The 71,455-nt window shown below is 45.3% G+C and overlaps 3 protein-coding genes, 1 long non-coding RNA gene and 1 other non-coding gene across 12 annotated transcripts; 3 read left to right on the top strand and 2 right to left on the bottom strand.

Annotated features, from left to right (window-relative positions):
- Positions 1–8,269: 8,269 nt before the first annotated feature.
- On the top strand, positions 8,270–10,138 carry LOC127771929 (uncharacterized). Its single transcript, XM_052297876.1, has 5 exons — positions 8,270–8,396; positions 8,494–8,654; positions 8,774–8,850; positions 9,056–9,129; positions 9,578–10,138. Exons 2-5 carry the CDS (start codon positions 8,567–8,569, stop codon positions 9,753–9,755), a joined length of 417 nt encoding a protein of 138 aa, XP_052153836.1. The 5' UTR covers positions 8,270–8,396; positions 8,494–8,566; the 3' UTR covers positions 9,756–10,138.
- Positions 10,139–12,856: 2,718 nt separating this feature from the next.
- LOC127769739 (uncharacterized) lies at positions 12,857–17,422 on the top strand. Of its 3 annotated transcripts, XR_008016839.1 has the most exons (5): positions 12,857–13,642; positions 13,755–13,826; positions 13,916–14,038; positions 14,497–14,597; positions 15,679–17,422. It is a non-coding gene; the product is annotated as an uncharacterized LOC127769739 (long non-coding RNA). The 3 variants fall into 3 exon arrangements; XR_008016838.1 differs by having other exon boundaries at positions 13,916–14,597; XR_008016840.1 differs by having other exon boundaries at positions 13,916–15,845; positions 17,070–17,422.
- Positions 17,423–49,951: 32,529 nt separating this feature from the next.
- On the bottom strand, positions 49,952–53,087 carry LOC127771415 (uncharacterized). The gene is made up of 6 exons (XM_052297327.1): positions 52,633–53,087; positions 51,440–51,636; positions 51,225–51,349; positions 50,961–51,032; positions 50,834–50,889; positions 49,952–50,760 (listed from the first exon to the last, which is right to left on the bottom strand). Exons 1-6 carry the CDS (start codon positions 53,085–53,087, stop codon positions 50,025–50,027), a joined length of 1,641 nt encoding a protein of 546 aa, XP_052153287.1. The 3' UTR covers positions 49,952–50,024.
- Positions 53,088–58,203: 5,116 nt separating this feature from the next.
- On the bottom strand, positions 58,204–58,309 carry LOC127772410 (small nucleolar RNA R71). The gene has a single exon (XR_008017398.1). It is a non-coding gene; the product is annotated as a small nucleolar RNA R71 (small nucleolar RNA).
- Positions 58,310–65,928: 7,619 nt separating this feature from the next.
- On the top strand, positions 65,929–70,682 carry LOC127769648 (uncharacterized). 6 transcript variants are annotated; one of them, XR_008016831.1, is made up of 7 exons: positions 65,936–66,383; positions 66,587–66,740; positions 67,728–68,217; positions 68,433–68,554; positions 69,027–69,128; positions 69,437–69,652; positions 70,341–70,682. XR_008016831.1 is itself a non-coding variant. In XM_052295257.1 (6 exons), exons 3-6 carry the CDS (start codon positions 68,444–68,446, stop codon positions 70,387–70,389), a joined length of 468 nt encoding a protein of 155 aa, XP_052151217.1. In that variant the 5' UTR covers positions 65,941–66,383; positions 66,587–66,740; positions 68,433–68,443; the 3' UTR covers positions 70,390–70,682. The 6 variants fall into 6 exon arrangements, 2 of the variants coding, with proteins under 2 accessions (XP_052151217.1, XP_052151216.1); XR_008016830.1 differs by having other exon boundaries at positions 67,701–68,217; XR_008016829.1 differs by having other exon boundaries at positions 65,939–66,383; positions 67,852–68,217.
- The last annotated feature ends 773 nt before the right edge of the window (positions 70,683–71,455 follow it).

Below are 71,455 nucleotides of genomic sequence, written 5' to 3'. Positions count from 1 at the left end.
TTCTTCATCTTCATGATTGGTGGATTTCGCAATCGCCGTTGATGCGTGTCTACGTATTCATCGTCGTCTTGATTTTGTCGCCACCGACTAGCATTCTCACCTTCACGGCTGGCTTATTATGTAGTCACTAATGGGCGTCTTCATCTTCTTCACCAGCTGCCCCGTCTGTCACCGACTGATTATTTCGCCGCCATGGCGACAACTCTATCGCTGTTTCTGGGTGCCTTCATCTTCACTGTTGGCAGACCTGATTGCTGCCGACTGGTTTTTTTGCCTCCACGGCTGTGCGACTTCATCACCTTTGATTGGTGTAACTGTCTTTACCACCACCAATATCTTCGTCACCTCTGACGGGTGATATCATTCCCATGTTAGTCATCTTGCCTTCATGTCGACTGCATCAGTTATTGCAATGGATAATTTTGACTATGACAGAAGAACCAACTATATGCTCAGGGGCTTATCAACTCAAACACAAGGATCATACCTTCAATTTGGACTTGTTCTGGATACATGTAACATGAATTCATGGTTAGGGATTTACTTTCTACACTCAACGATTGGATTATATATTATTTTCTGTCAAGGCAATCAGCCGAGTACTTGCGCCAGCTGGGATTCAATTTTTACATCTATCTTGGTACACTCCATGAGAGATAACCACTCGGATCAGAAGCTACTCAAATAAGATACGCTCGATCTACATCACCTGGGAAATTTATCACTCGGGAGCATATTAATTGGCGTACTCTACACGTCATATTTTAAGGGTATCGGTAGGCATATTTTGGGACTAGACCTAATATGTCTACAGCCCATATTTTCATGTGTGGCCTGTCACGTTCTTTTAGGGACTTAGGCATTTTTTTGCTTAGACAAAAGTGCGTGTGATCAAGTGCCCAATACCTTAAAATCCTTTTATACTGCTGTTATTCAACTTTTTAGGAGTTGGTACAATGCATTTTAAAAGGTGTCAAACAATAAAGCTTTATATAGTTGCCCGCTGACTTTTTTATATAGTCAAGGCACTGTTTGGTTTTATAAAGCAATTGATTGGATACAATATCATTGCTTTTTGCCATGTAAGTGTGCATTTTTATTGACCAATATTATACTTAGGCTGATTATATATTGTGGTCATTTTCTAGGCGGTTGGTAAATCCTTTCTAAGTTTATTTACTCGAATTTTACACCACATATGCCATATATTTCCAGGTGTGGTGAAACCGTGTCTTTTAGGGACTCAAGCACATTTGTTAAAGCAGTGTGCGCATGGTGTATGCCCAATACTTTGAAAATTTCTTTATTCATAGCATACATGCTTCTTTATAGTTGTTTTGCTATGTGAATTTTCCATTATGTAGACAACTTTAGGTTGCTCGCATCATATTTTGCAAAGCAGTCGGTATATCACTTAGACTTAGATCATGTTATTTGGGGATTCACACCGCATATGCTATATATTAATATCAAGTCACTTGGTTGACTATAATTATCAAAAATCACTCAGTTGATTGTATTATTTACTCCTTGACTATATGTTCAGTTTGTTTCAACTAACCACATAGTCGGGGGCTACACCTATTAGGTGCATCTAGTCGATGCACTTAAGTTTACATTTAGCTATTTTTCAGCCCTCCACAGTCTTCAGATTTGGTAAAAGTACTCGGGAGACCATGGCAAAGATGATTGAAGCACTCAGCTTTGGAGTAATCTAGTTCGAGAGAAGATTATCTTTTCGACTATGAAGGTTTCAGGGGCTACTGTGGAGATTATGGGTACCTCATACCCACACGGCATGGTTATCCGACTGATTATAGGGGATAACTTATATCTATGAAGTATGTAACAGATCATGACTTGGGTATTATGTTTCCTTGTATATTATGGAATGGCCTAATGTCCTGATTTGATAATATTGTAAGGTAGATTTTAGGAAACCGATACCGTATTGATTAGGGCTTCTATCTTGTAATCCTGCCCTCTATCTTATATAAGGTGGGCAGGAGGCCCTCTAGGGGCATAACACACAATCAGATCGTCAGATCAATACTACACCCGGCGGATTCAAATCCTCAAACAGGAGTAGGGTATTACCTCTCATCGAGAAGGCCTGAACCTGTGTAAATCTTTTGTCTCCGCATCCATCACTTTTCGGTCTCGTGCGCTACCCCTTTATATTGCTGAAATATTGTTTCAACACATACGGTCCCACCAGTCATTCATTTGATCACATACGGTAAAATTATAATAGGTGACACGCAGAAGATGGCCAAACCAGTATCCGAAAACGTTGCGGTGGACGTCCTTGGGCCGTCGATGGAAAACGATGGACTGAGATGCTTGGGCCGTCGGAACGCTTGGGCTGTCCTCCTGCTAAACTCGCGATGCTTAGGACAGTTACTTAATTACCCTTCCACCTCACTTAATCAAATGACTAAAATGTCCATAAAAATCAACGGTGGGATTATTCCTACTACACTACTACCACCTCCTAGTAGGAGGTACAGTAAAAGGCCCCTATATTTTACACTAGACGCTATTGACATCCGAGGAAAAAACAAAGCAAAAGGTTTTGCATTCAGTTAAAGGCAAAGGTAAACACAAGCCATCGATTCATCATAGTTAATCATCCTTGACACAACCAAACATTGTGTGCTAATTTGCTAATGACCTGGAGAGCAATGCCCTGAGCGTGTGGCATACCGTCAGCGTGTGCCTCGCTGTTGTGAAGACGACCACTACACAAGAGTCCTATAGCTGGCAAAACCAGGCCGCGAGCCGAGAACAGCCACGCAGCTGCGAGAGATAGCGCCTGGAAAGGGCGCCGGATGGCCACTGCTTCCTGCCCACCTCTACCGTAGGGGTAGTGCGTTCGTCGGCGTGGGTGATTCAAGATGTCGCCGGCATCCATTCCTACAGCATAGCGGGGATTAGGGATCGATTTTGGAAGAAGGCTGAATAAGAGAAGAGGAAAGCCAAGTGAGGGGTTACCTGTAAATTTAGGTGGAGGGATGCGGACGGTTTTCTCCAAAATGCACCGTCTCGGTTTGTATCCATCGGATTGGAATCGCCGGTGGCTGAGTGCATGAGTGGATTAGAGGCAGTGTGCACAGTATACATTGCCTGCTTGCAATATACATGTTTGAACCCGCATATCATAATTAATACAATAGTTTTTTTGTCAGGCGCCACTAAATTATGATTCTTGCAATATACATGTTTGAACCCACATATCATAATTACCATAGTTTTTTTTAAAAAAAAGACTTGGACAACAATTGACAGTGTGCTTCGAGATTATTTGCACTAACCAGTACTTTGGTTGGCACATGTATAATTATTTGCAACAAGCAACACCCAGGCACACTTGCCCACTTGGGCCATCCCGTTAAATTTAGGGGCTCTGTACATAGTCGTAACGAAAGATAAAAACTTAACTAATCATATAATATCATATAATATCAGAATAATTTATACTCCGTATATATTTTATAGCAATATAAAATGGTCTCAAATGATATACATGTGCATCATAATATTCCTTAGAAAAAGCGACATATTTTTAGTGTTTCTTGAAATAAAATATTCGATGACAGCTTCATATTGATTCTTCCCCAGCATACCACCCTCAAGTGCCATTATAGCCAATCCATTAAATCTTTCTCGCGACATTGTAGATCGCAAGTATGACTTCAATAGCTTCAATTTAGAAAAAGCACCATTCTGCCGATGCAATAGTCATGGGAATGGTTCAACAAAGTGTGCTATATGCAATAGTTGCATTGGAAAAACAATCGTGCCACTTCAGAAACTTCAAAATTTTAACAGGGCCCACTTCTCTTTGGGAATGAAACTTTAGAGAAAAATCAACTCACGTACAATTCGTTTACTCTCGTTTGTTGCGATTGACGATTGGAGAGGCCGCAGCCCGGAGGCTGAAGCGGCGCGAACGTGTGATTGAAGCCAAAACAACGTGGAAAAAATAACAAAGTTTTAGGATTAGTTGTGCTACCAATTTTCCTATTAGGCTGTCTATCTAGTGTTGAATTTTAGGCTTAGGAGGCCTTGAAAATTTTGAGCCTTGTGCGGGGGACGGCTGATACGCGATCAGCCGCGCGCGCCGGGGGGGGGAGGCACGTGCAGTCAGTCGCCCCCTCCTCTAGTCTCTTTGTATCTAATCTACTACTTCTATACATATGTATATACTATATATACACACGTGTGTATATATAGTATATACGTATACATATAAATATATTTTAATGTAAAAAAATATATACACATATACAAACTTTGTATACGATAAATACAAACTTTATATACATACGTATTTAAAAATAAAAAAACTAGAAAATACACAACATATACAAAATTTGCATACGCGTATACAAACTTTGTATACGTACAAATACAAATTTGGTATACATACGAATACAAATTTTGTATTCATAAACCTTAAAAAACCGGGAAAAAATAGAAGAGAAACCGGAAAAAAAACCAACCAAACAGAAACGGAAAAAACAAAAAAAACGGAAAACTCGCTCTCCCTCCTCACCCGCACGGCGCGTCCGCCGCCCCCTCTCCACGCGCGACACGTGTCCAGGCACACAGGACGACTGATTGCCAACTAGCCTTCTCGCCTTGTGCGGGCGCTCTGGCCGCGCGTCCTCAGGGACGGCCCAAGTTGGTTGGGGGTGGATTCCATGTACTTAAGGTTAAGAGTTCAACTCCCTCCCAATTCTAAATATCTGTTTATTGTTTCAGCCTTAGCATATACTGTATTATGACATTGTGTTAATATAGGTTCTAGTAACAAATTTCTAGGATGTTGCTACATGCAGTTCAACTGTAACATACTCTCTCTGTCCTCTAATATAAGAGATTTTGGAATTTTGCTTGCACTGTTTGACCATTCGTCTTATTTAAAAAATTTTAGAATTATTATTTATTTTCTTTGTGACTTACTTTATTATCTAAAGTATTTTAAGCACAACTTTTCTTTTTTATATTTGCACAAATTTTTTAAATAAGAAGAGTGGTCAAACAGTACAAACAAATTACCAAAATCTCTTGCATTATGAAACGGAGGGAGTAACTAGCATGTGTAACACATGTGTTACAAATCTTTGCGTTATGTAGGTTCTGACGTAGTGAATACTGGTATTGTCCACATCCAAGGCAAAGCAATGATGTGTACTCCTACATCGGAGTAGTCATGTCCTATATCACGTTGTTACATGGCTATCCTATGTTATCGAATCTGAATCTCCCCACCAGCCCACCAGTCGTCGTTTGTCCATCTCTCCCTCCACTACCCCGTTTCTTTCTCTCCCTCTCCGAGAGCCTGAGCACTAGCACAGTAGAGTACGGAGTACTAGTACTACCACCACCACACAGGGCAGCGCAGAGCAAAGGTATCCTCAAAAGAATCCTACCGCCATTAAAATAAAAGCTCTCATCTCATCTCATGTGATGTGCCAACAGCTTTTGCAGTCTTGACAGGCAACATGGCAGACAACAATACCACAACCACAGATCTGGCTGGAACCCGACAACAAACAGATCCGTTTCCAGTCCAGTACTAGTCATCAGGGTTTACCTTATCACCGAGAGTACCGCCGCCCCGTAGTAACGCGATAACCGTGATAATCGCATGATAATCGTCTAGAATCGTAACACATCCAAAAATTCGACTTCAAAACTCGGCGGTTTCGCGGTTTCACTGCGATAATCGCACGGTTTACCGCGATAACCGTAATATTCGCACGGTTATCGCGGGCTGTGTAGCTAAAATAATGTAAATGCAAAATAAATAGAGAAAACAAAATCAAAAATACGGTTGAATATATGTAGTAAACTAGAAATTGAAAATAATTGGAAGAATATGTAGGATACTTAAGGCCCAATATTCTCTTCCATTTTTCAATTTGTAAACTATTTTCGCTTTTGCCCTCAAATTTGAATTTAGCTTACTCTATTTCAAAAAATTCTTCACCATTGGCAATTACAAATTAATAACTACATCCATGATTTTTTTTTGTTTTTTTCCGGAATCTTGAATTTGGTCAAAATTCATCCAAACCATATCGCCGATTTCCCCTACCGTACCCCCGCGATAAGTGCGATAACCACGATAATCACGCGATTATCGTGCGATAAGTGAAACCCTGCCAGTCACTGCTATTCAGGGTCTGTTCGTGAAAAGAAATTTTTTGGTGTTACATCAGATATTGGAAGAGGTTTTCGGACACGAATGAAAAAACTAATTTCATAACTCGTTTGGAAACCGCGAGACGAATCTTTTGAGCTTAATTAATCCGTCATTAGTACATGTGGGTTACTATAGCACTTATGGCTAATCATAGACTAATTAGGCTCGAAAGATTCGTCTCGCGATTTCCATGCAAATTATACATTTAGTTTTTTTAAATCCATATTTAGTGCTCCATGCATGTGTCCAAAAATTTAATATGATATTTTTGAGAAAAAAATTTAAGAACTAAACTAGGCCTCATTCATTCATTTCATTGCCTCTTGGTTGGATACATTGAAGCCCACATGTTACATACTGCCAGCTGCCCCCACACAAACAGTTGCCAAATTCATCTATAATATGCCCATACAATTGAGAGATTGATTATGAAAACATGCTTCTCAGTAACCGAGCAAAAAACACACTGGCATTGCCGTTGGTGCTTCACCTCAAATACTTGTATATATTCAGGTGACCAAAAATTATACTACCTCCGTCCCCTAATATAAACGATATTCACTATTTTCTTATAACGTTTAACCATTCATCTTATTCAAAAATTTTGTATAAATATAAAAAACAAAAAGTTGTGCTTAAAGTACTTTGGATAATAAAGTAAGTCACAAATAAAATAATAATAATTCTAAATTTTTTTTAAATAAAACGAGTGGTCAAACAGTACAAGCAAAATATTAAAATCCCTTATATTAGAGGATGGAGGGAGTATAACACTACCATGTAGTAGAAAGTTGGAGCAGGAGGGACAAAGTTTACAGCAATTCGGTTGAAGTACACGTAGGTGATTGCAGCATTGCAGTCAAGTCAAAGCGAAACAGGAAAATCTGGAAGAAAAAATAATCCTCTTTTTTCTTTCTTTATGGACAGGCTGGATTACACGGTGTAAGACTGCTGGATGGTCTCAATGTCGAGGCCCTTGAGCTTCACAACCGATTCTACATGCCCCTTGAGCGTATGGAGCTCTCTGTAACAAATCATCCCAAAGTTAGCTTCAAATCGTTATCAATCAACTTATATGTTGAATGTAACTGTTGCCTGCCTATTGGTGCCAAAAAAAATGTACTACTTTTCATATTAAAAAATTGATTCATGAGTAACAAACCACTCCCACTGTCCCAAAATATAAAGGATTTTGGATGGATGAAACATTTTCTAGTGCTCTGTTCAGATTCATAGTACTATGAAGTATCATATCCATCCAAAATCTCTTATATTTTAGAACGAAGGGAGTAACAATGCAAGCACGCAAAACGAAGTAAGTACTCCCTCCGTCCCTAAATATAAGGGATTTTGGTTGGATGCGATGTATCCTAGTAACAATATGTCGCATCCAACCAAAATCTCTTATATTTAAAGACGAAGGGAGTATTCGTTAATGTTTTTTAAAAAAAGGGATCAATATAATTTTTCTAAGCAACTTTCGTATAGAAAACTTTTTTAAAAAAGTATCGTTTAGCAGTTAAAAAAACGTTTTCACGTAAAAAGAGCAGAGTGAGTTGAGAACCATGGTACCGAACTCAGCCTTATGTTATGATCATACACGCAAGAAAGCATGATGTTCTGCAAGTGTAGTGTGGTCCTCCTACCTGGAAATCACCTTTTTGCTTTGATCCAGCAAGCAAGAAGATGGACGACGTTATTGCTTTCCTCCGAACTCAGCCTTATGTTATTGCGGCCTGATTTAGTTCCTAATTTTTTCTTTAAACTTTAACTTTTTTATCGCATTAAAACTTTCCTACACACAAACTTTCAACTATTCTGTCACATCATTTCAATTTCAATCAAACATTCAACTAAACAAGCTCCTCCAGCGTCTAGTCACCTCAACCACGAAGAGTCACTTCAGCCACGAACTTTAATCCGCTGTTTTGCTAGTGCTACCCCGTCTAGTCTCCCTCCACTACCCCGTCTCTCTCCCTCTCCGAGAGCCTGAGCACTAGTGGACGATGGATGATGATACGTCTATATATACGTACTCATTTATACGTAGATCAGCCAACAGTACACTACGAACGCTCTCTCATTTGTGCGTATATTTAGCGGCTATATAATAGTGAGTTATGCAAGATGGCGGCGCCGATCTTGGTTGGTCGTAGAGTTCACGGAATACCAAATGTGAACGGTATACTTATATATCTTTTAGGAGTATGTCTTTAAGTGACAAGAAAAAAAATCCATCTTCTTAGAAATCTAACCCTTCATACTGTTTTTGTTTGAAGCGTTCACACCTCAGCAGGCCCTCGATGCAGCGGCTGCCGGTTGGTTAACGGACAACCAGTGTACTACGCCATCATGGCCAATCCTCACCGCTACCCGCTTTTGCATGCTCCCCATGGAGACTTAGATGTAGACCCTCAGCAGATATTGGCTGGGAATGCTCGTACGTACCGTCCGACACACTACTATATATTGTACTATTGCTATATACTATTGATTTCATTAATATGCATGCACTGACGTATAATAAAAACATATATATTGTTTTTGTTTGTACTTCAGAACGGATTTTCTTGGCAGACTTTAACGCCAATGATAACATCGATTATACAATAATCGAAAATCCTACCGAAGTCGAGGTAAACACAATATCAATCTGCATATGTAAAAGCAAAAAGCGAGCAGTCTGTTGAACAATTAAATTAGATAAATTAACATATGTCAACTTAAACTCAAAGAGAAACATGAGCTAGCTGATGGGTTGCCAATGCTCACCCCTTACTGTTAGTAAATGGAGTACTTATTAGGGATGACTTATTATACTTTTGTATATCTTTGCCGTAGATTCGGGGCACGCCGTACATGACGCTGCGCAGGTCCTACACCTCATCCTTCGAGAGGAGGGAGTACTTCCCACGGTAAGTGCGCTCTGACCATCTCGACTTAGGGGTGTGGTTAGTTCTTTTGGTGTAAAGTTTTTTAAATATACGAATACACATTTGAAGTATTAAAGATACACTAATAACAAAATAAACTATAGATTCCGTCTGTAAATTGTGAGATGAATTTATTAAATCTAATTAATCTGTTATTAGTAAATGTTTACTTTAGCATAACATTATCAAATCATGGCGTAATTAGGCTAAAGATTCATCTCGCAATTTACATGCAAACTGTGCAACTGATTTTTTTTGTCTACATTTAATGCTCAACACATGTGTCCAAACATTTGACGTGATATTTTTGGTCAAAATTTTCTGGAATCTAAACAAAGCCTTGATTTTATTTATGCGAGCACACGAGCGAGGCCATAACTTATTTTCACAAAACATCAATACTAATGTCCCGTTGAGCGTTTTGTAACAGTGCTGCTGGACAGAAGATTGTCCACTATGGTCCCAACGACCATCCATATCGCAAGGATATGGCGCTTGCTCAGGAGGCCGGAGACCTTTTGGCGGACGACATTGATGGTGACAGCGAAGCTGCTGCGAACGGCCGAGATCAGCTGGCAGGTGACGTCTGGGCTTATGAGCCCCCATAATCGGGAGCAACGTCGCTTCATGCTCTGTGTCGCTGCAGAGAACCAGGAGAAGAAATGCCGTGTGTATCTTCGTCATCTAGTTGTTTTTAGAGCCCTGCGCAGCTACTGGGGTGTGCTTTCATGCGCTTGTTGTGTCTCGAACCTTTAAATATCATGCGGATGCCTGCTGGCCTACGAGCCTTCGGCGAATAATAATTTGTAGTAAGCTCTGAAACTTTGGGGAGAACTTTGGCCTGCTGGCTATGTTGCCTTCGGTCACCCCCGGTCGCGATTATGGATTGTTTGCTTAATGCGCCTGCTGGCCTACGAGCCTTCGGCGGATAATTTGTAAGCCTGGAACTTTGGAGAGAACTTTGGCCTGCTGGCTATGTTGCCTTCGGTCACCCCCGTCTGTGATTATGGATTATTTGCTTAAAAGCAAGTATAATACTCCCTTCGTCTCATAATATAAGGGATTTTGATTTTTTTTGCTTACACTATTTGACCATTCATCTTATTCAAAAAATTTTGGAATTATTATTTATTTTATTTGTGACTTACTTTATTATCCAAAGTATTTTAAGCACAACTTTTCGTTTTTTATATTTGCATAAATTTTTTGAATAAGACGAGTGGTCAAACAGTGTAAACAAAACGTTAAAATTCCTTATATTATGGGACGGAGGGAGTAGCAGGATATAAGCCGGCTAAATGCTGAGGTGGAGGATAGAAGAGAGGAGAGAGAAGAAGCAGGCTATAAACTTACAGCCGGCTTGGACACACGAAAAAAAAACTTTATATGAGTAAACTGAAAGAAGGCTAAAAAAAATCTTATAACCAACAGATCGATCCTATTATAAGCCTTACTCTAATGTATTTGGTTTGCCTTAATCAAGTAGCCGGTATCTGTCATTATGTCTGCGAGCATAGGCTTAAGTAAATCTGTCATTTCGTTTTTTTCTATTTTTCTCGTCTAATAAAAACCAGTTGCCGCCTTTGGAAAAAGAGAAGCGGCGTGCACTCAGTAAGGGCAAGCTACCTCTCTCAGTTACTCAGGGCATGTGCTATGATAGATGTGACTACCACCTTCAAATTTATCTATTTTATTCACTCATGAACTAAAAGGCGACCCATACAATGTATTACATCTAGTATACAAATACCAATATCTCTAATACTCTTAGATAAGATGAACTCCACCTATATCTCTAATACTCTTAGATGAGATGAGCTCCACCAATATCTCTAATACCAATATCGAGAGGTAACCTCCACTTCCAAAGTTTTGATGTGACAGAAAGTTAGAAGTTTGAAGAAAAAGTTTGGAAGTAAACTCGGCCTCGGCCTAGGGTGTGTTCAGTTTACGCTAAAATTGTAAGTTTAATTGAAATTGGAACGATGTGATGGAAAAGTTGGAAGTTTTTTAAAAAGTTTGGAACTAAACTAGGCCCTAGGCGAGGGCGACGATAAAATAGTGTCAGCTGTCTAGTTGGGCAGACAGCTCAGATCCTGTTTAGATGGGATTAAAACTTTTAAGTCTATCACATCGGATGTTTGGACACTAATTATAAATATTAAACGTAGACTATTAATAAAACCAATCCATAATCTTGGACTAATTCACGTGACGAATCTATTGAGTCTAATTAATCCATGATTAGCCTATGTGATGCTACAGTAAACATTATCTAATTATAGATTAATTAGGCTTAAAAAATTTGTCTCGCAAATTAGCTTTTATTTATGTAATTAGTTTTATAAGTAGTCTATATTTAATACTCTAAATTAGTGTCTAAATACAAGGACTAAAGTTAAGTCACTGGATCCAAACACCAATAGGCTTGTCTTTAATAATACTGTCCTATCCGCGCTATTAGGAGAGCTACAGTACATGTTAGTATTAGGAAACAATCTGCCTTCACCTTTAGAGAAAATTAGTTAGTGCTGACCTTGCTGTAGAGCTAATTATATTTGCCATTAATTAAATTAGATGAAGCAATTTGGCCGAAGCTAACCAATATTGAAGATATATTCTATCCTATCACGTGCGAGTGTGCATGTATGCAGATCATATATATATGGGATTATCTGTGAGCAGTGAAGGTTAAAAGGACGAGGTACGATAGTAGGCACAGAAGATCACGGTGCACACTATATTCAGAATGCACTAATGCAGCATATGCATGCATGAAAAGCTTCCAACAGGAAATCCACTGGATTGTCTACCGTCATTAGATAATTATGTTTCCTGCCTTGATTCGGTTGAAATAGTGACGCTTAATTTACAACAAGCTTTCAGTTTGTACTAAAACAAGAAGCTGATGAAAAGATGGTATATTAAGAAACACATATAACCTGTTCTAATGACTTAGCTCACCTTCTAACTTCTAGAACTTCACTACCTTCTCTTATCTCAACCTTCTCTTCTCTCAAGAACTCCCAAACATTATCGAGAACATATAAACAGGGATTTGGAATCTCCAATGTACCTAGAGGAAATATTGACATAAATATTTAAAAAATAAGAATCACCTTTAGTTTTTACATACTCATGTTCAGTTAAGCCACGGTCTGTGCTCCCACGATTAGTCTGCATAACAATATACCATTAGTTTGCAGGAATCCAAATGATAAGGTAAAATTTGCTACAGGACTTCTAAAAATCGTGTAATTGGTTGGAAGACACCGCAAAAACGTGATACTGCTAATAGACACCCCAAAATTTATGTGGTTGGTTGTAGGACACTCCGAGCAATATTTTATTATTTTTAGTCAAAAAGAGAAGAGATAGTTTTCAAAAGGACAGAAATACCCCAGCCTGAGCACCATGACACCGATTAGGTGTGTAATATTTGTTTACTTAAAAGCCGTGGGAATGGCCGAGGATTAGGGCGCCACGTCATCGTTTTTTTAAGAAAAACCCTTGCTCTTTCGGCTAATAGCGTGTACATCCCCGTTAACGTGGCCCGTCGGATCACATGCTAAGGTCGATCTGGCCGTCCACGTGTCCCAGCCTGACTACCCCTCCACCATCGTCAGATCGTTGGATTGGAAACGGACGGTCTGGATTCGCCAGCCCATACAAACCCTAGCCGCCCGTCCTCTCCTCCCCACGCGCGCCGCCTTGCCCACCTCCTCCAATCGCGCCACAGGCTCGCCATCCTCCTTCCCTCGCGTGCGTCGTCGCCGCCGCAACTCCCTCCTCCTCCACTCCCTCAACCTACTCGCGGTGCCGCCATTGCCGCCTCACTCCTCCTCCACTCCCTCAACCTACTCGCTGTGCCACCATTGCCGCTCCCTACCAATGAGCCGCCGGATCTCCCAGTGAGGAGGCCGGGGCCGCCGGATCCGGTGACCCCGTTCTCCTCGCCGGCGGATCCGGCGCTCCAGAGAAAGGAACGAGAACCGCCGGTACCGGCAGATCCGGCGTCCTAAAGAGGAACAAGAGCCGCCGTTGCCGCCCGGACGGGGTCAGCAGGCCGCCGCCACCACCCTGTGTAGGCTCGAGCACTACCGTGACGAAGACAACCGTGGCTCGGCGACGATGGTTGTCTGGTCATTCGTGCTTTCCTTTTTCCTTTGTCTCACGTTTTCCCCTCCCAGAAATCCTCCGCCGTCTGCTCATGGTCTCATGGAGCCTATGGCCAGCCGCCGCCTTCCCCTCGAGCTCGCGAAGCCGGAGCCGCTGCCTTCCTCTCAAGCTCGCTGAGCCAGCCGTTGCTGCCGCCGTGCGGAGCCAGTGGTTACTGTCGTCGTCTTCCCAGCGAGCTAGCGGCGGCTGCTGCCCCCTTCTTGCGAGTTCGATGTCCACTGTCGCCGCCATTTCGTCTCTTTCTTCATCCCACGAGAACTTGGTTCTGCAAGATCTGTGCCGCATCGAGCGCCTACAAGCACGCGGTAACCAACAGGTGAAACTCGACATGGGTGGCAGCAGCCAAATCTCCTCCTGCTGATACTACTCCTCAAATTGATTTCTCAGTTCTCTTTACAGTCCTGCATCTCATGCTTTCTTCATATCAGGCTTATATGACTGGTGGAAATCTCTACTTGATTTTTCTGTGGTGCATGGTCAATCAAGTCTGAAGATATGAGGTTACAAATGCTTTACCTGCATTATGCTTCTGAAATTTCACTGTTAGAAGGCCATATTTCGTTGATTCAAAACTCATTTTTATGTGCAGGCCTGCATCTATTTTTGGAACCACAGATTTCGCTGTTAGAAGGCCATATTCCGTTGATTTAAAACTTTTTTTTATGTGCAGCCTGCATTTATTTTTGGAAGCATAAACGAAAGGATCACATATGTATGTCTGTTTGCTAATTAATACCTTTTCCTGCAATTACACATACACCACTTGGATGTAGATACCCATTTTGCCTTGCTTTACATGTTAATTAACTTGATTGGGTAAATGTTTACTGCATTGATCGACCGGTATCTCAAAGTACAATCAGTAAGTGACTGAAGCTAATTCATTAGCCTTTTATGTCTATATATGATCATAAAAATATCTGTAGAGTGCAAAAAGTATATGGCAAGTGATAGCACATTTCTTAGGGAAGGGATTTATGAGTTCAATGTCAAAATCCTCTCTATCAGTCGCCTCGCATTTTTAACTTACCTAGGTTGCTTCCCTATTTTTTGCTACATAAGAACTATATGTATGTCACCACATCAGAGTTATTTATATTCACATGTTATATTCTAAATCCATATGTTGTTGAGATGTGTTCTTTAATTGATCTCTTCATCTCTATGCAGAGTATCCTATCATAACATTAACAATGTTAGATCATACTTTTAGTGGGTGTTGCATGAAGTTATTATTATCAAAGCTGTTATTATTATCAAAGCTATCGAAGGTATTGTACATTGTTACATCTCCTTCACCCTTTATAGGTTTCTATATTACAGATACTCCTGCTATTGTTTTAATTCTTTTTCGACCAGTACAACCTGATTAGCTATTCTTACTAATTCTTTTTATACAAAAAAAATATTTAGACATGGATATTTACACCATCAAGTGTAAAATGTTACTTACACTGCTTGCATATGTAAGGGAAAAATACTGCCAGCTCCATTCAAGTTCCCCAGAGCCATATAGACTATATTGCTATTTTGCTTGATCTTTAATCTTATGATAATGATTCTATGATTAAGGTTAATTATGTATATCGTCGTCATGTATCTTGCATTTCATTTGCTGAATAATACACAAATTGTTGTATAACAACATAACTACATAATTGAGCTTAATTTTTGTAAAGACCATCCAGTACAACTTCTGAGTTACATTGATAACATAACAACCGGCGTTATTATACTGCTCTCATATGCTCTGATGAAATTTCTTCCATATATACATTGTACTTTGATAGCCTTTGTGTCTCTACTATTTGTTCTCACCAATTCGTTTTTAAAGCTTTCTCCTGCTTGCATGAAGAGATTTTTTCTGTTGGTGTTGCCGAGTACGAAGAATTTGTTCATCCATGTGTTGCCAGTGCCTCTTCCAGTGTGATATGATGTGAATTGAGTATTCATGCTCTGTTAGCCTCTTTTAAGTAGCTAATGGAGGAAATGATTCTCACCATTTCAGTAGCTCCATTATGTCATTGATGATTGAGTTACACCCATTTAAAATATTTAGTTTCTACTTTAGTTACCTCATCGAGGTATATTGTTTCCACTGAGATTCACTTGAGATGGAATTTTAAACTAGCATTGATGTGTATCTTTCATGCCATCTCTACAAAACATGAAGGGCGCCAAAAGAATGTTATCAGTTGATTATGACTATATACACTGTTAGGATATGTCCTCAATCATTTTCTTTAAAAGAAGGATGGCTCCATTTTTGAGTCATGAAAACATTAGCAGTCTTGAGAATGACCTTCATTTATTCATGCTTCATCACATATCTCTATATTCTTTTTTTATTAGGTCGAAAAAGACATGGATGGATTGGATCCATTACGGAAAGCTAATTTCCTGTTCATATCTGAGACGAACGTAAATTTCTTTTGAAGGTACATTTCAATTTAGTTTGTGCATCAACTGGTTCAATGGGAATGCTTTGCTAGACATATCCTAACCGTTACGATGCAAAGGTAAAGCAATATCATGAGTCCATTTTTTTTTATATTTTGTCTTTCAGTTAGTTTGCTTTTACATGTCTGTGCTCAGATAGATTATTTCACTGTTTAGTTCACCAGTCTATTTTACACATGTTTTTTTTCATTATTTGTGAAAGCACACTTTTAAATCCTAAAAGTTGTGCGGTCGATCTGTTTCGTCAAACTGTAGTGTAGCCTGCTGCCACTGTGCTTTTACAAGCTCTTTGTTTCCACGTTGTATATTTTGCCGGCTACTTAAAAGGAACAGGGAAGAAAAAAATGGAACCTAACCTGAAGAAGTATATATGCATTGTAGAACTATAAGGCTTATGTTATTGCATCCATACTCTGGTTAAGTGATTATGCATGCTTTCGCTCATAAACTTTGCCACGTGGCCACATGGTAGCAGCACTTTGTACTACTCCACTCCAAAAAAGATAGAACTTTGGTAGAAAAATTGGTTTCATGTGTTTAGAATTGTGATGCCAAGCGAAAATATTATCTCTCTATATAAGTGGTTGATACTATACTGTTTTAGCTGTACTAACATTACTATTAAAACTTTCTACTACCTTTGTCCCAAAATGTAAAAACTTCTGGCCCTATATCTTGAAAGGTATGTTTAGGTACACAGCTCAAAATTGCGATATATTTTGGGACGGAGGTAGTATATTTTTTTTTAGGTGTACCGATGTCACTAAACGCACATAACGGAGGATTATTGTTGACTACGGCACTTGCATGTTGCACTTAAAAAAATATCATTTTCTATATGTTCATTTTAGCTTTGCATATGTTTAATATGGACCACCAGTAGGCATTTAGGTCTTCTGTTTTTAGCATCCAATAGTCCAATGTGATTCTAGCGTATAGAGAAAAAAGGGGTAGCATTGAAACCTCTGTAAACTCATTGTAATTGACATGTAATTTGCCCCTTTTTTCTATTTATTCAAACTTCCGATACCTTTTGGTTTTCTCCTTTAGCCTATACACTATATTTTTGTATGTGCAATTTTTTTTATAAGGGTAGTTTATGGGATATAGACGAAAAATAAACCAATGCTATGGGTGAATAGTAGATGCATATTATTCCTCGAACATATTGGATTTCAATTGATTCGGGCGGCGCAGCGTAGCGCGCTTCTGTTGCTAGTTAAGCTTAAAGATAAACTAAATCTAGAACTTCCTGCCCTCGGATGGTCTGGCCAAACTGCCAGCCAACGGGCGCGACATTGGCGCAGGTGAGGGAGCAGCCGTCGTCGGCGGAGAGGCGGAAGGAGAGTGCCTGGCCGTTGCCCGTTGAGGTAGGAGTTGCTCTGCAAGTTCTGTCCCTACGGTTCATGGGTTGCCACCAGACCCACCACCCCGCCGCGCCCGCGCGGGACCCCGACCTGGACCCCTTCACGGCGAGGGAGCACAAGCCGCCGGCGGCGCCGACGTTCAATTCACTTCCTTTTCTCGACTACCATCCAAACAAGCGACGAGCTTACATACAGTGGTGTTTCAATCTTCTGAAGATGAACATAAAGATGAAAATTAAGTATTTCACGTAAAACGAGGTGGTAATAGCGTGCGATTAATTGAGTTTTAATTATTATAAACTTGAAAAATAGATTAATATGATATTTTAGAACAACTTTTATATGAAAATTTTTCGCACGAAAGACACCGTTTAGCAGTTTGAAAAGTGTGCCATGAAAATCCAAAATTTAATCCACTCAACTTATCTGGACGTTACTCCCGCTCGGACGTCCGATGGGAGGAGATTAAATTCGGGCGCTGACGTCAGCATGATATCAGCGCTTGATTAACGTACAAAACTACTTTAAACTGATTTTTCTCTTAAATTATTTATCTAAATCATGATCTAATTGCATCATTAAATTTGTTGCAATTAAATCTTCAAAAAAAGACCATACATGGATATATTCCGACGAAAATTTTTTTAGCTTATTATTGAATTATTTTTAAATGTTGCACGATATTCCACCAGGTATATCGGAATTGTTTCACTAAGTAGATCGAAAATGTTTCACTCGTTTAAATCGGGTGTTGTTTCACCTTATATAAAAATAATGTTTCAGCAAATAACGAAAAAATGTTTTAGTTCACTGTAACATTAGATCTATACATAGTGAAACATTGTGAGTACACTAGGTGAAACATTTTTCGGTAGAACAAAAAATAAACCAAATTCCCTTAATAGGGGGTTTCTAAAATATGTGGTTTTTTTGGTGCAATGGAATGTTTCGTTCATTGCAACATTAGATCTATACATAGTGAAACATTGTGAGTACACTAGTACATAGTGAAATATTGTGAGTACACTAGGTAAAACATTTTTCGATGGAACAAAAAATAAACCAAATTCTGTTAATAGAGATTTTCCAAAATATATAGGTGATTTGTTGCAACGAAGTCGTGTATGTGAAAGTGGCAGGTGGGGTTAGGGGAGACACGTGGGTGGACCCCATGGGGGAGACACGGGCGAGCGACCAATCTTGGCGCACCCGCGCCGGTCGACCGAGAACTAGCATTCTCGAGCTTATCCTCGTGCAAATTCAATGAAACACTACAGAAAAATACGAGGAGTCTGACCCATTTTTTTTTCCCTCTATTTGTCCCTCTACGTGTGGGCTCCGGTAGCAGAGAGGTGGCCTCCAGCGGCCCAAGGCAAATCGAGAGCCAGGCCGGGTACGTCTAATACACGAACATTCGCTAGCGGCGAACAGAAAACGGCAAAAAAAGAGGAAAACGTTTCCAGTTTCTATTTCACGCGATGGGAAAAAAAAATCAACGTTTCGTTTTATCCTTTTTTCTGTTAGGAGGTTTGTTCGGATTGGTTTATTTTAGAAATATGTGATGATGATCATTTTTTTTATTTCTAATAAAATTTATGCACTAAACTTTATAATTATAGATATAATTTCTAGATAAAATTTACATATACAAAGTCTATATCTATATAACTAATATAAATATTTGGATTTTTCCTGTCGTCACATGTCGGACGAAGGGCGCCTTCCTCTCTCACGGGGCGCCTTCGCCCGCAGCCCCACGAATCCCAATCCCTCTCAGAATCGGATACAAGGGAAACAATTCCCAAAATCGGCACAACCAAATCACTCAATCACAATCATCACAAAATCACAAAATAAACGTCCAAGAAGAACTACAATATGCATCATGATCACAAAACTACATCACAAAATTTCACTCGCCTGCCGCCGGATCCGACCTCGGCCGTCGCCACCGCCGCCCTCAGCCGTCGCCACGCTATCCATCCGCGGCCGCCGCCGGAGGGAGCCTCCGCCGCTGGATCCACCCGCGGCTGCCGCCGACGCCGCCACCGCCGCCGAACCCGCCGCGGGAGGAAGGTGAGATGGGGCGGAGGGAGCCGCCGCTGCTGGATCCGTCACGGGAGGAAGGCGAGAGGGGGCGGAGGGAGCCATCGCCGCTGGACCCGCCCGTCGCCGCCTGATCTGCCAGCGGCTACTGACGACACTGCCACCGTCGCCAGATCCGCCGCGGGAGGAAGGCGAGAGGGGGCGGAGGGAGCCGCCGCCGCTGGATCCGCCCGCCGCCGCTGCCTGGAACTCATCCGCACCGAGGCAACCTGTAACATCCTGAAAATTCAAGACAATGAAAATCACGAAAATTTCGAACTTTTTAAAACTTCTGCATCATGCTGGTTGTTATGATTGCTATTGCTTGCCAAACCGTAAATGATCACCAAGAAAGTAAAGAAAAGAACTACATTTAAGCAATAGATATGGTTTACGGGAATATATTTAATCCTACAAATAATTATGCACAAGATATTAAAATCAAATAAAAGAAAAGTTATTATTAACCTATTTTATCAAATATTAAAATATTTGAATAATGTAGGTGGGTGCCATAATATGAGTACACATGAAATGATGATCATTCAAATAAACTGAGCTCTCTGTATATATAATAGAATTACGGGAGTATTTAATTCGATATGTAGATCGATATTGCACCAAGTTCCTAATTGCATTTAGGGATTGAAATTTGATATATTAAACCCCTCCATATAAAATAAACTAACATATAAATAAATTGAGCTAATGTGCTATTGTGTTAATAACGGTCTCATTAGAAAATTATAGAATCTTTAATGAACCTTAAATATTGGACAATATTAAATTTTGGGCAAATTCACATTTGAACACTTAATACGGTCACCCAAATGCTTAGGAGTAAATACAAATTTAATTTGCAACTTTTCTCAATTTATAAATCAACAAAAACCCTAAAAGAAGAAAAATAGGAAAACTTTGAAATATATATAATAATAATAATAATTAACCCTAATTAAAAATTCAAATAAATTATATAAATAAAATATGAGTAATATTAATCTAGAATAAATCCATTGGTTGGAATAACACAAATATTGGGTAAACTTCATTTATGCAAAAATTAGGAATTATGGAATCAAATTTATATGGGAAATACACTAAAATCGGGATAAATAGGAAAAGTCACTGTTCATTGCCTCCTAGGTGTTCGATCACGTCCCCCTAGCACTAGACGCCCGTCTGTCGCGTCGCCGCTGTCGCGCCGTCGCCGTCTGCCGTCCCGTCGCCGCTCGCCTGTCGCCATCGCCCCGCTCCGCCGCTGCCGCCGCGCGCCGTCGCGCCGCCTCGCGCCCCGCGCCCGCGCGCGCCGCTCGCCCGTCCCCTCGCCGAGCCGCGCCGCTCGCCGTCCCATTGCCACTGCCGCGCCGCGCGCCGTCCCGTCGCCTCGCGCCGCGTGCCCGCCGCCTCGCGCCCCGTGCCGCCCCTGCCGCGCCGCGCCCCCGAGCCCCGTGCCGCCCCTGCCACGCCGCGCCAATGTCGCCGCGCCATCGCCATCGCCGTCGCTCGTCGCGTCGCCGCGCCACGCGCCCGTCTCGTCGCCGCACGCCGTCGCCGCTCGGCCGTCGCGTCGCCGCTGCCGCGCCGTCGCCATCGCGCGTCGCATCACCGCCTCGTGCCGCCGCCGTCGCGTCGCCGCTGCCGCCCGTCGCGTCATCCCGAGAACCGTGCCGCCGCCTCGCGCCCCGCGCCCGTGCCGTCACGCGTCGCTCGCCGCCATCCCGTCGCGCCGTCCCATCGCCGCTGCTGCCGCCCGCCGTCGCGTCGTCGCTGCTGAGCCGTCGTCGTCGCTGCTCCGCGCCCCGCGCCGCGCCGCGCGCCGTCTCGTCACCGCGCGCCGCCGCCACCGCTGTCACATCGCGCGTCGCCGCAGCCGTCGCGTCGCCTCGCGCCGCGCGCCCCCACCTCGCGCCCCACGCCGCCGTCGCGTCTCCCCTCTCTCCCCCTTATCTCTTCCCCTCTCCTATATAAACCCCACTATTTCCCCTCTTTCCCTCCATCCTCACCTCCTCTCCTCTACCCACTCCACCACGCCGTCGCCTCCACGCCGCCGCGCCGCCGTCTCCACGCCGCCGCGCCGTCGCATAGAGTCGCCACACCGCCGCCACGAAGCCGCCGCGCCGCGCCGCGCCTTGGCCGTGCCGCGTTCCCCGCCGCCGTCGCAGCCGCCGTGCGCCGCCGCCGTCGCAGCCGCCGTGCGCCGCCGCCGTTGCCGTTGCCGCCGGTAAGCCGTGCCGCCGCCGCCTCTTTCCTTTTTCCTCAGCCGGTCTCGGTAGGCAGGATGAGAGAGAGGGAGACGAAGCCGAAGAGAGGAAGAGAAGGAAAAGAAAGAAAGGAGCCGGGAGGAGGAAGAAGAAAAGAAAAGAGAGAAGAGAGAGAGAAAAGAAAAGAGAGAAGAGAGAGGGAGAAAAGAAAAGAAGGAAGAGAAAAAGAAAAGAAAAGAAAAGGAAAAGAAAAAGGGGGAAAAGAGAAGGAAATAAGTAGGAAAAATTAGGAGAAATTTAGGACACTTAAAAATATTAGAATTTAAGTATAGGATTAACGAAAATATAGTATTTGCAAAATAATGCTATAATCATAGATGTATTTAAAAACTAAACAATTAGGTGAATTATATAGATTATTGTAGATTGTTTTTAATGATCTCTACAAATGATCAATTCGCGGTAGTAATTTAGATATAATTAATTAGATAAATTCTTATAGGCTATTATAAATTATATTTGGGTAATCTCTATAAGAAATCGATTCACGATAGAAATTCGGATTTAATCACTAGGAATTTTAGACGTATATTATATTTAATCATTTAGTCATAGAATAAATTAAATCGTATAATATTATAAGATAATTTTAAGATTCCGTCCGATATTTAGTTCGCGATAGAAATTTCTAACCTATTATATGGATATAATGCTCGGGTAGATTAAATTAAAAACTTATGATAATAAAATATATTTATAAATATTAAATAATTAATATCAAGAGGATGCATAATAGTTAACTTAAAAATGTGCCAATAAATAAAAATGGATATTGTACAGTAGAATAATTACCCTTAATATGTTTTGTCAGTGTAGCAACCACATAAATTAATTATAATCACTGTTTGAAATTAATGGATATATAGGAAAATATTAGCGCCATTTATTAAACTATGTCCAAATATAATTAAAACCCATGACTTATTAGTTATTTAAATAAAGTTAGCCTTATAATTATTAGGTAAGTAAAATATGGATACACATAGATCGGTCCTAAGCTTGTTTATGGCAAATAATAACAGAGCTAGTGTGATTAAATCACCTATATGAAATTAATCAACGACATATCCCATATAATAGCATATAGTAGGAGAGGTGAGCTACCCTTAGTTAACCAAGCAGTACATAGCAACTATTCAAATAAATGATTCAATATATATTAAGATATTGTGCACACACATATATTGTACATCCCATTATAGATATATGGTATCGTATTAATTTACTTGTTGCATATATTAATTTAGAGGGAGTATATGACAAACATGAATATTAGATAAATACTAGTTATACATCTTGTCCTCGTATAATTACAGATCAAGTGTAAATTTGGAATAGTCATTGTAAAATTATGTGATGGGATAATCCGTAACCATAATATGATTAACCTAAACAATTCTAACATACACGCATGAGTAATTGTTAACCTTTTATAATTTATTTTGACAAGTAAAATATGTACATAATTAAAATAAAGCCTCCATTAATAAAATAATAATACAAATGATTCACAGTAATTATTTGACCGATCCAAAATCCATCCGGCAACAGAACCTCTAGTGTATAACCGTTCTATTTAGATAGATGCATGTGTAACCATAATCCTTCCTTAGCCATTAGCTAGACTGAACCACCATGACAACAGAAAGACTAAGAAACCTTAGCTCTTAGCTTGATTAGAGTCCATTAGCAAGCGCGAATAATATGAGCAACCTTAGGTTCGACCTCAACAAATATATTTTGTTTGTGCATATTTGACTGTTGCTTGAATATTGGTTTTTCTCGCGTATTCTAGACTGTGTATCGATTAGTCGTGAGGCAACGTATGCAGCTTCCAGGAGGTGAAGGTTGATCAAGATTATATTAAGAATAAGGACTACTCTGAGCAAGGCAAGTCATCACTATTCCTTGAACATGTTGATCCCAATTGCGAAATTATTTTGTTTACAAATAAAATTGCATGCAATGATGAACATCCTACTTGTGATTATGCCATGCCTTGATTATTGTTTACCCCTTATTCCTTCGTAACCATGTTTACGTATGAGTCCCTAGTCAATTATGACAATTGCTTAGAAATGCTATTCTAGAATCATGCATACTCATATTTATCAAATGCTATATGCTTGGGCAATTACCTTTGGGAAGGTAATTGAGATGCGGCATGTGGAGACATGAGCGCCACATTGCCATGATATTAATGACATGATTTGTGAAAGGAAAAATAAACTAAATAACTGTTTTCGACTGGGGCGGACGGAGGATTTGGGTGGTATCTGGAAAAGGCTAGTACCGTCCCCGGTCAATTAAGGACCGAGCCATGAAGTTAAGCATGAAACGACCCCCGTACAACCGTACTTCTCGAATGGGTATAGACCTAGCGGATTAGATAGCCGAGCGGAGGCAGTATCCCTGCATAGATGGTTCACCCCTGAGTGAGGCAGGTGCGCTACGATGGGACAGCCGTTGAGGTAGGGCCGAGAGGCGTGCCCTACATCGGTGTCGCCATTGGTAGGACTGCCATGAGTGTGTGAGAGAGATAACTTAACTTGAACCCTAATTTAATATGTGTGTGAGACTTCTCTTTCCCGGGAGCGCCAGAACTCCTCTCACTGCTAGAAACATGGATGCCTAGAGTGCATGAGGATTTAAGTTCATGGAGCGGGTACTGCCAATGCGAGGTTATCGAAAAGCTTTGCCGTGACGCGTCTCATGTGTTGGGACGAGGCTCATGTGTTGGGCAGTTGCGGAGTGCGGGTAAAGTGTACATCCACTGCAGTGTGAGTAAACCAAATCTATTCGAATAGCCGTGCTCGCGGTTAATGAGCACCGGGACATGTATTACACTTGGCTAGACTCTAAATTCTTAACTTGTGTGGGATGGGATATTGCATGATGATTTTTATGCTGATGGGGCCACTTCCTGAGAGGAGGGAAGGTGGACGTTCTCAGGAAACCATGACGACTCAATGGCGGGAAGCTATCCTTGGGATCACAATGGATGGTGGACAGAACCGTCGTTGTTTAATGTGAACACTGGAACTAAAATTTGATCAGTCTATGATAGGTCTTAGGCTTGTGAAAATATTTGCAAAACGTAGCTTTATGCAAAAGAACCTGAAGCCATTCCTTGAATACTCTCTATCATATGCATTGTTGTTGTGGTGGCTTGCTGAGTACGGTTGGTACTCACCCTTGCTATTTATATATCTTTTAGGGGAGTGTTGAAAAGAAGCCCTTGTCGGTACGCTTGCGTATCCAACAAGATGATCGGAGTTCGGTCTTGTTCTAGGTCTCGCTCCCCAGTCGACTGCCTGTGGCATGTTAACCGGGCCCTTATATTATTTTGTCTTCCGCTGTTGTTCTCTGATAGTTGTTGGCCTACCTGGCCCTAATGTAAGTATTTAACTCTTTTAGCCTGAATTCATTCGTGATATGTTGTGATCCAACTATGTATGTGTGTACCAACTACTGATCCAGGGATTGGTACGGATAAACACAGAAGATTTCCGATTTCCAAAAATCGGGGGTCTACACAACCGCGCCCTGAGCCACCGTCTCGCGGCAGCTCCCCTGCAACCTCCCGATCCCTCTCCCCCACCACCTCTTGCTGCAGTTGGTTCTGCGCCCCACCGCGGAGCCGGCAGGTGAAGCTAAGGAGGAAGCCCTCCCAGCCGTCACTGGCCCTGGCGGAGGCGGCGAAATGACCGTAGAGGAGTGGCCACGGTTGAGCACATCCTTGCCTCTCCCGACTATGGTGGCCTCTGTCGTTGGCGAGTTTCTCGAGAGGAGGAGGTGAGCACGGACGGAGAGAGGAGGATGGACGTAGCGGGGAGGGGGGATGGATCGACCGCCGATGGGAGGGAAGAGCCGGATCGAGAAGGGGGAGGAAGATGCAAGAAAGAGAGAGAATGACGGAGAAAACGAGAACATGAGAGAGAACTACAAAGGGGATCGATCTGAGGGATCCCTCGATCTGATCCGATCTGGTTGACGTTATCTGCACTCGGTTTAGAAAAAACCGATCGGTCTTTTTGTTTCCGTCGTCTGTGCGAACAAGACCGGGAGAAAAAAAACCGGGCGAAAAAAATCGGCCGAAAAAACCGGGCGAAAGAAAAGGGAAAAAAACTAATCCGATTCCGGCGACATGGTAAAAAAAAGGGCGAAAAAAAATAAAACAAGAATCTATCCAATTAAAAAAAAGAAATTATATGTGACGTGGTAAAAAAATCGAATCCTACTATATGTGAAACGGCAAAAAAAAATGCGACGCGGCAAAAAAAAAACAAATCGAATCCCTATCCCCATCTACATCTTAGTATATTTAACATGAAGCACACCATTCTTTATAAATTTTCACGCCATTTTATAGCAGCCGTACATTAAATGAATTTACATTAGTACATGAGACATGTGAAAATACCAGAAATACAATAATAAAAAAGTTTTGGTCTGTATTCTGACTTTTTTTTACATGTTATAGCATCTCTACTTCTAGATATACAGGTTATTGATCGGCCGAAAAAAAACCGGGCGAAAGAAAGGGAAAAAAAAACTAATCCGATTCCGTCGACATGGTAAAAAAAGGCAAAAAAATAAAAAAAAATATGTCCGATTTCCGATTAAAAAAAAATTATATGTGACGTGATAAAAAAATCAAATTTTATTATATTATATGTGACACGGCAAAAAAATGCGACGCGGTAAAAAAAACACATCGAATCCATGTCGACACGGCAAAAAAATGCGACGCGGTAAAAAAAACACATCGAATCCATGTCGCTATCTACATCTTATCTTAACTAATTAAAATATCAGTACTTTTCCGTTCGTCACGAGACGGACGAAGGTCGCCTTCGCGCGGAAGAAAGGCGAGAGGGGGCGGAAGGAGCCGCCGCTAGATCCGCCCGCTGCTGCCGCCGGCGGATCTGCCACGGGAGGGTGGCTAGAGGGGCCGCCGGATCCGCCCTCGGCCATCGCCACCGCAGCCCTCAGCCGTTGCCACCGCCGCCGGAGGGAGAAGAGACGGGAGGGAGAGAGGGAGGTGGAACGTCACCGCCGGTGGGGGGAGGGGGAGGGGGATAGGCGCAGCTGGTGGGGAGGGAGAGGTGGAACGGCGGAGGGGGAAAGGCGCCGCCGACGCAGTAGTTTGAGAGAGAGATGAGGGGAAATGATTTAGGGTTAGGTTAGGGCTGTCGACTTTTTATATATATGTCCGGATCAATCGTGACCGTCGATCATATCAGACGGCTGCGTATTCTCCCGCATCGGGCTGCCGTTCCCGGGCCGCCACACAATTGGGCCACGTGTATGCCCCGCACGGATAAGTTCAGTTTTGGTCCCTCAAGTTGTCCCCGAAACTTACTAAGGCCCTAATCAGTTTATTTTTCAAAGCAACTGATTTAATTTTTTTGAAATTTACAGAAAATTGTTTGACACTATTTTAAGCCATTTAAAATTGCTATGAAATTATGATCAATTATTTAATCACTTAGTACATTGTTTCAGGTCAAAATAATTATTATTTCCTTAAATAGTAAATTATTTCTAAAATTTGAACATATTCCACTAGAAAGTGCGTGTTTCTTTTCCATTGCTGATGCCTTTTACCTTTTACCTTTTGTAAAACTAGAAAAACTGAAAACATATAATAATAGAGTGCAATGAAACGTTTAACCTCTCTTACTAGATCCCGTTGCAAAGCACGGGCATATTTGCTAGTATATATAAAAATCTACATATACAAAATCTATATATAAAAAGTTTACATATATAAAATCTCTCTATATAGAAAGTCTATACATAGAAATTTTTCATGAATATTATTGTTAGGGTTACAGATAAGGCATACCCTCTATCGTACGACTTATGAAATATACCGATAAGGTATACCTTCACGTATACGGATCGTTTCCGTATACGCCGTTAGGAACTCATCTGAAATTATGGAAAATATCTTTATGAGTTAAGAAATTGCCGAAGTCCTACTCGGAAAGGATAAAATCTCTGGTATATCGTGTCAGTTTACATATCCCTAAGTCTTACTTGGGGTCAAGGTATTCCACGGTATAAAAGTGTCACATCCTGATTTTCGTCTTTGGATTTATAAATTATTTAATAAATTATTATTAGAATTTATATTAAATGTTCATTAATTTACAAGTGAAGTTAAATGTGGGAAATAAAATTTCCTAAATATAAAACATGGCTGGATTTAATTTTTATTAAATTCTCCATGGTTAATTATACTCTCTGGAATTTTCTCAGATTTTTCAGAGCTCAATTCCTAATTTTAATAATACAAAGAGCATTTCAGAAATTATTTAAATATTAAATTAGTCATTAAATGGTCTGATCATAATCTTGTTAAGTACTTTGAGTGTCCAATTAGTTTCAGGATTTTTCTTGAAATTATTTGAGCATTGGAAGTATTTTTAACAATTCAAAGATCATTTTAGTGATTAATTTAATTGGAAAAGTAATTAAAATCCCCTTTTCCTTTTCGGGCCGAAACTGGAAAAGTTCACCTTTAGTTCTCGGCCCATTCTCCCTTCCTTGTAGCTGGCTTTATTCCTCCTCTAAAGTCCATTTCTTGTCCCTCTTTCAATCGGGCTGGAGTAAAAGAAGCCCAGAAAAAGTCTAATTCGCATCCCTGCTACAGTGTCGTCTTCAAGCTTGGACAGAGCCCGTGCAGCCGTCGAGCCGTGTGTGCCGCTGCCGATTCCTCCGCCCGATTCGCTCGATTCTCTGAGCTGTTTCTTGTATTAGTTGAGGGAAAATATTCATCTTATCCTCCTCTATCTCTTCCCCCAAAAATCCGGTTTTATCCCTTTGAATTCGACGCGAATTTGGATTCGTTTTCGAGTTTATCTCTCCACCAAACCCTAGGTTTTCCCGGCGCGATTCCTTGCGTTCCAAGCCCGATCTCTCTCTCCCGTGGCTATAAATAGAGTCCCCTTCCTCTTCTCTTTCGTTTGCCTCAAGTTCCGAGCTCTACCGTTGCCCATAGCGCCGCCGCCGCGTAGCCCTAGCCGCCGTCGTCGTTGTCGTCGTTCCAGCCGCGCCGCGCCGTGGTTGTGGTCGCCGTCGCCGCTTAGCGTCGTCGCCGTCGGGTTCCCGCGAGGAGGAGCACCTCGGCTGCCCCTTTGCAGCCGCCGAAGACCGTCGGAGAGCCGTCGTCGCCGTCAAGTCAAGCCGAGCCGCCGTTGGAGTTCGTCGCCGGCCTTCGTTCGTCGTCGTCCGTCGTTGTTTTTCGTACCGGTGAGTTCGCGTCGTCGTCCTCTTCGCATAGGTGTCCTCGGAAGACCCGGCCGAGTCCTCTAGCTCCAGCGACCTCATGGTTCAGAGCCATGGCCGGTGATGATGTCATTTATGACGTCATAAATCCATTTATTAGTTTTTCTGTATTAGATGAAATCTGATTAAACTTCGGAAATTCATAACTAAATCATCGTAACTCGGATTCGAGTGGTTCAAGTTGCTAAATTCATCTAAAATCATGATCTACATGTTTGTTTACTTTTTATGTACTGTTTATTTGGTTTTTATTAGTCCTTTTCTCTGTTTTGCGTGTTAGCTTGTCGTTTCCGTCGTTGCGAAGGTTCGTGAGTGCGTCGGAAGAGAATCAGAAGACTAGTTGAAGACCGATTATTGGAAGGCAAGTCACACAGATCCTAAACACAACTCCTTTGAGCATGTTGATCCTATATTTAAATTCTCTATTTATTTCAACTGTGCATTTATTTTTGAATGTCACCGGGTGGTGTGAACCTATTCGTTTGTTATGGCCAATTTGCATTGAATACCCTATTCCTTGATACCTTGAGTAATAAATTGATTAGCTTGAACGCTATATATTGGTTTGGTTCAGCTAAAAGCTATATATATATAATTGCTTAGCTATGCTTAGAAACATTAGCTCATTAATGGGATTAATCATACTACATTATTACTTATGGTTATATTCAATGGTAGCTCACGATGGTTAATTGTGTTTTGATAATTAATTGATAATTAAAACTTGTCAATGGTGGGTTGTGAGCACATGGTTTTGAAGGTCGCGCTCATGACAATTAAGGACCGGTTCGCGAGCTACTGTTGTGAGACATTAACCGTACCAACCACAAGCCAGCGTGGGCAACGGCTTTATCTTCTGTATAGCATGGTTCATTGCGGGGCGCCAGACTGTGAAGCGGCGACAAGTCCGTGGGGTCGCTGGGGAGTCCATGCCTTTGGTTATTGAGGGGGTGATTATGATCCAGGAACGGTGCACTGTGGTGAGTTGTGTGCAGAGGGTATTGTCACAGCCTCTATTCGGGTACATTCCAGTATCACGACGCGTGGTAGACATGATGTTGAGGCTGTGTCTTGTGGGTACAGTGGTATACCTCTGGCCAGAGTAAAACTATTCGAATAGCCGTGCCCGCGGTCATGGGCGGGTTGAACAATGTTTTTCGTGATTAGTCTCGTACCTCTCACGATAATTATTGATGCTATAACTGGTAATAATTGGTTTAGCTCCTGGTTTGGAGTTAGATCTGTGCAGCCGAGTATGGTTGTTCAGGATGGTTGGGCCTGTGCAGCATTGGGGTGTTGTGCAGTGTTGGTTAAAATTGATAATTAATTACTCTTACTGTTTTACTTCTCTTAAATGTTTGCTAAATGCTGCTTTTGCAAATGAGCCTATATTATGCCATTCTTTGGTATCCATGTGCACTTGCATATTTGCTGTGTGGCTTGTTGAGTATGTCATATGCTCATTCTTGCAATAATCAATCAACCTCAGTTGAAGAAAAAGGATCCAGAAGGAGAAGACGTTTGGCTTATACCCCAGTTGAGCTGCCTGTGGGAGTGGAGCTGAAGCCATCGCTGGACCCTTAATTCCGCTGCTGTTTTTCTTTTGTTTTATAAGTATGTAACGTTATTATTATGATGGATTTGTATATTAAATTGTCAATTTGTGTACCTCGGCGGATTCCTGGACGAGGATTTTATGCACAAATAAGTTCGGAAATTGCTAGTGAATTTCCGGGCGTGACAAAAAGGGACCCCTAGGGGGAGGCGAATGGCATCGCATCTCATTGACTACACACCCACCAAAGTTTACGAAGCCGGTGTGCACGGAGCCAAGTCGCCAGGAGATCTCGTCGAATCCCTCGACTACGATCTCGTCGGTACCATCTGTTTCGATTACTCTCTTTGTAATCTGTTCTCATCGTCATCAATTTTATATAAACTGGACTAGGGCTATTACCTAATAAGGGGCCTGAACCAGTATAATCCTTGTCTTTTATTTGCTTGATGTCGTACTACGTAGACCCTCGTTCCAACGTACCCCAATACTTAACTCATCCGGTCCGTGAGTATCCCTCGTTGACAGTGGCGCGCCAGGTAGGGGGACTTGGTGCTTAAGGATCTACCAGTATGACTTCAGGACTTCCCGACAACAGTGCCATCGCCAGCGTCGATCAAGCAGTTTCTACCTCGACACCGCAGGTGTGGACTCAGGTCGGATCCATTGTCTTTCCGGTCTATACCGTTACACCAATCTCGGCTCGCCCAATCATTATCGGGAATGAGAGAGGTACGGCAACGACTGAGATAAACGATGGCCCGCCGACAATTCCTCCCACTCAGGTGGAGAACGGAACATCGACGGCCCCAACATCTGGGAGGAATGCTCAGGCGGCTAAGTTTCACCCTCCATGTGAAAGATCAAAGCCGACAAGGATGACCACCCTAAGACCGAGATCTTGGTGTCCTGTGCATAAGACAACCAAGCACACTCTTTGAGGACTATCCGGTGATACTCCATGTGCAAGCTAAACTCTACGCCTGTTGGGAGCGAGGAATTTAGCGCACTTCACCAACGGGAACAACCTACTGTCCGATCCATAGATCTAGATCTCATGATCTCACAAACTGCAAAATCTTCCTCAGGATCCTCAAACCAGCGCATCATTGCGTCCAACAACCACGAGTTCAAACCCCATGCGTTGCCAAGGAACCAGATGCGGTGCCGATTCCAGATCGGTTTGTGGGATTCATCGGTACAAACGAGCCATCCGTGTTGCACCTCCTTGAAGGCTACGAATCCTCTTCGCAGTCACCTAGGGATGTAAACGTGGTCGACAACACTGAGACAAGTGCGTCCGTAGCAGCGAGAACGCCCGCTCACTAGTTGCGGAACCTAGACACGATATTGAGGGAAAGTTCTTTCGATCCAGTAACAAACCTAGACACCAGCCAATGGGCAGAGCGACTATGGGAGACTGTGACGAACCTCAATGCCGCGTTTGCCGAAGCAGCAGGCGGCTCAGAGCCGCACAGGAACGGAGAGCGACCCACCGAGGACGCGGATGGAGAAGACCTCGTCGGAAGACAAACCACCGGCAATCGTTCCCCTTGAGAAAGACGTGATCCTACACTGCCGCACTATGAAGATGGCGATCTTCGCGAACATCTGAACGGACGTCGGCGGAACAGGAGGGATCGTAACGAGAACGATCGTCATCGCCATCACTCCCCTCTCGTCGTGAGGACGGAACTCCGCATCGACAACACCGTCATCGCTCTCCCTTACGGCAAGAAAGAGACAACGGCCGAGGAAATACCCCCAACGAGATCGAGACCATCGGCCCCATAATGACCGGCGCGACAACGACAACAACCGAGATCAGGAGAATAATCGCCAAAGACAAGAGAGGGACGGCAACAACCGACGAGATCGAAACTCCCAATCTCCTCATCCGAGTCGAGATCGAGGACGCGATCATCGCTCGAGAAGCCGAGCTCCTGACCCAAGCGACCCCTCATCCTCGTCTTCGTCGTGCTTTTCGGATTGGCCTCCACGACGACGTCGCGACCACGGGCCACACCCTATCCCAGGAAACGGACGCAGGCATTTCACACCTGCGCTCCGCAACATGCGATGGCCCGAGAAGTTCCGACCGGGATCTACTGAGAAATATGATGGAAGTACAGACCCAGAAGAATTTATGCAAGTCTACTCCACAATTCTCTATGCTGCTGGCGCAGACGACAACGCCTTGGCTAATTATTTGCCAGCCGCGTTGAAAGGTTCTGCTCGTTCATGGTTCGTCCATCACCCGCCGAACTCAATTTCTTCGTGGGAAGATTTGTGGCAGCAGTTCGTCGCCAACTACCAAGGGACATACAAGCGCCACGCGATTGAAGACGACCTACACGCTCTAACTCAGAACCCGGGCGAGTCATTGCGGGACTATATTCGGCGCTTTAACAAGTGCAGAAATACGATCCCCGAGATCACTGATGCTTCTGTCATCCGAGCATTCAAATCAGCCGTCCGAGATCGGTACACCACCCAGGAGCTGGCGACGCGCCGAATCACGTCTGCCCGAAAGCTATTCGAGATCATCGATAGATGCGCTCATGCAGACAATGCTCTAAGGCGCAAGGAGGGAAAAAGAAAGGCGGGAGATGAGAAGAGGAAGTCGACCGACAAGGATGCACTAGAGTCGAGCAAAAAGAGAAGCCGCAAGAGTGGGAAGCGCAAGTCCTCGGGAGAGGTCCTCGCCACGGAGCAAGTGGAACCGTCCAGACGCCCCAATCCCCAGAGTGACGACTCGCGCAAGGCATGGTGCCTAATCCACAAGACAAGCAATCACGCCATGAAGGATTGTTATGTCATCAAAAAGGAGCTCGCGAGACAACTAGCGATCGAAAGAGGGAAGTGAGTACGAGTTGTCGAAACGGCAGAAGAAGCCGCCGCCGACAACTCTGACTCTGCCTTTCAAGAATATGACCTACACATCTCCCACATCTTCGGCGGATCCACATCGTACACCTCTAAAAGAGAGTACAAAAAAGCGGAACGCGAGGTCTGCTCCACCTCACAGACGACAACCGCCAAGATGAAGTGGTCCCAACACAAGATTGAGTTCTCGGAAGCGGATCACCCCAAGAGCGCGACTACACCTGGCGGATATCCGATAGTGGTTGAACCCACAATTCGGAACATAAAGGTGGCGAGAGTTCTCATCGACGGCGGGAGCTCGATCAACCTGCTCTTCGCCAGCACCTTACACACAATGGGAATACCTCAGGGAATCACCCCGGAGTCATCGTCTAAACCATTGGGAAAAATCATGTTACCCGTCACCTTCGGACACGCCGAAAACTTCCGAACAGAGCAGATCACCTTTGATGTCGCAGAGTTTGACACCGCCTACAACGCCATCATTGGGAGAACTGCACTCGCGAAGTTTATGGCAGCGTCGCATTACGCATACCAAGTGCTCAAAACGCCAGGACCGAAAGGGACAATCACTATCCAGGGGAACGCCAAGTTTGCAGTACAGTGCGACAAGCGGAGCCTCGACATGGTCGAGCATACTCCCAACCTGCCCGCCACAACCGAGAACCCCAAAAAAGTGAGCAAGCCCAAGAAGACGCCAAAACCAGATGGCACCATCAAGATCATCCCATTGTCGAGCTCCAACCTCGACAAAACTGTCAAGATCAGGGCATTGCTAGGCGACAAATAGGAACTCGCGCTCATCACCTTCCTCCGAGACAATGCAGACGTGTTCGCTTGGTAACCGTCAGACATGCCAGGAGTACCCAGGGAGGTGATTGAGCACAAACTGATGGTGTGACCCGATGTCAAGCCAGTTAAGCAGAAACTGCGGAGTTTCGTGCCCGACCGAAAACAAGCCATACGAGAAGAGCTCGACAAACTTCTCAAAGATGGCTTCATAAGAGAAGTCCTCCATCCAAAGTGGCTCGCAAACCCAGTAATGGTACGCAAAGCCAACGGGAAGTGGAGGATGTGCGTCGACTTCACCGATCTCAACAAGGCGTGCCCCAAATACCACTTTCCTCTTCCTCGAATAGACCAATTGGTGGATTCAACGGCTGGTTGTGAGTTGTTAAGCTTCCTTGACGCTTACTCCGGCTACCACCAAATCAGCATGGCAAAAGAGGATGAGGAGAAGACAACGTTCATCACGCCTTTCGATGTTTTCTGTTATACTAAGATGCCTTTTGGATTAATAAGCGCAGGAAACACATATCAGCGTGGGATTCAGGGAGCACTCGGTACTCAGCTTGGACAAAACGACGAAGCATATGTGGACGACATCGTCGTCAAGACCAAGAAAAGTGACTCACTAATCGACGACCTCAGGGAAACGTTCGACAACCTCCGAAGATACCAAATGAAGATCAATCCAGAGAAGTGTACGTTCGGAGCACCGTTAGGGAAGATACTCGGTTTCTTGGTTTTAGGACGAGGAATCGAGGCAAATCCCGAGAAGATCAAGGCGATCGAGAACATGAAGTCGCCCACAAGGCTCAAGGAGGTCCAGCGGTTTACAGGATGCATGGCTTCGCTTAGACGATTCGTCGCAAGGATGGGAGAACGAGGGCAACCTTTCTTCGCCCTGCTCAAGAAGCAGGACAAATTCGAGTGGAACCAAGAAGCCGAGAACGCATTTATCACGCTACTTGTCAAACCCCCATGTACTCATTGCTCCACACATCAATGAAGAATTATTCCTGTATATCTCTGCCACGCCTTATTCTATGAGTACGGTTATCGTCGTAGAGAGGGAAAAAAATACAACATCCCGTGTACTACGTAAGCGAGGCCCTCCACGACGCAAAAATTAGATACCCACAGATCCAAAAACTGCTCTACACGGTGGTTATGACATCGAGAAATCTACGCCACTACTTCAAGGCTCAGAAGGTCACCATCGTCTCCTCCTTCCCTTTGGGTGAAGTCGTCAGGAATAAAGACATGGTCGGCCGAATTGCCAAATGGGTAGTTGAGCTAAGACAATTCGATATCCACTTTGTGCCTAGAACAACCATTAAGTCACAGGTCCTCACCGATTTCGTAGCCGACTGGACTATCCCAGAGGATAGCCTAGCCGCCCAAACGGGCAACGAAACCTGGACCATGGCATTCGACGGAGCACTGAACAGCCAAGGAGCAGGCGCTAGATTCATCTTGACATCCCCCACAGGAGATCAATTCAAGCATGCAATCCATCTAAACTTCCGGGCAACAAACAACAGGCTGAGTATGAAGGACTACTCGCAGGGATAAGAGCAGCAGCCGCACTTGGCGTCAAGCGACTAATCGTGAAGGGAGACTCTGAATTGGTTGCTGTCGAAACAAGATTTCAGCAATACTTAAAGGGGGTGGCTATCAAGCTGGAAAAGTGGATGGGTTTAGAGACAAGGAATTTTATACAGGTTCAGACCTTCTCAATGAGAAGTAATACCCTACTCCTGTCCGGGGATTGATCCGCCGAGTATGTTATTGATCGTATGATCTGGGAAAAAAATCGTGCCCCAAGAGGCACCCGGACCCCTCCTAATATAGGGGAAGGAGTCTGTATTACAAGGTACAGCCTATATTCCTAACGGAATAGGCAGTTAGAGATAAAATACAATCGTAACCGACTAGAATCCCGGGTGCTTCCTTGATACACAAGTTTAGGAATTTAACCCGAAACCCTTTAAATATATTCTATCTATATATGGTACCCCTATACCCAGTCGGATATACATGCCGTGTGGGTATGTGGTATCCATAATCTCCACAGTAGCCCCTGAGACCTTTACAGTCGACGAAATAATCTTTTCCCGTAATCTCCAAAACGATAATCTAAGTGTTTCAATTTCTCTTGCCTTGGTCTCCCGAGTACTTAAATCAAAGACTGTGAAGGGCTGAAAATAAAAAATCAGCTGCATCGACTAGATGCACCTAATTAGGTGTAGCCCCCGACTATGTGATTAGTTAAATAAAAACTAAACACATAGTCAAGGTATATTAAACATCCATCCGAGTGGTTTCATAGCTGAATTACCAAGGTAATCATATAGCTAAGCATATGCGACATCAGATAAAACATCCGGCCGACTGCTTTAGCTTGAATGCGCCAAAAAAGGCATAGAAAGATCCGAGTGAAAAACACTCTAAAGATCTATAGACCAACATATGCGATAAAAATCCGAGTAAAAACTCTCCAAGGATTTATCAAATGTTGTATAAAAAATGATAAATAACAAGTCCAAATAGCCTAAGCCATGACTTATGCTATCATCAAAATAAGCATGTAACATGCTGAGAGAATAACCTTTTAAAATTAGCCATCTCAATAAAACCCAAGCAGCTTTGTAGCCTAAGAAGGCCAACAAAATTAGTATTACACTTTTCTGTCGGGCACCTTTTTATTTCGCATTGTAGTAATTCCAAAGAATTAGCTAACTACATAAAAAAGGATTTTACTGGCATTAGGCTATTCTGTTGTGAGCAATTTTTACCAAGGCAAAAATATATGCTTAAATCCCTAAGGATCACAACCAGCCATGCCAATAACGAAGTTGGGCTAAAAGTACTGTGTAGGCCCAGGCCCATTAGTACCTCCCGATACCCTAGCAAAAGACACCGAACAGGCGTCGCTTCGTCTTCCCCGCCGAGACATCCGCCACTTTCCCCATTCTCCGCTACAGTACAGCAACCACTCTAGTGAAAATTAGGGTTCACAAATCCACATCAATCCACCTTGACGAGAGTTCGTAACTCCTCGAAGATCTTCCGCACAACCGCCGCATCAATCTCTCATCCATTCCTCGCCATTCCCGCTTCAAATCTCATCATCCATCTCGCATCCATGGCGGAGGAGAGAGAAAGGTTCGAGAGTTAATGGGCTCCCTCCGATGTAACGGAGGCGAACTTGAAAGACATGGTGGTGCACGGTGTTCTTCCGGCGAAGGAGATCATCGGCTGGCGTCCAGCGTATGGCGAAGCATTCCTGAGGTCGTCGTATTCTCCCATTTCTTTTACGGAGGTTTTTCCCTTCCAACCTCGAAATTTTTCAGGGGGATTCTTGAATTTTATGGGATTAGCTTGCATCATCTAAACCCCAATTCTATAGTTCATATCGCCAACTTTGTCCATGCTTGCGAAGCTTTTCTAGGGATTAGACCACATTTTGCCCTATTCCGCCGCATCTTCTTCCTGAAGCCCCAGCCAAATAAAAGCAAGCCATGCGTTATTAGGGGAGCCGGTTTCGAGCTGAGAGGCACCCTGAGCTAGAAATACTTGTCCATGCCCTTCAAAACATCGAACAAGGGCTGGCACACAAACTGGTTTTATGTGCAGAACCCTGAGCCAGCGCTTCCCGAGTACTCTTGCCTTCCTCCAACAAACCAAGAAACCTGGAACTCGCACCCAATGGGAGATGAAGCTTCTCAAGCACTTACCCTGATGGAACGCATGCTAAAGCTTAAAGAGCAAGGTCTGCAAGGGGAACAAATCACTCGGCACTTTATCAAGAGCCGGCTGGCACCCATTCAGGAGAGATCCCGCACTGCCTTTGAGTTCGATGGCAAAAATGACCCCAACCATGAAGATCCAGAGTCCCTTGAGTTCAAGATCATGAAGGAGAGGATGTATAAGATTTTCTCAACCGCCATCGTGGTCAGCTATTCACATATACTGCCGGTGGTGCCATATAACGCCTTCAACCCTCCTCCTCCGGTAAGTGTTGACCCATTTCACCTTTAACACAATACCCTCCATCTTATGTAACGCTGGCTGAAAACTCAAAATGTCATATGCAGGAATTTTCTCTGATGAAATCAGACCCGCCAATCGCTCAGCGCCGTTCTCCTCGCCGACAAGCTGGTCAAGCCAGTGGAGGACCAAAAAATTTAGCCGACCACTCGACCAAGCAGCCCAAAGCCAACTAACCAGTCGGGCTCTCGGAAGAGGAAACTAGTCCTGAGCGACGATGAAGGGGACAATGTCGGAAAAGCTGGCAGCAAAGAGGCGAATGGAAAATAGCCAAGACAAGCTATCCCACCAAAGAAGAAAACATCTAGTCGTCCAATACCCAAAATCAGAAAATCGACCAGGTATGAATCGGCTTGTGATATCTCCTGTGTTGTCTAACATGCATCATTAATATAATGTTAATAACATATGTCGAATGCGCAGGAAACCATCTGACATCGATCCATCTGGAAAAGACCCTTAGTCAACTGACAAGGAGACTGGTTCTACAACTGCCAAGGAAACCGAGCCGACTGAATAAAACCGCTCGACTGGCAGGCAGTCGGCGACCGATAATGTAGAGACTGGGAACGAACCCCCGACTGGAAATCAGTCGACAGAGGTTGAAACCGGCGCTCACCAGGAGCCCCTGACTGGAGACCAGCCGGGTGTTGAACAAAATAAAGATATCCCGGAGATAGAGGGACAAGCGAGCAGCCCTCCCTTAGATAACACCAATGCTGGTCCGGAACCCAGTTCATCCGACAAGGTGCAAGGGCCTGCTCGTCCTCGACCGAAGATCATAACAGGTAATCAATTCTCTGAATTCATTTGCATTCGAAAAATTCTCTTCAATTGATTTACCACTGTCTGTGTGAATGTAAAGGCCCAATGATTGGCGACGAAGAAGAAGTTCCTCGGATTCAATCAGCTGAAGACTCTCGCCCACCCATCTTAGTTAAATGGTGGGATGATGAAATGCAGCCACAAGGGATCGTAATAAATAAGCAGAAAGAAGACGAGGAAGTGTCTTTGCTTGCAAAAACACTCAATCAAGCCACTCGCCTTGTAAACGCACGTTTCCTGCATATGGCTTTACGCATCCTGCCAGTCACTTTTCTGAACTGAATAAAGTTGTGACGTAGAGAATCCATCTTCGAAACGATGCTAAAACCGCAACACTTGAGAAACCGGTCCCTCATCTTGGAACTCTGGAAGCAACCAGAGCCCAACTCCATGAAACCAAGGAACTGGCCAGGAAGACTGAACATGATCTCAGGGACCGAATTGCCGAGCTTCAAGATTCCAATTTCGAGCTGAGTGGTTCATCCAAAGGTAACCCCCATTCTTGATTAACTTATTCCAAGCCGCTATCCGCATTCAATTAACCGCTAGGATGTATTACAGTACAAGCTGCCAAGATCACTGAGCTAGAAAAGCGAATCAAAGCTCTGGAAAAAGACAAGGGTGAACTAACCAAACAAAGAGACTCGGCTCTGAAAGATGTCAAATGTAATTGTAGTTCGAATTCCAAATTAATCTTGCCTTCACACCCGGGTGTTGATACATTCCTTCTATGCAGATCGCAAGATTAAATCTCAAGCTCAGTTTGAAGTCTTAGTCAACAAGATTAAGAAACTTGAATGAGCCAGGGATGAGGTTGCCAATGCTGCTACACCACTCGTCCAGGCTATGTTTTTTAATAACAATGGCCCAAGTTCATTTGACGCTGTTGAAATCTTCGACAAGCTGAGGACTGCTCCGGATACATACTTCAAGAATATCAAGGAAGCTGGATGCATGGGAGCGAGCATGGCGCTGGCGATGACCAAGTCCTTGTATCCAAAGATCGACGTTGACGCTATCGATGGCTTTGCAGATGGGACAAGTGAAGAGGATGTGCTTGACCTTATCACTGACGCATAGAAGGCCACTGACAAGATCGCTGCTGATGTTGTCGAAAGGTTTCAAGACAACAATCTCGGTCCGACTGGGTCTGGTGAATCTGATGATGAAAAAACTGAATCTGGTTGAATCCATGCAATGTAATCTATCTTGATGGAGGCTCAATTTGTACAATACTGATATATTTATGCTGTGCTTGATAATTTAAATTTAGCCTCTGATTTCTTAAAAGTCTTTGTCGAACCTTATTGAGCCTAGAACCTGCAAAAGTTGTCAAAAAACTCTCAGTCCTCATCAAGTAAACCAGAAAATCAAACAAGGCAATGATAAATCAAGTAAGCAAATCGAACTGATAAAAATCACACTCCATTATCATTATAATAGCCCCCGACTGGTAACTCAAGAGATGACTTGATGTTGGTAGTCAAAGAGGAAAAGAACATACAAGAGTAATGCCTAAGCATAAAAACGACGAAGAGGCTCAATATTCCAGGAGTTGTCGACGTGAGTACCGTCTTCGCGCTTTAGTCGATAAGAACCTGGCCGAGTAACTTCAGAAATTATGAACGGTCCCTCCCATAAGGGAGATAACTTGTGCCGATCTCGTGTAGATTGAATTTTCCTCAAGACCATGTCTCTGACCAAAAACGCTCGTGATCGAACATTGCGGTTATGGTAACGTCGCAGTCCTTGTAAATACCGAGCCGACTGAATCAAAGCTGCTTCGCGAGCTTCCTCCAGTTGGTTGAGATCATCGACTCGGTCTTCTCCGTAGCGCTCCTCCTTAAAGTTGCGAAATCGCAAGGACTCAAATTCTACTTCACTTGGCAACATTGCTTCCGCACCATAAACCAAAAAGAACGGTGATTGCCCCGTAGCCCGACTGGGTGTAGTGCGTAGAGACCAAAGTACTGATGGTAGCTGATCAACCCACTTGCCGGCGTATGGATGCAGTCGGTCAAAAACTCGTGCTTTGATGCCTTGAAGTACCATACCATTGGCGCGTTCAACCTGTCCATTACTCATGGGATGCGCTACGGAGGCATAACAAATTTTGATAATACGGTCTTCAGAAAAGTCTTTAAACACACCACCAGTGAACTGAGTACCATTGTCAGTGATAATACGGTTGGGTACCCCAAACCGGTGGACAATATTGATGAAGAAATCTCAGGCCTTGTCGGCTGTGATTGTGACGACTGGTTTGGCTTCGATCCACTTGGAGAACTTGTCGACAGCTACAAAAAGATGAGTGAAACCACCGGTAGCTTTTTTGAAAGGACCAACCATATCAAGCCCACAGACCATGAACGGCCAGGACAATGGGATGGTTTGCAACTCCTGAGCTGGTAAGTGAATCTGTCTGGCAAAAAATTGACAACCTTCGCATGTTCGCACAATTTTGTCGGCATCGGATACTGCGGTAGGCTAGAAAAAACCCTGCCGGTAAGCCTTGCCAACAATGGTTCGTGCGGCAGCGTGATTCCCGCAAATGCCCGAGTGGATATCTTTTAGCAATTGCCTTCCCTCCTCTAAAGAAACACAACGTTGCAGAATTCCTGATGGGCTCTTCTTATACAGCTCGGTCTCATGCATAACATAAAGCTTGCTGCGCCTGGAAATCCGCTCGGCTTCGTCTTTATCTTGAGGGAGTTCTTGCTTGGTCAAAAACTTGATAAAGGGCTCTCTCCAGTCGGCGTCGATCATGCTTACTTCTTGAGTGTCTACCGCCTCGGTTGTTTCTTTTCTCGGCACGGTTGGTTCATAAAGATGCTCAACAAACACATCAGAGGGAGCTGTTTCTCGTTTTGAACCAAAATTGGCCAGTCTGTTGGCCGCTTCATTATTATGCCGGAGAACGTGGGTTAACTCCAGGCCGTCGAACTTGTCTTCCAACTTACATACCTCTTGTCGATAAACAGCCATATTGTCATCGAGGCAGGACCATTCTTTCATGGCTTGATTAACGACCAACTGAGAATCTCCACGAACTATCAGACGCTGAATCCCTAAGGATACCGCAATCCTTAATCCATGAAGAAGTGCTTCATATTCTGTCACATTGTGGGATGCGGAAAAGTGTATCCACAGTACGTAACTTAACCTTTCTCCAGTCGGGGAAATCAGGACAACCCCTGCTCCAGTGCCTGAAAGCCTCTTCGACCCGTCAAAGTGCATGGTCCAATACTCCATTTTCTCCGCAGGCGTGTCTTCTTGGCACTCGGTCCACTCGGTGACAAAATCTGCTAAGGCTTGGGACTTGATTGACGTGCATGGCTTGAAGGATAGATCCAAAGACATCAACTCTAGGGCCCACTTTGCAATCCGCCTGTTTGCCTCACGATTATGAAGTATATCCCCGAGTGGAAACAATGTGACCACCGTGACCGAGTGACTTTGAAAATAATGAGATAGTTTCCTGACGGTAATTAAAACTCCATATAACAACTTTTGTACCTGAGGATATCTCGTCTTGGAGTCGGCCAACATCTCGCTAACGAAGTAAATTGGTCGTTGGACTTTTTGAATATGGCCGTCTTCTTCTCGCTTGACAACCAGGACCGTGCTCACAACTTGAGATGTTGCTGACACATATAACAATAGCGGCTCTTGCGGATGTGGTGAGGCTAGGACTGGTGGAGTTGTGAGAAGTTTCTTGAAGTCTTCAAAGGCTTTCTGGGCTTTGGGTCCCCACTGGAAATTGTTGGTTTTCTTCAGCAGCTTGAAGAAAGGCATCCCCCGCTCGCCGAGTCGTGAAACGAACCGGCTGAGCGCCGCCATGCATCCGGTCAGCTTCTGGACATCTTTCTAGGAACTTGGCGGTTTCATGTTGAGGATGGCGTTGATTTTCTTCGGGTTGGCTTGTATACCCCTACGGGACACCATAAAGCCAAGCAGCTTCCCTAACGGTAATCCGAAGGTGCATTTCTCAGGATTCAGCTTCATCCTGAATGCGCGGATGCTGGCAAAGGTCTGTTCTAGATCTGCAATCAGATCATCCTTCTGCTTGGTCTTGATAACAACGTCGTCAACATAAGCTTCAACATTGCGACCGATCTGAGATGAAAAACACCTCTGGATCATTCGTTGATAAGTTGCTCCGACGTTCTTTAATCCAAAGGGCATGGTGATGTAGCAGTAAGCCCCAAAAAGCGTAATGAATGAGGTCTTCAAGCAGTCGGATTCTTTTAAGCTGATCTGATGATAACCCGAGTAGCAATCCAAAAAACTGAGTAACTCGCAGCCGGCCGTTGAGTCGACTACCTGGTCAATGCGAGGCAACCCAAAGGGATCCTTAGGACAAGATTTGTTGAGGCCGGTGTAATCAACATACATACACCATTGTCCTGTTTTCTTTCGAACTAGAACTGGGTTTGCTAGCCAGTCGGGATGTAGAACTTCCTTAATTAAGCCAGCTGCTAACAGCTTGGTTAACTCCTCCTTGATTGCATCTTTTCTGTCCTGTGTGAAACGGCGGAGTCGTTGCTTAACAGGTTTAGCGTCTTCCTTAACATGTAAAGAGTGCTCAATCACCTCTCAAGGAATACATGGCATATCAGATGGTTTCCACGCAAAAATATCTTTATTAGCTTGAAGAAAGGTGATGAGCGCGCTTTCCTATTTACAATCTAACTCGGCGCCTATTACAGCAGTCTTGGTAGGATCAGAGGGATCAAGGGGAATTTTCTTGGTCTTGGCGTCACTTTCTCCGTTCTTTGATATATTTAGTGCAGGCACTTCTCCTTCGGTTGCCATCGGTGCTGCCAGTCGGATCTCCTCCCAAGCAAGTGTGATCTCGCGTGTCTGAGCCATCTCGCAGCTTTCCTTGTCGCATGTGACGGCTTGCTTGATGTCGCTCCGCAAAGATATGACTCCTCGAGGTGCTGGCATCTTCATCATCATGTAGGTGTAATGTGGGACCACCATGAAGTTGGCTAACGCCGGGCGTCCAAGTATAGTGTGGTATGCTGTCTCGAAATCAGCAACTTCGAAGCAAATGTTCTCTGTGCGAAAGTTCTCCCGAGTGCCGAAGGTGACCGGCAGGGTGATCTAGCCGAGTGGAGTAGAAGATAGCCCGGGGATGACTCCGTGAAAGGGCGCACTACTCGGCTTCTGCTCAGTCCGAGGGATTTGCATGTCGTCCAGAGTCTTGGCAAAAAGAATGTTGAGTGCGCTGCTACCATCGATGAGGGATCGTCGGAGTTTGACGTTGCGAACCACTGGGTCTAGTACCAGGGGGTACCGCCCCGGGTGGACCACTCGGTCAAGATGATCCAAGCGGTCAAACTTGATTGTAGTCTCTGACCATCGAAGATATTGAGGTGTATCGGGCTGGACGGCGTTGATCTCCCGTTCAGTCAGCTTTTGCTTACGCTTGGACTCGTAAGCCAAAGGCCCACCAAAGATGTGATTGAGCTCCTTGCGAGATTCTTGGAAGCCAGTTGGGGCGTCGTATTCATCATCCTGCTTCTTTAATGTACTCTGCTCTCTGTCAGTCGTCTTCCGCACTTTCTTGGCGTACTGTTCTGCGAACTGTTTATAAGTGAAGCAATCTTTGGCCGCGTGGTTTGAATTCGGATGATGCGAGCATTGGGTATTCATGATCTTGTCAAAGGTATTGATGTGTGATCGCTGTCGGGAAGATGGCATAGTAGTTGCCACAAGTTCCTCGGGCTTACGCTTGCGATCCTTGTGATTGGTACTTCCACTCCCTCCTGTAGCCTGTGCATCTTTCTTGGGCTTTCAAGTACTGCCCGACTGCTTAGACGTAGTGACAACGTCTTATGCTTTGGCGTACTCATTGGCCTTTTCGAACATCTGTTGACCGTTCTGGGAAGCTTGCGTCCAAACTTGCCGACTAAGAGTTCATGACGAATACCATTAGTGAAGGCGGCGATGATAACGTCATCGGTGATGTCAGAGATCTTATTGCGTTGCTCAGAAAAACGTCGGATGTAATCTCGAAGGGATTTTCCGGGCTTCTAGATGACGTTGTAGAGGTCAAACTGAGTGCCAGGGCGTTCAAAAGTGCCCTGGAAATTGGCGATGAAGTGTTCGCTAAGCTCTGCCCAAGATCCAATCGTGCCACGGGGTAAGCCGTGAAGCCATGACCGGGCGGAGTCCGTTAAGGCCATGGGTAGATAATTAGCCATGGCTTTGCTATCTCCTCCTGCTGCACGAATTGCGAGATCGTAGACGGTGAGCCTAGACTCAGGATTTGTTTTGCCATCATACTTCTCAATTCCAGTCGGCTTGAAGCCGGCTGGCCAATCCACTCGACGCAGGTCGCTTGTGAAGGCGGCAACTTCATCCACATTGTCGTCGTAACGATCTGGTGAATGGTGAGGAATATAGCCTCTTTCCGCGCGGCGCCGGTTGATAGTATCGCGAAGATCGACGGGACGCCTACGACGTGGAGAGCGGGGCTGTTCAGCCCGGTGCTTTCTATGTCTGTCGGCAGGTGAGTGAACAGATCGTTCACCATGATCCCTGCTCCAGCGACTGGATCCCGCGGTAGCGACGCTGAGGCTGGGTTGCTGGTAGTCTTGAGATCGAAGAGGTGGAACTCGACTGCCAGTCGGCGTACGGACGCTTGCGGAGTTGACTGGAACTGAGGCAGTGATCATGGTATTGGTCTGGTTCAAGATGTTGACGACGTGGTTTGGTGCATCTTCCTGAAGTAGAGTGTCAAGAAGGGTGATTGCTGCTACCGTGTTCTGCTGTGGGGTGCGAAAAACCGCCATCCCTTCAACGTCTTGTTGTCCAATGAGATCGCGTGCTCTCCGTCCAGCATCCAAGGCACACTGTCGCCGGTCCTCGGCCTCTTTCGAAGCCCGTTCGCGCTCCTGTTGCTCACGCTGTAGTCGCTCCCGCTCTTGTGCTTGTCGCTCCTCCTCCAGTCGGCGACGCTCGGCTTCCAGTCGCGTGCGCTGCTCCTCTGCTTCTCGGGCTTGACGCTGTTCTACCGTCTCGTTGTCAGCCATGAAAACGCTGAAGAAGAGAGGCATGTAGTCGTCGGAATCGTCGAGGTTGCTGTAGTCGTGGTGGTAGCCGAAGTCGTCATACTAGAGGATCTCCGTTGGTCGAGAGTCGACACCGGGGAAGCTGAGGTAGCCATCCAATTCTTCCGTCGAAACTGTCCCGAGAGGCTGAGGTATGACGCCGGCTTCCCTGGAGCTAGATTGAATTGAGGCCGAGGCAAGATCCCGTCTAGACCTACGGGGAGAGGACATCCTTGTGGTAAAGACAGCGGCCAAGTCGTCGGGGAGTTTCATCAAGATCGAAGGATATGCCCCATCGTCTTGATCGGGCCATATTGGAGTAGATGGGATCTCATCCGAGTGGTTTGAAGCCGACTCGGATGAGATGACCTTGGACTAAATCTCGGCCGAGTTCGGGAGACCGAACGGGGCTGAGATCTGGTCTCTCCCCGACTGGTTCGGATCCAAGTCGAGGAGAGAGAGCTTGCCGAAGTCTTTGGTGATGAAGTCGATGCTGCCGAACCAAAACGTCTACCCAGGAGGGAAGACGAAGTCGTCGATGCCGGAGATGGATCCCATCGCACTGGTCGACAAAAACTTGACACAACCCCTACCTGGCGCGCCAACTGTCGAAACAAGATTTCGGCAACACTAAAAGGGGGTGGCTATCAAGCTGGAAAAGTGGATGGGTTTAGAGACAAGGAATTTTATACATGTTCAAGCCTTCTCAATGAGAAGTAATACCCTACTCTTGTCCGGGGATTGATCCGCCGAGTATGTTATTGATCATATGATCTGGGAAAAAATCGTGCCCCAAGAGGCACCCGGACCCCTCCTTATATAGGGGAAGGAGTCCGTATTACAAGGTACAGCCTATATCCCTAACGGAATAGGGAGTTAGAGATAAAATACAATCGTAACCGACTAGAATCCCGGGTGCTTCCTTGATACACAAGTTTAGGAATTTAACCCGAAACCCTTTAAAGATATTCTATCTATATATGGTACCCCCATACCCAATCGGATATACATGCCGTGTGGGTATGGGGTATCCATAATCTCCACAGTCTCAAACCAAGTACACAAATACTACAAATGCTCCAACCCCAAGTTAGCCAAATATCTCGCCGCGGTCATAAAACTGGAACGCATGTTCGATGGCATCGAGGTTCGACATGTCTACCGAAAAGACAACGTCGAACCAGACGACCTCGCACGACGCGCTTCTAGGCGAGAACCACTCGAGCCCGGAACGCTTTTGGATGTCCTGACAAAACCATCTGTCAAGGACACGCACGACGAAAGCACCACAGCCAATACCAGCATCTCGCAGGGGGTTGCAGAGTTCACAAACGTCGTTGCGAACATAGAGACAACAGACGACTGGCGCATCCCTCTAATCAGATTCTTGGAGTCAGACGAGCTGCTGGATGACAACATAGAGGCAGAGAAACTATCCCGTCAGGCCAAGATATATTGTATGATCGGCAACGATTTATACAAGAAGGCCCCAAACAGAATCGTCCTCAAGTGCATATCATCTGACGACGGAGAAACTCTTCTCCTCGACATCCACGAAGGCATTTGCGGATCACACGCCGGCGCACGTACTCTGGTCGGAAAAGCTTTCAGACAAGGCTTTTTCTGGCCAACTGCTCTCAAAGACGCATGTGAACCAGTGCAACGATGTGAAGCTTGTCAATTTTTTAGCAAACACACCAAATTGCCAGCACAAGCGCTCCACACTATCCCTTTGACATGGCCGTTCTCATGCTGGGGGCTCGACATACTCGGGCCATTCCCACGAGGACAAGGGGGCTACAAATTCCTGTTCGTGGCGATCGACAAATTCACTAAGTGGATTGAAGCAGAGCCGACAAAATAAATTAAGCCGATAACACCATAAAATTTATCAAGGGGATATTCTATAGATATGGGTTGCCTCACCGCATCCTTAACGACAACGGGTCCCAGTTCACCAGCGGTGATTTCCAAGATTACTGCATCGAACTTGGAGTCATGATCTGCTTCGCCTCAGTGTCCCATCCTCAGAGCAACGGACAAGTCGAGCGGGCCAACGGAATAGTACTACAAGGGATCAAAACCCGCGTGCACGATAGGCTTATGGCCTACGACAAAAAGTGGGTTGAAGAACTCCCATCAGTTCTATGGGCCATACGAACCACGCCGACCACATCCAACAAGGAGACACCTTTCTTCCTCGTATACGGATCTAAAGCCATGCTCCCAATGGAGTTACGACATCAGAGTACACGCGAACATAAGTATACTGGCGAGGAACAGGACGAAAGACGAAGCGACGATGTGAATCTTCTCGAGGAACATCATGAACGAGTTGCCATTCGAGCAGCCGCATACCCGCAGGCCTTACGCCGATATCATGAGAAGCGCATCAGAGCTCGCACACTTACCATCGGCGATTACGTCCTCCGACGAGTTCAAAACCAGGCAGGGCGCAACAAACTCTCACCTAAGTGGGAAGGACCATACACGGTGGTAGAAGTACTGTGATTAGGCGCGTTCGAAATTGCAGATGGCGATGGCCGCGAGTTATCCAACTCCTGGAACATTGATCAGTTACATAAATTCTATGTATAAAATCATTGTATCCCAAATGTGTACGAATCAATTATCCAAAGGTATTTTGATTTCCTCATGAAATACAGCAGTGTCTTACCCAGAGATCCCTTACCACGATAACACCCACTCTTGAAATCGAACCTATTGACCCTGTACGCCGTTTCAACAAGCCTCAGAGAAACCTACGGAAATTTCGGCTGGGGACGCCTAGATCAGATAAGGCCTTGTCGGATTCGAAGAGCCGAACGACCATGTAAGACCTGGTCATGTAAGAGTGCTCAAAAGGTGTATTAGCTAAGCCGTGTAATCGGAAATTGGTTTTTCCAACTTCACGGCTGGGGGCTAGGCAAATCGCAATTTCAGCTAGACAAGTTACGGGTCATCGAACCTTCCCCTCCGAGAGCAGACCTCACCGAAGACAAGGCTGGGGGCTAGGAAGAGTACCTCACTCATTAACGGGCCAAAGGAAGCCTGTAAAAAGAGTATAACCTGTTTTAGCATTCACTAGATAGGTTTTTTTGATTACAAAATCCTTAATAAAGATAACAATATATTACAAATTTTTGTCAGACATTTCTTTTACAGGGACTCAAGCCTACCACGACGGCCACTGCCAGTTCATGGAAGCAAAAACCTCCTCGGCTAAAGGGGCAAGGGATCGCGCCAGTCGGTCGATCTTGTCCGCCGACAACCGCGAACAACGAAAACCCCCACGCAAGAACCCGACATCCATCTGCGAGCGGCGATCTTGAATGCAGGCGAGGACGTGACCTCCAGCATAGCGGCTGGCATGACGACATTCCTCCTTGAGGCTGATGTCGATCCGTTGTCCTACGCCCTCAAGCTGAGCACATGCCCCCTCATCCAGGACAAATAGCCCGCCGTACTCTCCTCGGGCTCCGCGCGATCCACCTTTAGCTGACGACAAACGTCGGCCATGGCAATGCAGCAGCTCTTAAGGTATGAGTTCAGCCAAACCTCGCGGCCTCAGAGAGCCTCCACGGCCTGGTCCTTCTTCACGACCACGAGCGACCGCTCGAGTTCGGCGACCTCGAACTTCGTCCTCCAGTACGCGATACGCCTATGTCGTTCAGTGATGACGCCGTCGAGATCTACGAAGGGGAGAGGATGTAAGGGATGCCGCCTTTTAAACAAAATAACAAGTTTAAAAGGGTAACTTCTCTATGACATCGCACCCGAGTTTTCGCGAGGGAGTCCGACCACACCCGGCTTAGGTGAGCCAGAGCTCATACCCACCTCCCCATCCTTAACAATGGCAGGGGCAGGCATATCGCTCGAGGAAGGTAGGTCGATCCTCGCGACATCAGGACATCCGCCTTGCTGGACGTCCTCAGAATCTACGCAGCTACGAAAGACAAAGAAACGCGACAAATCAACAAATGCCGCGAAGTAAAGGAAATCGCTCCGTTCATAGGACAACAAAAGCGTTTGTACAAAAATCATAATACAAGACGGAGAAAGTTTACTCCTCGTAAAGGGGGAGGATGCTCTCCCCGAGATCCAACACGCTGGACATCACGTTTTCCCACGTTGACAAGATCTCCTTGAGGTCGACGCCAGGGAGAGCTAGCTTCACGCACGCGAGGACGTGACATACCCTTGTGTGGATTCCAATGGAGATCTGCTTTGCAACATGGGCGGCGTGCCGCGACAGGATGGCCTCCATCTCGCCCGCCGGCTCCGATAACGTCGATGTCAGGGACGTCTCATCGGGATGCGTCGGGACGGAGGACTCCACGCTGCACGTCAAGGCCAGTTGGTGCAGGCTAGTGAAGCTCTTGCGGAGGGAGTCGCGGAGGGAGAAGAGGATGTCCTGCGTATCGTTCATCTTCTTCTCCAAGCCCTGGCGTTGCATCTTGTTGCCGGCCACGATTTCCTTCATCTTCTGAAGATCTTCATGAGCGACCTCGAGTTGCGCCTCCAGCTGGGCCACTCTTCCGTCCACCGCCGTCGCACGGGCTACCACGCGGTCCATCTGGGCTCCCATCGCTCGAGAAGTGCTCTCGAGAAGGCGGTGGCATTCGGCCACCATATCGGACCAATTGGCCACTTCAGGTGGCGACGCGGCCACGGGAGCGGCGGTAGGCCCCGTGGACTCAGCGACAACGGGGGCGACCTCCATGCGAGGAATGACAGCGGCGGGAGATCCACTCATCGCCGCCTCACTCCCGCTTTGCACGGAGACCGCCGATGCTTTCCTGCCAAGGTCAGAGGATATCATCAGCGAAGATCAAAGATGCGACAACGGAGTGGGTCAAGAATTTCACTTACTTGCTGGGCAGCTTTAACACCCTTCTCTTCGGAGGAGGAGCGAGGCTGCCCAAGTCCTGCGTAAGATGGCGAATTATGACCTCATTCCAACATCTCAAGAAAGAAGGTGATAATGGTGCTCTTTAACTCGGAGCTGGCAGACTTCTGCCGAGAACTGGCGGCAGCGCTCGACCTCGCCCAGGGCTTTCGCTTGATCCCGCTACCTCCTGCGACGGTGGGAACGGAGGAAATGTTGGCGACCTCGTCGTCGACCTTGTCCTTGAGCGAGGCGGAGGCCTGGTGGTCAACAAGGGGAGCGACAACATCCGTCAATTGCAAGGCCTACAGAAGTTGAAGTCACTTTGGCTCTTTAAAAAGAATAAAAACAAAAGGTGCCCTGGTTCTCGCTTACATTGATAGCGGCCGCCTTCTCGACTGTCAACTTGTCGTAGAGCGGGGCCGGCGGTTCATCGGCCGTGGAGGTAGTGCTGACCAAGACTTCCTTGACCCGCTGCGTCACGATGTTGGCAGATAGACCTGAAATAAATATACAAGAGGATGAGTTAGGCTTCGGCCTCAAAGTCATCCTCGAAAACAGGAGGAAGATCACAATATAAAGACAAATACCCCACGAAGAGATTCGAGTTATATCCTCCGTTCCCGTGTAGTCGAATGCAGGGTGAGCACGGGCATTTAGAGGCTGGATCCGACGGCTAACGAAATCTTTAACGACTTCGTAGCCGGTCAGCCCTTGCTCCCGAAGGTCACTCACGGCATCGACAAAGGCGTGGAAGGAGGGTGTAATCGGGGGTTTAGAGGCATACCTGTCACATCCCAAAGTTCTTTCCCAAGCCTAAATTGAAGTTATAAATGGTCTCAAGAAAATACTTGTGTAAATCAAGAGAAAACCTTAATAAAGTAATACAAATAATAATCGAATCTGGCATGTGGAATTTTTCTTGAGTTCTACATGTCGAAATTCACAACTCGACACTATCGAGTTCTCAAACTAGGAAACAACACTTGAATTACTCTGTAGGATCAAATAGAGCTCCCTCTTGTCAACTCTTAAACGCCCACATCCAAAAACAAGTATAAAGACAACGTGTTCAACGGTACTAGCTAGTCAATCACAAAGCATATATCAGATGACCTATCTACCAATTGTCCAGTAGCATTTGTGCCAATGCAAAATCGGCCATGATGAGTTGAATTTGACAACCCAATACCCATATAGTTGCGAATCAAGAAGCATTAATCATCTTCAACGAAACTAGACTACTCCCAAGCAAACACAGTAGAGCATATACTCCCAAGCAAATGATGAAGTGCGAACAGCAAACGAACACACATGCTCAGCTTATAAACACTTAAATGATGAAGTGCGAACAGCAAAGAAGAACACACATGCTCAACTTATAAACACCTGATGCGAAGTGACTAACTTGCTTGACATTGCATATAGCAGAGTACAGATTCAGAAACAAACATAAGTTCATCTTCTCACTGGAATCTCAAATAGACATCAGATAGTACTAACCATAGACACCAACGAAATCCCCACAAAAGGAGAGCGGTTCTTCTCACTGGATCTCAAATAGACATCGATCAGATAAGATAGTACTATAACCATAGACGCCAACGAACCCCCACCAAAGTAGAGCAATTCACATTGGATGAAAACGTGGGCGACGCCCTATTGCCCTACTCCACGGGAGCGGCTGGAGCCCGCGCGCGGAGCAGACGCCGAGGGCAGCCCCGGTTGCTGCACGGGCCCTGAGACGACAGCGACAGGAGGCGGCTGAGCAGCGGGCACTGACCTTGAGGTGCCGGCGGCTTGGGGTCGGGACGCCACGTAGCGGTGGACGCTACCCCACACCTCCTTGACGTACTTCCGGTAGAGGTCGGACCGCTCCTCGTCGGTAGCCACGGACTTGCCGGCGGCGTACGCGGAGGCTGCCGCGAAGCCCTCGGCCTCCGCGGCGACGGCGATGCGACTGGCCTCGGGCTCCGGGGTGAAGGCATGGGGCCGCGGCGGGGGGCCTCGGACCCCAGAAATCATCTGCGCGACCCTAAACACAACGTCGTCGCGACTGCTCTGCGCCAGTGGCCAGAGCGCCCCCAGCGTTTTGTTCATCCTCGCCCTGGCATCCGGCGGCATCGGGGTGAAGCGGGGGACCCTCCCTGGGCGAGGCCTGAGAGCTCGGAAGCGTCGGAGCTCATCCACAACGGTGCGGACCCAGCGGTCGTGGGCGCCGCCGTCGTCGTTCGCCATCGTCCCAAAAGTGTAAACCCTAGTTTCAAGATTGAGGAAGAGAGCAGAAGGGGAACAGCCGAAGAGGAGAATATATAAATAAACCTCTCCATCTATTGTGCCTTTGGACCTTCGTCGAGTCAAACAGGCACCTAATATTTCTTCATTGGAATAAGTTTACTTTAGGTCCCTCAATTTGTCACCCAGTCTGAATTTCGTCCCTGAACTGCAAAATCGGATACAACGCATCCCCCAACTTATAAAACCAGTGCATATAAGGTCCTAAGGCGGTTTAGATGGCGGTTTTAGCTAACATGACGCCTATGTGGCTAGTTTGACTTTGTCTCTGTCCTACGTGGCAGTGATGTGGACAAAAAGTAATATGCAATTGTTTTATAAAATGTGGATCCCACATGTCAGTCAAACAAAACAGAAAATTAGTGGAGCCCACATATCAGTCAAACAAAACATAACAAATGGTGGGGCCCACATTCAGTGGGTCCCACCCTCCTCTCTACCTCCACGGATGGTGACGCTTCATCCCTCTCCCTCCCGGCAATCCCTCCTCCCTCCTCGAGCTCCCTCACCGACGGGCTACCGCTGCTGCCCGGAGCTCTTCGGCCGCGGCGCTCGCGCGATCTGGAGTAGGTGGTTGGTGGCGGCGGTCACCGTCGTGTCCTTAGGAGGTGGCGGCGGTGGTGGGAGGTCCACGGCGATGGGGCTCAAGCGACGGCGGTGGTGGGAGGTCCTCTCTTCTCTGCTCTTGCGCGCTTCTGTTTCCTCTTCTTTCTTCTTCCTCCTTCAGCTCTCTACTCAAATCAAATGCAAGGACCACGACGAAGAGCACTAGTTGATCCTGCTCCTATTGGGATAGAACCAGCCATGCTCATGCTTATGCGAAGACCATCCTCCGCCACCGCCCATCATCGCCACCTCCTCCCCTTCTTTTCCTGCTCACTTCTCATCATACTCCTCCCCTCGCTCGTCGCTGCCGCTGCCCACCACCACCACGTCCACGCCGCGGTTGTCATGCCTCGATTTTCGCTCGGGATTAAAAATCAATTAATAAATCATTTCTAGAATTTATCTTAAAAATTAAAACAATTTAATCAAGTGAAATAATGAGGGAATTAAAATTTTCCTTTAAAAATCATGGCCAAGAATATTTTGTAATATTCTTTGTACCCTAATATACTCTCTGAAATTTCCCGTGAATTTTTGGAGCTCGAGAAATAATTTTAAAGTCACAAAGTTCATTTAATCATTTAAATAAAAAGAAAAGCAAATTAAATCCCCTTCCTCCCTTTTGGGCTCGACCCAACTCCCCCTCCTCCTTCCCGGGCCTGGCCGCCCTCCTCTTCTCTCCTTCCTCCCGGGCCGGCCTCTCTTCCTCGGCCCGCTCGCGAAAGTCTACTTTAGCTCCTCAATCCGGCCTCCTCTCTCCCGAGTCGCCGATAGGTGGGGCCCACCTGTTGGGGTCATCCCTTACCTCTGGCCGTCCCTAATTGCCACCATGCCGCCCACTCCCTCCACCGATTTTGCGTCGTCCCGTGCACACCAGCTCTCAAACCCCACTCCTCCCACGTCGTTGTCCACTCCTCCACATCCTCCCCCACTTTCCCCCAATTTCGGCGACGGAATCGAGTCCCACCACCTCCAGACCGGCACCCTCACTTCGCTGGCCGTTGCCGGTCGATTCCACCCCGATTGGCCACGATCCCGACCTCCCCGAGCCTATAAAATGTCCTCTGCACTCCCCCCATCCGCTTCCCCTCTTTTCCCGAGCTCGACACGCCTAAAACCAGCCTCCGCGCCGCAAGCTCCCATCGCCGCCGTCGGCCGCCATCTCCAGCCACACGCCACCACCGCCCTAGCCTCGCCGATCCACGCCGTTTGCACTGACATCTTCGCCACCGCGCGGGCATGCCCGGCCACCGCTCCATTTGCTCAACCCACCACCGAAATACCACCCCACCGTGGAAACTGAGCCGCCGCTCTTTCCACCACCACCAGTCGCTCCCCGCCGGCGAGATAGGCCTCGCCCGGCCGTGCTGCCTGTTGACGGTCGTTATCGATCAGTTTCGACCGTCAATATTATCAAAATAGAGGGGAACTAGTGATGCTTGCAATGCATATATATGTTAGAATAATAATATTCCACTAGTATTAGGTTCGCTAACCTTTTTGCAGAGAATAACCATAAAGTGAAGGAGAATCGATATCAATATAGACGATAAATCAATCGGACGATGTCGAGAATGAGACTTATATATGAATGGGCCAAGAACTCAGAATTGACAAGACAAACTGGGCCAAAATTCACAAGTCTGCGGAGAAGAACAACGGAGGAGGCCGCCAGCCGAAATTGGGCGGGATTGGGCCAGCCCCAGGTTCGGCCGAACCAGGGTTCGGCCGAACCCTCCTCAGCGCCATCCGATCCAGGGCTTCGCCTGGACGGTGTGGATTAGCCCCCAATGACGGTTGGAGGGTATTTCCGACCATTCCAATAGTCACAACCGTCATTGGGAGGCTATAAAAGGAGTTGCCATTCTCACTTCACTCACACACCTCAAGCAAGAGCTCTTTCATATTCTCTCAAGTTTAGTTTAGTAGTATCAAGCTAGTGGAATAGAATTAGAGTAGAAATCGGGAGTCCGGAAGTCTTCGGAAGAGTTCGGGTATGGCTCTAGTAGCTTTCCTTTCCTCTTTTGTAAGCTTTGTACTTTTATTAGAATATTCTTTTTTATACATTTATGATATTGAAATACTTTCCGAGTATATGAATGACAACTTTACATTATGATCATGTTATACTTAATATGCTGCTAGCTTATCTGGGAGATGCTTTGGTGCGGGTATAATGTTTCCATATGCAATTACTCTATGTCATGACGATGATATTAGAGTAGTATCTGGTAGTTTAGACATGGTGTCTAGATTACGGGATATCATTATTTGGGGTTGTCGAGGAGTGATCCTCTCTAGCGGGTGATCGTGAGACCCCCCTTTGTGAGTTCGGCCGGGGGAGATGGCGCGTTGAGCAAGAGCCTACTTCCGATCGGTGTCGAGGTGGAGGTGAAAGGTTTATACAGGTTTGGGCCGCTATGGAGCGTAATACCCTACTCCTGTGTGTGGGATTATGATTAGTTGTTACAAGGGATCCTAAGCTCCAAGGAGAATTCTAGCTACTCTTCCCTTAGGGCTCAAGTCATCTGAGAGTCGTCCTCTTCCTTAGTGAGCGAGGTCCTCCTTTTATAGTTCAAGGGGATACCACATGCGTCGCCCATACCTACCCTTCAGTGGAAGGGGGACCCACCCTGCCTAGGACAGACGGCCACGCATGCCGCCAACCGGGAGCAAGATGGTCGCGTATCTTCAGGTGGGGTCCAACACCATCCCCCGCCTGTCACGGGGGGAAAGCCCCGTCATTCGCCATTTAATGCATGGCAACACGGGGGGAGCGCCCCGTCATTCGCCATTTAATGCATGGCGACTTTGGCGGCTCACCACGCGCGGGGCGCGCTCCTACGAACGTGCCGATGGGACGGGGCTCAACTGCTCCTGCTCCGCCTGACACAGGGGGGATGCAGTTGCACTGCTGCCCGTCTCGTCGCCTGCGACCGGTCACACGCGACTGACCTGCTCTGACCGTATTAATTGCGATGCGGGGCAGTTGGGGCGCTACGCATTAAATGGTAGAGCGGCGTCCCCCGTCCCAATTGCCCTTCCTGCCACGTGGTGGCCGGGGGAGGGCCTCGGGGTGGCGCATGCTGAGGGCCCGAGGGTCGCGACGTGGCACCCCGAGGCCCCCTGGCTGCACAGCCACGCGGCCAGACGGGAGAGCGACTTCCCTTTGCTGCATGTACCCCCGGGCCCATTTCGCCTACAGGGGTTATATGCTGCGGATGAGAGGTGGGCTGCTGATGGTGACAGCTCAGTACGGGTATTCCTCCGCGCGTGTATATAATCCTAAGTTAATTCCTTGGGAAGGGTACTCCTCCGTATTTAACCCCGGTTGTATGGTCATGACGGGCTGTCGTAAGGAACTCGGTAGTCAGAGGTGGCTTCTCGAAGTACCAGGAGGGCATCGGATAGAGAGTATTAGCTAGTATATCAAATAACTAGAATGTATGTATACTATGTATACTAGAAGTATAGGAATATATTTTCTTTCTCTTTTCTTTCCACTTAGCTTAGATAATATATTATGAGAATGAGTAGCTACTGCTTGTGTGTCACTCTACCCTTGGATTATCTTAACCCCTGCTTAGGCTATGATTATCACAAGTAATATATAAATTATTAGTCAAGTTCTCTCTACATGATCTTTCCACGGGATAAAATAAATACGATACCCTTGAAATACTCTCGGGTGAAATGCTACAATGGTATATCCGTGCGCTTGCGGATAAACTCTGTAACCATAATATACCAGGAGTATTTCTGCACCATTGCTGAGAATTATATTTCTAGTAATGTCATTAAGAAATACCAACAAGCATTTCTAGCACCGTTGCCGGGGAAGATTCATAATAGAGATTATCTGAATTAATACTTTATATTTACCTTTGTATAATCATTTTCCTTTGCAGGCTAACCATGGTTGTTTTCACTTTTGTTGTGAAAACAGGGTAGTGCATGACTGGTTTTAACTTGCCGGAAAACTTCAAAGAAAATCCAGAAGCTTACTTCCGGAGCGTCAGGCCGCGAGTCGTTGCTCCGCAGAAAACTCTACCGACAAAGAAACCAGCCGTACCAGCGCCACCGACATTTAAGACTATGGCTGACAAGACCCTTCGCGAGTTCGCTGCTCCCTCTGCTGACAATGTGGCCATTGGGTCGCAGATCAACATGGGAGACGTGGATTTCGACTTGAAGTCCAGCCTCATCACGATAGCGCAGGCTAGCCCGTTCTGTGGCAAGCCTAACGAGGATGCCAATGCTCATCTGCAGCAGTTCCTGGAGATCTGTAGCACGTACACCATCAAGGGCGTCAGTCCAGACGCCGTCAGGCTGCTGCTGTTTCCGTTCTCCCTCCTCGGGAGAGCGAAGTAGTGGTTCTATGCCAACCGTGCTGCTGTCAACACCTGGGACAAATTCTCTACGTCATTCCTCTCGAAGTTCTTCCCGATGTAATGCCCTTCGTGGATGAATTTCCAGTTTCCAGCAGACGAGGGACGAGTCTATTCCTGAGCATGGGAACGTCTGCAGGAGTATGTGGCCACTTGTCCTCATCATGGGATGGACGACTAGCTAATCCTGCAGAACTTTTACAATGGACTCACGCCCATGTCCCGCGATCACCTGGACGCCGCAGCTGGAGGAGCTTTCTTCTCTAAAACGGTTCGAGGAGCCGTTGATTTAATAGAGAAGATGGTCTCCAATATGGGTTGGAGCGAGGCACGACTCCAAACCCGTCAGCGAGGCATGCACACCGTCAAGGAGACGGAATTACTTGCTGCCAAGTTGGACCTCCTCATGAAGCGCTTGGACGACCACGACAAACGGCCCCAAGGCACCGTCAAGGCCTTGGACTCACACGTTACGTGTGAGGTCTACGGTAGCACAGGTCACTCTGGGAATAACTGCCCGGAAACCCGTGAGGAGGCGATGTACATGGGCAACAACAACAACAACGGGTACCGTCCACACAGAGGTCAGGGGTGGAACCAGCCACGCCCATATTATTAAGGAGGTAACAACAACGGTAACTTCTCGAACCAACCCTCCTTGAAGGATCTCGTTTTTGCGCAAGACAACACTGCTGATGCGCTGAACAAAAAGCTAGCTACTAATAACAAGATCCTAGAGAACATAAATGTTAAGCTAGATGGCTTCGCTTCTGCTTTCCAAAACCAGCTGAGCTTCAATAAAATGATAGAAACCCAGCTAGCTCAGTTAGCATCCTTAGTCCCTGCAAATGAAACTGGGAGGATTCCGGGGCAACCCGACTCCTCGTAGAAAATGTCAAGGCGATCACAACGAGGGGAGGTAAGTCCACTCGTGATTCGCCGTATCCTAACCTTGCAGGAACTAATGGGATAGCCAAAGAAGCGCCATCTAGTGACTCGGCTGATAAAGAGGTTCAACTAGAAAAGACCGTGCCGCAGGAGTACCGCGACACACGATTGCTGCCGTTTCCTCAACGGAGTAGGAAACCATCAGTGGACAAGCAGTTCGCTCGTTTTGTTGAAGTAATCCAGAAGATCCACATCAACGTGCCATTGTTTGATGCTATGCAAGTGCCAACATATGCCCATTATCTCAAGGACATACTCAACAACAAGAGACCGCTCCCAACAACGAAGGTGGTTAAGCTGATGGAGCAATGCAGCAACGTCATACTCCACAAACTCCCGGAAAAGAAGAAGGATTCGGGGTGTCCTACGATCACCTGCTCGATCGGGGCACAACAGTTCAACCAGGCCTTGTGCGATTTTGGAGCCAGCGTCAACGTCATGCCAAAGGACGTCTTTGACAAGCTCAACTTCACGGTGTTGGCACCCACACCGATGCGCCTACAACTGGCTGACTCATCAGTCTGTTACCCGGCAGGGATAGCGGAGGATGTGCCAGTCAAGATACGGGATTTCTTCATCCTGGTTGACTTCGTGGTGTTGGATATGGATACGGGAAAAGAGATGCCGCTCATTCTAGGGCGTCCGTTCCTTAGCACCGCAGGAGCCAACATTGATGTGGGAACGGGGAGTATCCATTTTCATATCAACGGGAAGGAGGAAAGGTTTGAGTTTCAGCCGAGGACTGAACAATGCTCCATGGGCAGAATCAAGTACGGGCCAAACCCGCAGAATATCCAAGTGGTCGAAGTGGAGCCACCCAAGACGGATAACCTGGTGAAATTTATGCAGAATTTCCTAGAGAAGGAAACAACGATGCCTAGCAACCGTTATTGGAAGACGCCGGTAAAAGCAAGTACACCGGCCAACAAGTCAGAGCAGTCGGCTCACAAGAAGCCATCTTCCGCACCAAAACCAAAGAAGGTGTGGAAGGAAAAGCCAAAGACGCCCGCTTCATCACCTCCGGAGACGGGTGGAAAATCCGCGAACTAAACTGAAAGGAGGTACGGTCTTGCACGTCGGACCAAAAATGACGCGACATTCGCCAACAGGTAAATTGGTATGTATCCGCATATTTGCTTTCAACAATTTGAATTTTTGCATCAACACATGTTTGAATTTCAAAATTGCATTTTTTTGAATTTTGAGGAAATTCTTTAAATGAATTTTTCAGAGCAAACCAAAATAAAATTTTCAACGAAAATTCACTGTGCCACGACCACACTGTTGGTATTTCTTAATGACATTACTAGAAATATAATTCCCAGCAATGGCGCAGAAATACTTCTGGTATATTATGGCTACAGAGTTCATCCGCAAGCGCACAGATATACCATTGTAGCATTTCACCCGAGAGTATTCTAAGGGTATCGTATTTATTTTATCCCGTGGTAAGACCATATAGAGAGAACTCAACTAATAATTTATATATTACTTGTGATAATCATATTCTAAGCAGGGGTTAAGATAATCCAAGGGTAGAGTGACACACAAGCATTTCTACTCATCCTCATAATAAATAATCTAATCTTGGTGGAAAGAAAAGAGAAAGAGAATCTATTCCTATACTTCTAATATACATAGTATACATATATTCTAGTTAACTGGTATACTAGCTAATACCCTCTATCCGATGCCCTCCTGGTACTTCGAGAAGCTACCCCTGACTGTCGAGTTCCTTTCGACAGTCCGTCATGACCATCCAACCGGGGCTAAATACGGAGGAATACCCTCCCCAGGAAATTAACTTAGGATTATATATAAGCGCGGAGGAATACCCGTACTGAGCTGTCACCATGAGCGGTCCACCTCTCATCCGCAATATATAACCCCAAATAATGATATCCTGTAATCTAGACACCACGTCTAAACTAGTAGATACTACTCTAATATCATCGTCATGATATAGAGTAATTGCATAAGCAAACACTATACCGCACCAAAGCATCTCCCAGATAAGCTAGCAGTATATTCAGTATAACATGAACATAATGTAAAGTAGGTATCATATACTCAGAAAGTATTTCATTACTAGAAATGTATTAAGAAGAGTATTCTAATAAAAGTACAAAGCTTACAAAAGAGGGAAGGAAAGCTGCTAGAGCCATACCCGAATTCTTCCGAAGACTTCCGGACTCCTGATTCCTATTCACCAGCTGGATACTACTAAACTAAACTTGAGAGGAATGAGAGAGCTCTTTCTTGAGGTGTGTGTTGAAGTGAAGAGAGTGAAGTCCTTTTATAGCTGAACTATGACGGTTGTGACGGTTGGAATGGTCGGTAATACCCTCCAACCGTCAATGGGGCTTCATCTCCACCGTCCAGCCAAAAACTGGATCCAACGGAGGCGAGGGAGGTTCGGCCGAACCACCAGGTTCGGCCGAACCTGGGGCTGGCCCAATCCAGCCCAATTTCGGCTGGTGGCCTCTTCTGCTGCTTCACTTTGTAGACTTGTGAATTTTGGCCTGATTCATCATGTCAAGTCTGCGTTCTTGGCCCATCATACACAAGTCTGGTTCTCAACATCGTCCGATTGATTTATCGTCTATGTTAATGTCGATTCTCCTCCACTTTATTGTCATTCTCTGCAAAAGGTTAGTAGACCTAATACTAGTGGAATATTATTGTTCTAACATATTTATGCATTGCAAGCATCACTAGTTCTCTCCTGTTTTAGTAATATTGACGGTCGAAACTGATCGATAACGACCGTCAACACACACTGACCGTTGGAATCCAACGGCCAAAGTGGGGCCGGGTTGGCCCACCAAGGGTTCGGCCGAACCGGCCAGGCAACGGCTACCTGCCACTTTTGGCAGGGTAACGGCTAGTGGGTCCCACATGTCATTTTTGACCATTGTGGATACCCTATAAAAGCCAGCCGGCCGAGAGATGGAATTTCACCCCATTTCAACACATTGTCATTCCCTCTCCAAAGTTTGCTCTCAAGTTCATCCAAGCTTTGATACTTTCCCTCAAATTCAAATACTTAGTTGCGTATATACAAGTTACTTTGGTGAAACTAACCGGCGGGTGAAACTCTTGTCATTTCTAACCCCCGCTGAGTTAGTCTGTTCTTGCTCCATTGTGCAGAATGAGGAGGCGATTGTCTATCTGTTCAAGGGGTCCGGCTCTTCATCAAGTCATCATGACGAGTCTAGCACTCGTTCGTCAGCTGATGTCTCGATAGAAGACGCCGAAGCTCCGCGACGACTCCTGAACGACACCGACCTCGACCTTGTCAGTGATCGGGAGAGACAAGCCTACTACATGCTGAGTGACTGGGAGTATGCTCACACGCGAGAATACTCTCCGGAGTTGCTGAAAAGATAGGTATGGATGTTGAATTTCGTGCTATTTGGAAAGCTGTTGGATGGCAGAGATTTGCTGTGGTAAATGAGCCTGGTTCTTGTTTGCTTACTTTGCAATTTCTGTGCACTTTGAAAGAAATAGAAGATGGAATTTCCTTTCGCTTTTCCATAAAAAGTACACACTTACATGGAAAGGCTTAAGTACACTTCTTGGTTTTCACGATTCCTATAAAATCGATCTCCAGAAAGGAATTTCTGGGTTCGAGAAAATTAGGTTTTGGGAAGACATTTCTGGTGCTCCAATTTGTAAGAAACCTAGGGCGAATGAAATCCATAATCCTACACTTAGGCTCATGCACAAATGGATTGCTATGACTTTGTTTCCTAGAGGTGATCTTAGACCCATTAGGGGGGATGAATTGATTATCATGTTTGCCATGGTTAGAAAGATCAAAATTGCTACTATGAAATGTATGATAAGACAATGGTTAGAGAATATAAGATTTTCTGCTCCTGTTGAGTGCACTTCTCTAATTACTCGGATAGCAAAAGGGCTAGGGTCGTTAGCGACCAAATTGCTTTTATCTCAGCCGCTCGTCCGTGTATTGATGAGAATTATCTAGTGCAAGGGCATATTCTGAAACATGGAGTAGATGGATCTTTGATATACTTTTTCCCCGGTTGTACAAATGAAATCCCGTTGCCAAACGCGGGGTATCATTTGTACAACTGCCGTGAAATAACCATTCCTTTGCAGACCATAGAAGAATCTTGTGCAGGTGGAGCATACAGGGAAACGCCCAACATGACAAGGAATGAACGAGAAAGTTCATCATCCTCAACACCCATGCTGTCACGCCCGGAATTTCTATCCAAAATTCCAAGCGCTTACATGTGTGTTAAATCCTCGTCCAGGAATCAGCCGAGGCACACATTAATAAATTGATAATAGAGTACTATCAAACAGCTAATTAATATTCGCAAATAATAAATTATTACAGAGGTGGATAGTTCCTCTCAAAAGAATAAAATTCTACGAAGCGGAAATAAAAACAAAAGACTAAACAGCTATGGCGACTCCACTCCACAAACAACTTGACCCGAACAAAGCCTAATCCTCCTGAGCATCACCTTCACTGAAGTACTCCTCTGATGAATAAATATTGCAACAATGAGCATATGATATACTCAACAAGCCACACAACAAATATGCAAGTGCACGGGATAACAAAGGATGTCATAATATAGCTTATTTGCATAAATAGCTTTTAATAAACATTTGAGAGAATAGTAAAACAGTTGAGTAATTAAGCAGTATTAAATAAACACTACACAACACACCCGTGTTGCATAGGCCCAACCTCATCTGAACAACCAACCCCGGTTGTACAAATCAAACCTCCATACCAGGAATATACCATTCCAAACCAAGAGTCATATTAATTATCACATTATTATCACCATTGATGAGTAGTGTGAGACTAATCACGAAAAACATTGTTAAACCCGCGCATAACCGCGGGCACGGCTATTCGAATAGTTTTACTCTGGCCAGAGAGTACCACTGTACCCACAAGACACAGCTCCACGACATGTCACCATGCGTCTCAATACCACCACGGTACCTTGGAAAGGAACTGTGACAGTACTCCTCGCACAACACAAGTCACCACAGTGCACCAAACCTGGATCATAATCACCCCCTCTACAACCAAAGGCATGGACTCCCCAGCGACCCCCACGGACTTCTCGCCGCTTCTCAGTCTGGCACCCCGTAATGAACCATGCTATACAAAAGGTAAAGCCGTTGCCCACGCTGGCTTGTGGTTAGCACGGTTAATGTTTCACAACAGTAGCTCGCGAACCGGTCCTTAATTGTCATGAGCACGACCATCAAAACCATGTGCTCACAACCCACCATTAATCAAATTTTAATTATCAATTTATTATCATAACACGATTAACCATCGTGAGCTACCATTAAATATAACCATAAGTAATAATGTAGTGTGATTCATCCCATTAATGAGCTAATGTTTCTAAGCATGGCTAAGCAATTATATATATAGCATTTAGCTGAACCAAACCAATATATAAGGTTCGAGCTAATCAATTTATTACCCATAGGAAAATAAAGTCATCTTCAGCCATAATTAATTGGGAAAAGGCTCACCACCCGATGTCATTCGAAAATAATGCATAAGTTGAAATAAAACATTAGCTTTAAACGGGTTCAACATGCTCAAAGGGTTGTTTGGGATCTGTGTGACTTGCCTTGAGCTTCTTCAAACACTTCTAAACCTTCCTCAACGTAAACGCTCTCCTCCGGAACGTTGGAAACTAAAGCAAATGAACAAAATCAACAAAATAGTAAAAAAATATAAATAGTACATGTGGATATTTTTAATATGTACCTCTCGATTTTAGATGAATTTAGCAACTTGAACCACTTGAATCCGAACTATGATGATTTAGTTATGAATTTCCGAAGTTTAATTAGTTTTCCTCTAATACAGAAAATTATTATGATTTAAATAAAAGATTTATGATGTCACGATGACATCATCGCAGCCTGACACTGGAGACTGGACCACGAGGTTACCAGCGCTACAGAGCTCGGTTGGGCTTTCCGAAGACACCAACACGAAGAGGACGACGACGCGAACTCATCGAAGCAAAGAACTACGATGAACAACGATCGACGACGAGGTCTGGCGGCGGCGGCTCGGCTCGGGTCAACGTCGGCGACGGCTCTCGGGCGAGATGCAGTGGCGGCAAAGAGGCGGACGGGATGTTCCTCCACCAGGCGAACCCGACGGTGGCGACGAAAAGCGGCAGCGGCGACCACAGCGGCGGCACGGCTGAAGCAGTGATGCTAGGGCTCACGTGGCGGCGGCGCTACAGGCGACGGCTGCGGCTAGGACTTGAGGCAAACGGAAGAGGGCGACTAGGGGATGCTTTTTGTAGGCTTGGATTAAAGAGATCGAACTCGGAACGAAAGGAATCGAAACAGGAAAATCCGATGGTTTGGTTGGAGAGATAAACTCGAAAACGAATCCAAATTCGCATCGAACTTGAAGGGATAAAATCGGATTTTTGGGGGAGAGGATAAGGGAAACAAATCCCCTCAACTAATCTAGACTAATATAAGAAGCACGAGTTATTTTATGCAATTAGCACCACCGTGATTGCAATTAGCACCGGAGTAACACCAATTAGCGCTTCGCCAACCTTCTCTTCGCCAAAGAAAACCGTCCACCAGATCAGATTAGAGTGGGCGCCCTAATCCTTCTCTCCGCCGCCCGCGCCTCCACATCCCCGCCGCCGCTGCCCGCCCTCCACACCGCCCGCGCCTCTCCGCTGCCGGCGCTCGCCCTCCACCCCGCCCGCCCATCCCCAGCGCCCGCCCTCCATCCAGCCCGCCCCTCCCCCACCGCCCGAAACTCTCCGCCGCCGCCGCCGCCCGCTCTCCACACCGCCCGAGCATCTCCGCCGCCTCCGCCACCCGCCCTCGCCTCCACACCTCCCGCGCCCGCCCTCCAACCAGCCCGCGTGCAGAGGTGAAGGGCGGGCGGGCGGCGGCCTTCAATCCTCCATCGTCAAGGGCGCCGCCTCCCGCCGGAGCCGCTCGCCTCGTGCGAGCCCGCCGCTGCCACTCCGCTCACGCGCGGCTGCGCTCTCGCCGCCGCCGCCTCCCGCTGGAGCCGCCCTGCTTCCGGCCTCGCCGGTCTCCTCCGTGCCACCCCCCGATCTCCGGCTCGTCGACCATCTCCGCGCAGCCACCGATCTCAGCTGCCAGAACAGTTGCTCGTCAACCGTCTCCGCGCCGTCACCGATCCCGCGTCGATCTCCTCCGTGACAACACCTATTGCTCTCCCACGCCTCCCTCTGAAATCTTCTCAGGCACTTCCAATCCTTCTCTTTCCCAGGTCAGTTGAATGTCCCATCACTTTTTTATGCTTTGCCTATTGTTGTTTCTAAGTTGACAGAGAATCAATTTGACAAAGAATCAGTTGAATTATTCAGTTCATTACTTTTGAAAAACAGATTGTTAGTTGTGTTAGATGCAAAAATAGACATTATGAATAAAAAGGTTTGCTGATGGCACATATTGTTGTTTCTAATTTGACAGATAATCAGTTCAATTATTCAACCAGCCTGTGCCCTCCTGCAAATGAGAATCTTATGGAACTTCTGATCATGATCGCTGCCTTGTATGAGAGCATCTGCTAAGAATATTTACTGCAGCCATCCCTTATTTTGGTTATGCCAGCGCTGACAGGAAGGTAATTATGTCAACTTGTCATATAGTTTTTTTTGCCTCCAAATCATCTTAGTGGTTTTGGGATCATATTATTTTCTGAATGGCCTTTGTCACATGCTTGTAACAGTACATTTTTTTGTTGTTTCCACAAAGAGAGCAATGATACTTTTGGGTGTAAAATTTAGTCTATATATGTGTCCATTTATGGAGGCCTCGTAGTCAGGAATCATTAGCATTACATATGTCTTTGACATCTGGGGAGCTTCTTATTTTACAAACAAGGATATATTGTTGAGGTTCTCAATTTGTCAAAGTCTTATGAGTTATGGCACAACACTCTGGCTAGCATGTCAAAACTAACTAAAACATTTCCTGTTTTCAGTCTCAAGGCCGTGAATCTATATTTGCATAACTCGTAGCTAATATGATTACAGAAGTTGATGATAACCTTGTCCTTGTACTCAGTTTGGATAATAAAATATGATTACAGAATAAATATGTTGTACTCAGTTTGGATTTAGAATAATTTCTTACCTATTAGTTCTGTCTCGGCATTTGAGAAGGCATCCAAGCGCACTGTAAACCTGTGGCTATCCAATTCCCGTCCTTTTTTGTTAGTGGAAATATGTGATGGAATAGATTTGTGCTTTGGGCAGTAAAGTGTTTATCTATGGCTTACTTCTTTTAGTAAGGATCAGGACCATTTCAGCTATTTTAATGGCCTAATGGTACTGGTGCTATGCAAAAATTTAAGATTTTACATTTTGTGGTAGCTCAATGTGGGTCCAATGTGGTTGGCCTATTTTCAAGCTCTGATAATCTATGTTCTGAAAATTAATGTATGGAGTATATTTGTGATATAGTCAAATTGACGAGGAAAATCATTTAATTTTAGAAATATATCCTGTTTCTTATTACATCTAGAGTAATATAAAAAGCACCAGTTTTGTCTTTAGTGCACCCACCCATTTCTAATCGTCAGATCCTCTCATCCAACGATGCAAATTAGAAGTGGGATTAACACTGCAATTAGCGCCGGATTAACACTGATTAGCGCTTCTCAATCCTTCTCTTCACAAAAAAAAACCCTCCTCCGCCTTCCGCCGCCGACCGCCCGCGCCTCCACATCCCAGCCGCCGTGCCTCCTCCGTCTTCCGCTGCCGCACCTCCTCCGCCTTCTGCCACCACCGATTCGGTGGCCGTCAACGTCGCGGCCCCGTCGACCGCTGCCGCCGCCATTCCACGCTCGCCGCCCGGCGGCTGGGGCTCCACCCTAGCGAGCGGGGCATCGGCAACGCAACCCCCGTCGAGCCGCCCCGCCGCCATCGCTGGCTAGCCTGGCGCAGGGAAGGGTTGTGGGGCTAGAGGTTGCAAGGCCATCTTCTTCCCCCTCTCGGCGGCGACGGCGGCCGCTGATTCGGGGGAAAGGCAAGATGCTGGGGTTCTCCACCGGCCAGTTGGTGGTCATCCTCGGGGCTTACTCCCTCATGATGAGTAAGGTTGGATCTTCTGCCTCTCTCGTTTACTCTTGCGATGTTAGAATTTGGGTTCGATTTTACCTGATTACTGAGGAAAGAAGGGATTGATTGTTTGGAGAGAGAGAGAGCACTAGAGCTTGATGTTATGAACTTGTGATAGAAATGCAGATGCTAAATGCTAGGAGGTTTATTTCTCTTTTTGTGCTCAATGCTATCTGTTTGTTTGCTGTTGTTAGAGCGTAGCGACATGATCAAGATCGCAGGGGTGGCAGGGAGAATGACCGGGAGGGCGGTTGGGTGCCTCATGTTGTTCCGCAGGCAGATGGATGGGATCCTGAAGCAGACTGCAGCAAAGCAGGTAATGTACAGCACTCCCAAGCTTAGAATCACCTCTTATGAGTTGCGAGATAACAGCATGACCTGAATCTACGCACATTTTCTTTTTCCTAATTGTTGCTATATGTAGTTGCTACGAATTTTTTTACATATGAATATAGGTTGTTCTTTGAAGTTTTTGACATGAGACTTTGCCTTCATGAGTTTTGCTAATTCCACTTCTAGGATGTGTAGATGAGCATGTGAAAATATTAGTAATGTGCAGTTGTGCAGGTATACAAACACAAGTATCATGTTACTTTTGCAGTTTTTATTTCTTTCTTAGATGTAGAAACATAAATATATCCAATTCAGAGTAATGTGCCTCAGGCTCAGTGTGCCTATGTCATGTTTATGACATGCACTTAGCACCTCTGTTTTTAAATCTGCTTCTTTGGTCTCACCTTATTTAGAGCTGACATAATGGGAGGTGTCCTTCTTATCTCTACTGTTAGAGCGAAACCGGGATAAGAAGGAATAGCGATGCCATGAAAAAGGATTCTTTGTGGAAGTGGAAGCTCTGTCCGCCGCTTCGCATCCTGGTGAGAGAAAAAGAGGTAACATTTCTATTCCACGACCATGGTGAAAGTTTAGATCTTGATTCGAAAAAAAAAGAACACTTTTCTCTCCATTGTTCTAAGCTGCAAGAAATCCTGTCCCGATTAGAAAATTTTCATCTTTGCTGAGAACCGTGAGATACTGATTCTTGGAGATGTTCAATAGTAAATTAGTCCATAGATTATACTCTAGATTAAAATTAGGTTTAGGAGACTCTCCCCATAGATTATACTCTAGATTAAAATTAGGTTTAGGAGACCCTCCCTGGATTGATGGATCAATTGATCTCGTGTGATGTTAATTTCAGAGGAGGGGAAATGGAGGTACTCTATCTGGGAGGCCCATTGAAGTGCTCATGGAGAAGGTCCTATCAGTGAACATCCTCTTCCTCATAAGGTCCTTGCAGGTTCAAGAAATACAGGATTCATGTGATGAGAAAAAAGAAAACAGGGTTCAACTGAACTCTGAATCTAAAGAAAAACGAAACATACGGCAAAAAAATATAGCAAAGGCCAACATAAAGGTAATTTGTATGGAATTAGGTGTCGTTTCTACATGACAATACTTTATTGTTGGAATTTCCTGATACCTTGCTATGGTATGATATTTGGCTTGAATTGATGCTAATTTTAACGGTACTTGCTAAAATTACTATGGTACCGAAGCAGGAATTCCATGTCTTTCAGATCTACTGTGCTGCATCTTGAAAAACACTATTTCTAGCATGTAGGAACAATTCATGAGGACTAGCAGTAGGTATATCAGTAACAGCTTATCTATATCCCTATACTATATTATCAATCACTATCATATCTATATTCAGAATTATTTGAAGATGAGACAATGACTAGCAGTAAGACTGCTCCTATTCATGTCAAACTCCGTCCATCAAGATTGCTAGATAGTAACTCCTATTAGATGTTACCATTGGATTAAAATATCATAAGTATATCTGTACTCAAATATGAAAATCTCATCTAGAATTGCTCTTTTTTTACTATATTTGCAGCTATATAATTTTGTACGAAATCATACAACAACTGCTCTAAGTAATTAGTTAGATAGCAAATGCTCTTCGTAATTGTACAGAATCATGTGATGTCATCTTATCCAATCCTGGATTTCTGTCTTTACTAAGATGGGTACTTTGCTTTACATAAGACAGACGTGCATGCATGGATCTGGATTTAAGCCGTATACTTCTGCCTTAGGATTTTGTAGGATGTGGGCTTTCATGAAGAAGGTTTGCAGCTCAGCTAAGTTGACGTGGGGGTAGTAAGGTTGTGCAAACCTGGGCTCTATTTTGCACAGGGAGAACACAATGGCAGAGGCTACCATGAGAACATAATTTGAAGAGTAGTATATATAGACAAAAAATTACCATGTGGAATTAGTCCCTTTTTTTAAGTTTATCACTTGAGACCCTTTGGAAGGAAAGGATTTTGGTTATGAAACCAGTTTTCTCGTGTAAAATATGATACAAAACTTCATATGTGGAACTTTGCATTATTAGCTTCTGGTTTAGACAACAGAAGTTATCTCCTTCCAGCTTATATCTTTATTGTCCATAGGCATTCTTGTTTTGTGCCCATTGTTAAATTCCAGTCAAGGAAAATGGGAATGAATTTTGATTGCAGCTTCTTTTCTTGAGTTCCGAACCAATTCTCTGGCTCAGAAAACCGAGTCTAATTCGACTATTACAAGCTTGTCGAAAACTGGATAATGCAACGCTATCTTCAATGTCAACTACACTATCAGGCGTGATAACTGATTCATATGTGTATGTGAGTATGTCCTTGTTGTCTAAGCTCAGGTCAACATGACCTTTGGAAAGCTATATGATACAATGTTAGATAAGATGTAATGATGGCATGAAGAATAATTACATGCAAAGATTTTTTTTAGAAGAGATGATTCTTGCTTATTATAAAAAAAAAACTTTGATTCTACGACTTTTGGTCAGCACAAGTTCTACAGTGCGTCATCATACAAGTATCTTTTCACATTTTACAATTGTCGTCAATCAACCTTCATTGAATTAGCTCTTTGATTTTTTATGATGCCTAAAATTAACTGGCCAGACAATGGGATGAATGGGATGTACGGTCCTCTTCGATGTACATACACGTATTTTATTTCTCTTGCTTCAATGTACAAACTAACATAATACTAAATGCATCATATTATATACATGTGCATCTAGATGTTCGAGATGACCTAATAAACGATATCGTCCTCCACGATCAGGAGAAGATTGACTTAAGATGTAGGGCAATCAATCTAGAACTGAGCGACACTGACACTACCTCATCTCAGAGGGACTAAT

The sequence above is a fragment of the Oryza glaberrima genome, chromosome 4 (genome assembly GCF_000147395.1).
Source record: "Oryza glaberrima chromosome 4, OglaRS2, whole genome shotgun sequence".
Taxonomy (NCBI): Eukaryota; Viridiplantae; Streptophyta; class Magnoliopsida; order Poales; family Poaceae; genus Oryza; species Oryza glaberrima.
This window is presented reverse-complemented; position numbering and strand designations above follow the sequence as displayed.

Coding starts and splice junctions, on each gene's coding strand:
- LOC127771415 (XM_052297327.1), bottom strand. CDS start 53,087: ATGGCGAACGACGACGGCGGCGCCCACGACCGCTGGGTCCGCACCGTT. Junction 51,637..52,632: donor CAAGCCGCCGGCACCTCAAG/GTCAGTGCCCGC, acceptor GGGATGTGACAG/GTATGCCTCTAAACCCCCGA. Junction 50,761..50,833: donor GTGTTAAAGCTGCCCAGCAA/GTAAGTGAAATT, acceptor TGACCTTGGCAG/GAAAGCATCGGCGGTCTCCG.
- LOC127769648 (XM_052295257.1), top strand. CDS start 68,444: ATGATCAAGATCGCAGGGGTGGCAGGGAGAATGACCGGGAGGGCGGTT. Junction 68,555..69,026: donor AGCAGACTGCAGCAAAGCAG/GTAATGTACAGC, acceptor CTCTACTGTTAG/AGCGAAACCGGGATAAGAAG. Junction 69,129..69,436: donor TCCTGGTGAGAGAAAAAGAG/GTAACATTTCTA, acceptor TGTTAATTTCAG/AGGAGGGGAAATGGAGGTAC.
- LOC127771929 (XM_052297876.1), top strand. CDS start 8,567: ATGGCCAATCCTCACCGCTACCCGCTTTTGCATGCTCCCCATGGAGAC. Junction 8,655..8,773: donor GATATTGGCTGGGAATGCTC/GTACGTACCGTC, acceptor TTTGTACTTCAG/AACGGATTTTCTTGGCAGAC. Junction 9,130..9,577: donor AGGAGGGAGTACTTCCCACG/GTAAGTGCGCTC, acceptor GTTTTGTAACAG/TGCTGCTGGACAGAAGATTG.